This window comes from Armigeres subalbatus, chromosome 1 (genome assembly GCF_024139115.2).
Source record: "Armigeres subalbatus isolate Guangzhou_Male chromosome 1, GZ_Asu_2, whole genome shotgun sequence".
Taxonomy (NCBI): domain Eukaryota; kingdom Metazoa; phylum Arthropoda; class Insecta; order Diptera; family Culicidae; genus Armigeres; species Armigeres subalbatus.
Window position 1 is genome coordinate 257093555 of NC_085139.1, and position 72089 is coordinate 257165643.

The 72089-nt window shown below is 42.7% G+C and overlaps 2 protein-coding genes and 1 pseudogene across 2 annotated transcripts in view; all 3 read left to right on the forward strand.

Annotated features, from left to right (window-relative positions):
- Nucleotides 1-21020: 21020 nt before the first annotated feature.
- Nucleotides 21021-35361, forward strand: LOC134207231 (adenylate cyclase type 9-like; annotated as a pseudogene).
- An 8093-nt stretch (nt 35362-43454) lies between these two features.
- On the forward strand, nt 43455-45576 carry LOC134213092 (uncharacterized). Its single transcript, XM_062691698.1, has one exon. It carries the CDS (start codon nt 43838-43840, stop codon nt 44780-44782), a length of 945 nt encoding a protein of 314 aa, XP_062547682.1. The 5' UTR covers nt 43455-43837; the 3' UTR covers nt 44783-45576.
- A 14647-nt stretch (nt 45577-60223) lies between these two features.
- LOC134213101 (fatty acid hydroxylase domain-containing protein 2-like) overlaps nt 60224-72089 on the forward strand; it is an 18144-nt gene continuing 6278 nt past the window's right edge. Inside the window, exon 1 of the mRNA XM_062691709.1 lies at nt 60224-60558. Coding sequence (XP_062547693.1) covers nt 60447-60558 — 112 coding nt within the window. The 5' untranslated portion in view covers nt 60224-60446. The remainder of the gene's footprint in view (nt 60559-72089) is intronic.

Below are 72089 nucleotides of genomic sequence, written 5' to 3' on the forward strand. Positions count from 1 at the left end.
CATTCTACAAACATTTGAAAAAGCTCATCGCATACAATTTGAACATTTAAATGAAAACTGACCGAACATTGGATTACATTAGGAACGAAGACAAGATGCTTAGTAGATCAGTGAAGATTTTTTTCACTTCAATGCCATTGAGAATCACAATTTGAGGCATGTTTATGAGATACCATTAACTGTATGATGGAGTGAGTATGAGTATGGAAATAAGTGTTTTCCACGGATATACGGATTTTTTACCATCCGTATTTTTCGCTAGTGTACTTGGAAGGAAGGGGTCATATCAGCTACAATAATGTGAATAGTGCATGTCAAAAATGAAGAAAAAAAACCTCCTCTTCTTTACTTTCTCTAGAAAACCAAATTATTCTTGCATGAGTCAGTCGCATCACTTTGAAACATTTTCAGCATTTCAGAAGCACGCGTCTTATTTCTCAAGTTGAAATCAAATTAAATTTAAATGTGACAGCACAATTATATTCAAATAACCCTGCTCACAGAACATTATTACTTTTGACATATTTCGAATTATTTCTGTCAAACGTTTTGTTGTTGTTTAGCCTTATTGAAAAGCACCTGCGATATTTAAGAGCGGTAGAATATTGATTTGTTAACTAACACATTAAGGTTTAGTTATATTCCAATACGAAAAAATAATATCATCTTAATTACCGCCGGGGCTTCTTTTGACAAATCAGGGGCTAATTTGGACATTTTAAAACAAAAATTACAACGAAAATTACTATAAATTTGCCATCATCACTAATCGGTTGTCGTGTTTATACTTGGATGGCAACTTTTTTTCCGTTTATTTTTTTCAAAAAAAAAACCGTGGTCAAAAGAAGCCCCATACGACGGTACATCTGAAACTCAGCACATCATTCGGCCAGAATTCCCTTCGGGATTCGGTCGGAATCCCCTTCAGGATTCGGTCGAAGTCCGCTGGGACCTCGGAATCCGCTTCGGGATTCAGTAGGAATCCCTTTCGGAATTCGGTTATAATTTTCTTTGGAATTCTGTCAGAATCCCCTTGAGAATTCTGTCGGAGTCTCCTTCAGGTTTCGTTCGAAATCTACTTTGGAATTCAGTCGGAATCCCCTTCGGAATTCGTTCAAAATTCCTGAGGATTCGATCATAATTCCTTTCGGGATTCAATCAGAATCCCTTCGGAATTCGGTCGGAATCCCCTTTGGAATTCGTTCAGAATCTTCTTAGGGATTCTGTCGCAATCCCCTTCGAGATTCCGCCGGAATCCCCTTTCGGGATTCTGTCGAAATCCATTTCTGATTCTGTCAGGAATCCTTTCTGCATTCGGTCAGATCCCTTTCAAAATTCTGCCGATAGCCCCTTCGGGATTCGGTCGGAATTTCCTTTCGGGATTCTGTCGGAATCCTCTTTCGGGATTCGGTCGGGTCCTTCGAGGTTCGTCGGAATCCTTCGAGTTCGGTCGAATCCCTTCTTCTCGGAATCCTTCGGAAGTCGATCGGAATCCTTTGGGTTCGATCAGAATCCCTTCATTCGGTCAGAATCCCTTGAGTTGGTCGAATCCTTGATTCGGTCAGAATCTGGTCTGTCGGAATCCTTCGGGATTCTCGGAATCCCTTCGGTTCTGTCGGATCCTGGGATTCTGTCAGGATCGCTGAGATTCTGTCAGGAATCCCCTTCGGGATTCTGTCAGATCCTTCGGGATGTCGGAATCCCTTCGGACTGTTGGAATCCTTCGGGATTCTGTCGGAATCCTTGGGGATTCTTCAGTCCGTGGTCTGTCAGGATCCTTCGGATTCTGTCAGGATCCTTCAGTTCTGTCAGACCCGGGATCTGTCGGAATCCCTTCGGATTCTCGGTCTATTCTGTCAGATCCTTCGGGATCTGGAATCCTTCGGGATTCTGGAATCCCTTCGGGATTCTGTCGGAATCCCTTCGGGATTCTGTCGGAATCCTGGATCTGTATCAGATCGCTGAGTTCTGTCAGATCCCTTCGAGACTACTGTCGGAATCCTTCAGGTTCTCGGAATCCCTTCGGGTTCATCGGAATCCTTCGGGATCGTCAAGTCCCCTTCGGGATCTGTCGGAATCCCCTTCGGGATCTGTCAGGATCCCGGGATTCTCAGGTCCTTGGGATCTGTCAGGTCCCGGGATTCTGGGATCCTTGGGATTCTGTCAGGATCCCCTTCGGGATTCTGTCGGAATCCTTCGGGATGTCAGGAATCCCCTTCGGGATTCTGTCAGGATCCTTCGGGATTATGGTCCCTTCAGGATCTGTCGGAATCCTTCGGGATTCTGTCGGAATCCCTTCAGGATCTATCGGAATCCAGCAGGATCTGTCAGATCCCTTCAGGATTCTGTCGGAATCCTTGGGATCCTGTCGGAATCCCCTTCAGGATTCTGTCAGGATCCCTTCGGATTCTGTCGGAATCCCTTCGGGATCTGTCAGGATCCCTTCAGGATCTGTCGGATCCCTTCGGGATTCCATGGTCCTTCGAAGTTCTGTCGGGACCCTTCGGGATTCTGTCAGGAATCGCAGAGTTCTGTCGGATCCTTCAGTTCTGTCAGAATCCCTTCAGGGTCTTGGATCTGGGATCTGTCAGGTCCCCTTGAGTTCTGTCGGAATCCCTTCGGTGTCAATCCTTGAGTTCTGTCGGAATCCAGAATGTCAGATCCCTTCGGGATCTGGAATCCTTCGGATTCTGTCGGAATCCTTCAGGTTCTGTGGGTCCCTTCAGGGACTTCTGTCAGGTCCCTTCGAGATCTGTCGGAATCCCCTTCGATCTGTCGATCCCTTGGGATCTGTCGGAATCCTTCAGGATCTATCGGAATCCCTTGGGATCTATCGGAATCCCTTCGAAGAGACTTCTGTCGGAATCCTTCGGGATTCTGTCGGAATCCCCTTCAGGACTGTCGCAGTCGCTGAGTTCTGTCGGAATCTGTCGGGATTCTGTCGGAATCCCCTTCGGTTCTGGGAATCCCTTCGGGATTCTGTCGGAATCCTTCGATTTCTCCGTCCTTCGGGATCTGTCGACCCTTCGGAAATTCTGTCAGATCCCTTCGGATTCTCGGAATCCTTCCAGGATTCTGCAGGTCCCTTCGGAATCTCAGGAATCCCTATTCTGTGGAATCCCTTCAGGATCTGTCGGAATCCCTTCCGGGATTCGTTCCCTTGGATCTGGAATCCCTTCGGAGGATCTGTCAGAATCCCTTCAATTCTGCCAGGATCCCTTCGGGATTCTGTCGGAATCCCTTCAGGATTCTGTCAGGTCCTTAGGATGTGGAATCCCTTCGAATTCTGAATCCCTTCGGATTCTGTCGGAATCCCCCCTTCGGGATTCATCGGAATCCCCTTCGGATTCTGTCAGGATCCCTTGGGGTGTCAGGTCCTTCGGGATTTCTGTCAGGTCCTTCGGATTCGGGATCCTTCGGGATTCTGTCAGGTCCTTCAGGATCTCTCGGTCCTTCCCGGATTCTGTCAGATCCCTTCGGATTCTGTCAGGTCCTTCGGGATTCTGTCGATCCTTCAGGTTCTGTCAGATCCTTCAGGATTGTCGGATCCTTCGGGATTCTGTCGAATCCTTCGGATTCTGGAATCCCTTCGGGATTCTGTCAGGATCCCTTCAGATCTCGGAATCCCTTCGGGATTCTGTCGGTTCCTTCAGGATTCTCAGGTCCTGGAGACTCGGTCAGATCCCTTCGGATTCAGTGGTCCTTCGAATTCGTCGAATCTTCTTTGGAATTCGGTCAGAATCCCCTTGAGGATTCTGTCGGAGTCTCCTTCAGGTTTCTCAGTTGATTCGGTCGGAATCCCTTCGAATTCGTTCAGATCCTTCGGAATGCGTCAATTCCTTTCTGTCGGAACCCCTTCGGATTCTGTCGGAATCCTTCGGGATTCTGTCGGAATCCCCTTCGGATTCTATCGGAGATCTCTTCAGGACTCTGTCGGAATCCCTTCGGGATTCTGTCAGGAATCCCTTCTTCGGTCTGTCAAGATCCCCTTCAGAGTTCTGTGATCTCCTTCGGGATTCTGGTCAGGAATCTCCTTCGAATTCTGTCAGGTCCTTGAGTTCTGTCAGAATCCCCTTCGGGACTTCGGTCCTTCGGATTCTGTCGGAATCCCTTCAGGATTCTGTCGGAATCCTTCGAATTCTGTCGGAATCAGCTTCAGGATTCTGTCGGAATCCCCTTCAGGACCTGTCGGAATCCCCTTCGGGTTCTGTCGGAATCCCTTCGAGTTCAGTCGGAATCCCCTTCGGGATTCTGTCGGAATCCCTTCAGGATTGTCGTCTTGGATCGGAATCCTTCGGGATTCTGTCGGAATCCCCTTCGGGATTCGTCGGAATCCCCTTGGCAGAATATCGGAATCCCCTTCGGGTCTGTCGGAATCCTTCGGGATTCTGTCAGGTCCTTCGGACTTCCGGCAGGAATCCCTTCGGGATCTGTCGGAATCCTTCCGGGATTCGTCAGATCCTTCGGGGTCAGTCGGAATCCTTCGGGATCTGGTCAGAATCCCTTCAGGATTCAGTCGGAATCCCTTCAGGATCCGGTCAGATCCCCTTCGGGATAGTCAGATCCCTTCGGGATGTCGGAATCCCTTCGGTCGTCGGAATCCCTTCGGGATTCGGTCGGAATCCCTTCGGGATGGTCGATCCCTTCGGATTCGGTCAGATCCTTCGGGATTCGGTCAGGTCCCTTCGGGATCAGTCCTTCGGGATTCAGTCAGGATCCCTTGGATCGTCCGGAATCCTTCAGGATTCGGTCAGGTCCCTTCGGGTTCGGTCAGATCCCTTCGGGATCTCGCCGGATCGTCCAGAATCCTTCGGGATTCAGTCAGGTCCCGGGATCGGTCAGATCCTTCGGGATTCAGTCGGAATCCTTCGGGATCGTCAGATCCTTCAGGTTCGGTCAGAATCCTTCGGGATCGGAATCCTTCGGGATCGGTCGGAATCCTTCGGATCGTCAGGTCCCGGGATTGGTCAGGTCCTTCGGGATTCAGGTCGGAATCCTTCCGGGATTCAGGTCGGAATCCCTTCGGGATCGTCAGATCCTTCGAGTTCGGTCAGGTTGCTTCAGGATCGGTCAGGAATCCCTTCGGGATCGGTCAGGATCGCCTTCGGATTCAGTCGGAATCCTTGAGGATTCGGTCGGGAATCCCTTCGGGATAGTCCAGGAATCGCGCTTCGGGATTCGGTGGTCCTTCGGATTCAGTCGGAATCCTTCGGAGTTCGGTCGGAATCCCCTTCAATTCGGTCAGGATCCTTCGGGATTCGTCGGAATCCCCTTCGGGATTCGGTCAGATCCTTGAGATTCAGTCGGATCCCTTCAGTTCAGTCGGAATCCCCTTCGGGATTCGGTCGGAATCCTTCGGATCGGTCAGATTCGGGATTCGGTCAGGTCCTTCGGGAATCGGTCAGATCCCCTTCAGGTTCTCGGAATCCCCTTCAGGATTCGTCAGAATCCCCTTCGGTCAGTAATCCCTTTGGGATTCGGTCAATCCCCTTCGGATCCAGTCAGGTCCTTCGATTCGGTCAGATCCCCTTCGGGATCGTCGGAATCCCTTCGGATTCGGTCAGATTTGCTTCGGTGGTCAGATCCCTTGAGTTCGTCGAAATCCTTCAGGATCCGGTCGGAATCCCCCTCGGGATTCGGTCGGAATCCTCTTCGGGATTCGGTCGGAATTCTCCTTCGGGATTCGGTCGGAATACCCTTCGGTCGGAATACCCTTCGGTCGAAATCCTGTTCGGGATTCGGTCGGAATCCCCTTCGAGATTCTGTCGGAATTCCCTTCGGTCGAAATCCCCTTCGGGATTCGGTCAGGAAATCTCTCGAGTTGGGTGAAATCCTTCGGATTCGGTCAGAACCTTGGATTCAGTCGGAATCCTTCGGTATCGGACGATCCCTTCGGTATTCGGTCGGAATCCTTGGTTCGGTCGGATCCCTTCGAGTTGGTCGGAATCCCCTTCGGGGATTCGTCGGAATCCCTTCAGGGATTCGTCGGTTGCTTCGGGATTCGGTCGGAATCCCTTCGGGGATTGGTCAGAGTCCTTCGGGTTCGGTCGGAATCCTTCGGGATTCGGTCGGAATCCTTCGGATTCGGTCGGATCCCTTCGTCAGTCAGTCCTGGTCAGTCAGGAATCCTTCGGATCATCAGGTCCCTGGGATCGGTCAGTCCTTCGGGATTCGGTCCTTCGGATTCGGTCAGGTCCCTTCGGGATCGGTCGGAATCCTTCGGGATTCGTCAGATTCCGCGCTCAAATCTCCAGTCGGGATCCTCCTTCGAGTTCGGTCAGAATCCTTCCGGTTCGATGGGGCCTTCGGGATTCGGTCGGAATCCTTCGGGATTCGGTCGATCCTGGGATCGGTCGAATCCCTTCAGGATCGTCCACCGAATCCGCGGGATCTTCAGTCGAATCCCTTCAGGTTCGGTGGAATCCCGCGGGATTCGTTGTCGATCCTTCGATCGCGATCCTTCAGGATTCTCAGTCTAGTCTGAATCTTAGGATTCGTTCCTTCAGATTCACGGATCCTCGGATCGGTCGGAATCCTCTTCGGATTGATGAATCCTCTTCGGCAGTCGGAATGCCTTCGTAGATACCTTCGGTCAAATCCTGTTCATTCGGTCAGATCCTTCAGTTCTGTCAGATTCTTGGTCAATCCTTGGATTCGGTCAAAATCCTCCTGAGATTTGGTGAAAATCTCCTTGGGATTCTCAATGATTCATCGATTCGGACGGAATTCGATGCATCGGAATTTCGGATTGGTCTGATCCTGATTGTCGGAATCCTTCAGGATTCTGTCGGAATCCTCTCGATTCTGCTTTTACTGTGATGGTATCCTTCAGAATTTTCTTTTATGATTCTGTTTGAATTCCTTTCTTGATTCTATTTGCATCCTTCCGGATTTGTTGAATTCCCCGATAGTTCGTTAAATTTCTTTGATTCAAATTCTTTTCGAATCCTTCAAGATTCTGTTTGGATTCCGTGCGCGATTATGTTTGAGTCACCTTGATTCTAGTTCAATTTCTGAGGATTTGGTTAGAATACTCTTTGGGATCTTGTTCGAATGCCTTCAGAATTTGTTTGAATCCCTTGGGATTCTGTTCTAATTGATTGATTCGACAAGAAATCTCAAAGCCATTTTATCAGAATCGAAGGTTAGAAATGCATCCAGAATGGCTTCAAAATAATTTCATAAAATACTAACAAATTAATACAGAATCCAAAAATTTAAAAATCTGGAAAAGCTTCCTAAAGACCCAGAAAAGTTTAAACGGCTCAGAAAGATTCAAATAGAAAAACCCGGTATAGTTGAACAGCATTCGAAAGGTTAAACATAACCAGAAAAGTTCAACAGATATCTCAAAGGAATACCGAATCTCAAGAGCTTTTCAAATCTCAAAGGTAAGCGATTTGATATATATTCTCAGATTTTCTTTAAATTTTTACCTTGTTATTGTTAGGAAGTTCTTATTAGGATTTGATTAAAACTAGTGATTTCAATAGAAAATGAATTCTCAAATTCAAAGACATATTTGTGGGTTGTTCATTTTGAGATAGACGATTTTAATTCAGAGAGTTCTGATACGCCAGTTCTATTTTACGATTACGATGTTTAGTTCAGCGTTGAATCGCTGAAATGAATTCCAATGTTAAAAATATTGCCAAGAAAATAAATTGATGAAATGTGCTATTCTTTTCCTCAGGAATACTTTTTCTTAATATTTTCTTTCATGTCCTTGAAGAACCTGTATGAATCGTTGGAAACCATAGAATCACCACTGAAACTACTTCTTTCAAAGCAGCAGAGCTGGAATGATTATTTTAACGAAATGAAACCATTTAGCATTCCAGAAACAGCATTTTAACAGATTCAGTCGCATTAGTCTTTCTACAATGCGCTTTACATAAATCCTATTCATTGTTAAATTTCTGCAATTGAGCTTGAACACCCATTCACTTAGAATTTATATTGGCGTTGCAATAACTCGATATTTTACACAATAATGGCCATAATTAGGTACCCATCCTATGCACCCATTCTAGATATCGAAATCAACCCCGACAGTGAAATTTGAATCGTGACCATTGGAATAAACACTTTAAACTGCTGCTCTCCGGCCACTCCAATTAAATCGCAGCAATTTTAGAGCGATTTGCATCTGCCGCGGCGCGGCGACGACGGTCGGTGCCGCGGCTATAAACTGCAAAACAGCGTGATTCGCGTGTACGATCATTCGGCAATGCAGAAGATCGTGCGATTCACAAATTGCAAACAACAGCAACGTGTGGATAATCATCCTTTTGCAATCCGGGTCGCGGATGAAAACCAAAGTTTCTTCTCTAGGTCGGATTCGGTTGGGCTTCAATTAGGAACGATAGGGTGTATCAAACGGAAATGCAGAGAAAAAGATCAGAGCAGATAAGGTAGGTGGTTAGAAAAAGTGAAGTCAAAATCCACATTTGATTTTTTTCTTGCTGTAATCGCAGATGAAAGAATGGAAATATTTCACATTTATTTGTTTCTTTAAGCTGTCGAGGCTCTGAAATCGTGGGAAATTGAAATTTGACGCGATTTTGACGCGTTTCACTTAAGACTCGTGCCGTATGCATCGCTCTTGAATCGTCAAAAACAATCTTACTCTGTATGGCACAATCTGGGGCTGTTAATCTTCCTGCGAGGAATATCTATGGGTGCATTTTAAAATTGATTTATCATTTATTCAAAATTGAAAATATAAGTAACGTAACAATCATGATTCAGTTAGGTGATAACGCGAAACGATTTAGTTAAATATTGAAGAATGAATCAATTTAATTAATGATGGCGGAAATACGACTTTGTCAGATAGCAGTGGGGGTTTACTTCAGAACATTATTTTTACGAAGGTGTCTTGTGACCAAGTTTTAGAAAACTTCCTACTGGCAGCCTTTAAGAAAACAAAATCGGCTGAATCGGTCGAAGTTTGTATAATTAACCCGCTTTCTAATGCTATTAATAAATTCTGTCAAATTGGGGTATTGTTATGCTGATGCAATATCTCACCGAACATATCATTATCAGTTATCTTAAAGTCACGGCCGCTGACAGTCGCTAAACCTCCAGACAGATTTGTTTTGAAATTTCATCAGATTACCAATCTGTCCATTGATTCAGTTCGCGTCTGCCGTTGATTGAGCTGACGTTGGTTATTTTCAGCGTATCTGCGTGGGTGTTGATTGCCTACCGAACGTCCTTTTTCAATCGACGATTTTCCCTGTTCGAGTTCAGACGAACTTTCCACAGCGTCAAATGTTCCCTTGACGACCTGAGGCTTGAATTCCTTCTTTTCATCATTTCAAGTAATTCTTCCTCTTTTTCTTCTCAGTGGTTCAGGTACTTGTCTCCGATAAGACACAAACAACCAAAGTACCACTAATTGGTCTGCAAGTCTAATTTACTGCTCTGCTGGCTCAGCGCTGTGTCGAAATTTCCCTCACAGGAACATTTCTTCCGGGCGATGCTGGTGGTGCATCACAAAATTGATTCGCACGTTTGCTCTTCTACCTTCCTGTACAGGCATTTTTTCGCGCACGTGTTCTTACAAATTGGTTTTGTTGTTTTAATTGCGATATCAAGATCTGACTCGTTAAAAAGATTGCGTTGTTGCTTCCACGCCTAGATTCTTATTCAGAACGGCAGACGATAATGAGTTTGATTTCCTCTAGCTTTTGGATCAAGTAGCTCATATCAAATGCTTTCAATGGCTGGCTCGATTCTTGAACTAATTTTAAATAACAACATAAAGTGAGAGTTTAAAGGAATAGAATGCCGGTCATAATTTGTTTCCCTTTCCGATCCATACTTTTGCAAGCAGAGTTATTTGACAGTATACTGGCCACTGATCCAATAACTGTGTAAAATTTCAACTGCGTATCTTTTATAAAACCGACAACAAAAACTCTACAAAAAATGGTTTAATTTGCCCTCACCAGATGAAGCTTCCTCAACTTTACTATGCACTAAGAATCTATGATTTAAGAATTCGCCCATACGACCACTTGCGAATATCATCGATTATCAACAGTAAGCCGGATCGTTGGTAAAAAGAATGTAGAGTTAAAATAGTCTAATCAGTAAGTTCACTCCACGCCTAACCGGCTAGGCTAATGTTTTACTTCTGATTTACGTTATGGGACAGTAACAGTATGCATTTGTACCGCGAGAACAAATCTCGTCCTCATCTCACAACTTCGTAACAACTTGTATTGAAGAACTAGTAGTTTCCCAATTAAAATTCACTCTAATAAAGAAAAAAAAAACTTCGTAACAACCGCGGCATGTGTCGCATGATGGCGCACGGCTGGTAGAGATGTCCATTACTCGCGACGCACGATGAGTAAGCTAAAACAAAAGGCTGAACGAAATCACATTTTTCGGTTTTCTCATTTTACATTGTACACTCTTTTTACGTCACATTTTGGAGGGACGTAGGGTAAGATGGTATAATACGCCCCTAAGGCAATACCTATGATAACTTTTTACTTTTCATCGCATATTACCAAACTTTTGTTATTTGGTAGTGCAAGAAGTCCATACATTGCCCGTGGTAGTCATATAAAAATATTACAGATACCACTAATAAAGCTTTTTGAAAAGTCGTGAAAATGGATTTCAAAAGTGCCTGGGCAATACGCCCACCTTAGCCAGAGACGTTTCTAGCTTCATTATTATTTTTCTATTCCATTATAAAAAGGTTACAAATCCTTATGCTTGACTTAAAAAACCAACATAAGTCCATTCAAGCATGTGAATTACATTTTAATATTCATATAATTTGGAAGCAACTGCTGCAGGCTCGCTGCGCTTGTGTCCAGTTGATAGGGCATACCGTCCTGCCTACACTGGGGCGTTTTGACAGTGAAACTATATTATAGTCCTTTACATTTTGAAGATGGAAGCAATTTATATTACATTAATCACTGAGAAAAGTTATTTTGTTGTCCAACTGAGTATTCAGTGCAAATTTTGCGGACAATATGCTAGCATCGCTCCGAATATTGAGCAAACAACCAATAAAGTTACATCAAAACTGTCACTTTTGTGTTTTTGCTATTATTTCATTATGTAATACAAAATACTTCCACATTCACATAGTATGATGGTTTTCAAATATTTAAAGGATTACAACTGATTTTTACCCTGAATTAGTTATAGTTTTCTAGAAATCAAAGGGGGGCGTTTTGGCCAGGTGGGGCGCATTATACCGTCTTACCCTAAAAAGATTGTTTGCTTAAATTACGTAACGCAACGTAAGATCTACTGCTCCATTGAGAAATTCAATATGCTCTTAGTGATTATTCGAACCCAATTGGATATGAATTGGCATGTTCCGTACCAGACCATCCAAGAATTGCAAGAATTGAAGTACAAACCTGAAGCTCAATATGCATGGAGAAAGATTCAAAGCGTCATCTAAGAATTGCCCTGGAGCACATGACTTAAGTTCTACACAAAGCAAAATAAAATTTCCATGAAGAATAAAAATTTTCCTTAAAAAATTGGAAAATTGACAATAAAGAAATCAGAGTATGAGCAATTCATAAATATAAAATTTCCACAAATAAAATAATCCACAGAACAAAAATAAATTCAGTATCAGCAATATCAGCAAAAAACAATTACAAAATTTTCAACACAATTTTTGTTTCCATAAAAAATTAAAACTATCCACAAAATAATCAATAAAGAGACAATAAAATGAAAAAATTCTAAAAGAAATATAAAACATCAATAAACTAAGCAGTTTTCCATAGATGCCTTTTTTTTAAAAAGCGTTTGAACTTATTGCGAATTTATTATTTTGGTAAAATCCTTTTCGTATTTTGGTAAAATCTCTTCGCATTTGGTAAAATCCCATTCCAAGATTTTTCTAATCCTTCCAGAATTTGGTCAATTCACCTTCCAGGATTTGGACAAATCCTTCGGGATTTGGTCAAATCCCCATGACGGGATTTTGGTCAAATACCCTTCTAGGATTTTAGTCAAATCTTCTTCAGGAATTAATGCTGACGACTGTGGATATATAAGCTTGGAACGTGTAATTTTCCGCTGTAGAATGCAGAATAGTACTTGTTTTGTTGTGTTACAAGACTGCTACGTGACAAACTATTTTAACTCAGGATATTGGTCAAACAGGCATTAATGAATAAAGCTTTCAAGATGATTAAATTTGTTATGGTTAAATCATTCAACTCTATGATTAAAGATTATGATTATGATTTATATTTTTTGAAAGATAATAGTTATGATTAAGATTAAATTAATTTTTGACAATATTAACGATTATATTAATGAAAAACCGTTGAGTATGATTAACGATTACCGATCGTGATTAAATGCCGACTCAATATGTGTATGATTAATGATTAATGATTATGAATAATCAAATTTAATTGATCACTATCAATAATCAAGTAACCTTTCTACCAGATTGTGTTATTAAAAGGTATAAAAATTGTATAATTATGCCGTCTAAGACGAATTAAGTACGAATTAAGTAAGTCCATTTAATTCCACCAGTTAATTTTCGTTATCTTTGCAGATACGTATTTCGACCACAACTGTGTGAAGTCGTCTTCAATGTCTTAGCTTGACTGTAGTCGAGTCAGTACAGACAAAGACGACCACACAGTTAATCCTCATATCTGAAAACTCTGAAAAATAACAATAGTATAATCATTACTGTCGTCTTAATTCCACTAAACGAGCTTAATATATTTTTCTGTATAATTATGATTAAAAATTAATGGATAAAAGCGATGTAGGCAATGATTAGAATGGATGGTTAGTGAATAAACTCAAAACAATCATGAATATCATTAATCTATGATTAACGATTAGCGATTTTTTATTGAATCGTATTTTTTGTATGATTATGATTAATGCTCTGGGTCAAATCACTAATGCTCTGGGTCTAATTCCCTTCCAGGATTTTGGTCAAATACCCTTCCAGGATTATGGTCAAATACCCTTCGGATTTTGGTCAAATCCTTCAGGTATTTCGGTCAAATCCCTTGAGTTTATGCGTTCCCCTTCAGGATTTAGAAGAATCCCTTCGGGATGAAATCCTTCAGGGAAAATCCCAGGATTAAATCATCCCTTCGGGATTTAAGGAAAATCTCCTTCGGGATTTTGGAAAATCCTTCGGATTTTGGAAAATCCCCTTCGAGATTTGGGAAAATCCTTCGGATTTTGGGAAAATCCCTTCGGGATAAGGAAAATCCTTCGGGATTTTTGGAAAATCCCTTCGAGTTTTGGGTAAATCCTTCGGGATTTAGGAAAATTCCCTTCGGATTTGGAAAATCCTTCGGGATTTTGGGAAAATCCCTTCGAGTTACAGGAAAATCCCCTTCGGGATTTGGGAAAATCCTTCAGGTAAATCCTTCGGGATTTGGAAAATCCTTCAAGGACCTGGGAAAATCCTTCAGGTTTGGGAAAAATCCCCTTCAGGATGAGGAAAATCCCCTTCGGTAGGGCGTCCTTCGGATTGGAAAATCCTTCGGGATTTTGGGAAAATCCTTCAGGTTTGGGAAAATCCCTTCGGGATTTTGGGGTCCCTTCAGGACACGGAAAATCCTTCGGGATTTTAGGAAAATCCTTCAGGGATTTGGGAAAATCCTTCGGGATTACTAGGAAAATCACGCTTCGGGATTTTGGAAAATCCCCTTCGGGATTTGGGAAATCCCTTCGGGATTTGGGAAAATCCTTCAGGGATTTGAGGAGAAATCCCTTCGGGATTAGGAAAATCCTTCGGGATTTGGAAAATCTCTTCGGGATTTTGGGAAAATCCCCTTCGGGATTTAGGAAAATCCTTCAGGTTGGGAAAATCCTTAAGGACTGGGAAAATCCCTTCGGGATTTACGGAAGAAATCCCTTCAGGATTCCCCTAGGAAAATCCCTTCAGGATTTCAGGGAAAATCCCTTCCAGGGATTTGGAAAATCCTTCGGGATTACAGGGAAAATCCCTTCGGGATTTAGGAAAATCCTTCGGGATTGGGAAAATCCCTTCAGGTTGGGAAAATCCCCTTCGGGATTTAGGAAAATCCCCTTCGGGGTTTTCGGAAAATCCCTTCAGGATTGGAAAATCCCCTTCGGGATACCAGGAAAATCCCTTCAGGTTGTCCTTCGGAGTTTTGAGAAAATCCTTTGGATTACAGGCGAAATCCCTTCAGGATTTGGAAAATCCTTCGGTTTTGGAAAATCCCTTCAGGACAGGAAAATCCCTTCGGGATTACAGGAAAATCCCCTTCGGGATTTAACCCCTTCAGGATAGGAAAATCCTTCGGGATTTGGGAAAATCCCCTTCGGATTTGGGAAAATCCTTCGCTGGGATTCAGGAAAATCCCTTCAGGTTCAGGAAAATCCTTTTGGGATTCCCCCAGGAAATCCCCTTCGAGATTTGGGGAAAATCCCTTCGGGATTTTTGGAAAATCCTTCGGGATTTTCAGGAAAATCCCCTTCAGGACACAGGAAAATCCCTTCGGGATTTGGGAAAATCCCTTCGGGATACAGGAAAATCCCTTCAGGATTTGAATCCCTTCGGGATTTGGAAAATCCCTTCGGATTTAGGAAAATCCTTCAGGGATTCTCAGGAAAAATCCCCTTCGGGATGAGGAAAATCCCTTCGGATTTAGGAAAATCCTTCGAGGGAAACTCTTGGAGAAAATCCCTTCGGGATTGGAAATCCCTCGGGATTTAACCCTTCAGGTTGGAAAATCCTGGGATTTTGGAAAATCCCTTCGGATACAGGAAAATCCCTTCGGGATGATTTGGGAAAATCCCTTCAGGACGGAAAATCCTTCTTCAGGATTGAAATCCCTTCCGGGTTGGGAAAATCCTTCATGGACCCAGGAAAATCCTTGGACTGGTGAAAATCCCCTGCAGTTGGGAAAATCCCTCGGGATTTCAGAAAATCCTTCAGGATTTTGGGAAAATCCCTTCAGGATGGGAAAATCCCTTCGGATTAGGAAAATCCCCTTCGGGATTTACAAGGAAAATCCTCAGAGTTTGGAAAATCCCTGAGTTTGGGAAAATCCTCGTTTGGAACCGAATCCCCTCAGATTGGGAAAATCCTCTCCAGGTTTTGGGAAAATCCTTCAGGTTGGGAAAATCCTTCAGATTTGGGAAAATCCCCTTAAAGGTTGGAAAATCCCCTCCGGGATTTTAGGAAAATCCCTCCGGGATTAGAAAATCCCTCCGGGATTTGGAAAATCCCTCCAGGATTTGGAAAATCCCTCGAGATCCAGATCCTGGATTGAAAATCCTCGGGACTTTAATCCGGACAGATCCTCGGGATTAAGCTCCGATTGGAAAATCCCTCCGGGATTACAGAAAATCCTCCGGGATTAGGAAAATCCTCCAGGATTTGGGAAAATCCTCCGGATGGAAAATCCCTCCGGGAACGGAAAATCCTCCGGGATTTTGGGAACCCCTCCGAGACCCGAAAACCTCCGGGATTTGAATCCCCGGGATGGGAAAATCCTCCGGATTTGGAGAAATCCCCTCCGAATTGGAAAAATCTCCTCAGATGGGAAAATCCCTCGACCCCGAGGAAATCCTCGGACTGGAAAATCTCCTTCGATTGGTGGAAAATCCCCTTAGGACCAGAAAATCTCTTCGGATTTTGGAACCTTCAGGGTGGAAATTCCCCGGGATTTGTGGAAAATCCTTCAAATTTTTTCAACAACACTGCAATCATTTAAATAAACGCAATTAAATGTGAATTGATGGAAATATTTGAATCTATTTCCTCAAAGTGCAATTTTGACCTCTACACTTTTCTTGTTACTATTAAGTATGTTTTGTTTTAATAGCACGAGAAAGACATCATCACCTTTAGGTGGATTATTCGGTTTTTATTGAAAATCAGTTGGATCGGTTATGATGATCAAAATACATATTTTTTTATACAATCAGCAAAAAGTCTCCTCATTTTTACAGTTTTTGTCAATTTTTCTGATTTATTCTCAACAAGTTGTCTGTAACAGGAGTCCTATTTATTATTTATCATTGAAAATGGGTCAGAACGAACTATGAGATCGGAATATGCGAGAAACATTTTGTTTTATTCGCAAATGCTTTACAAAACTATCTCATTATAAGGGCACTATCCCTCGCTAATTTACTCTTAAAAAGTTAAAGTTGACGAAGATTTATATTTCATTGTTTTTCTGGAAGTAAGGCCTAGAGATCTTAATAGTTATAGCTCTATAATATTTTTGTAAACTCAAACTGTGTTTAAAACTCACTCTTTTTGCACGATCAAATATGCATCTGGAGTAGACAATATTCTATGAATATTCCAAAAGTATGGTTTCGCGACAAAGCAACAGATTATCAATATCGACAAATACAGATTGAAAATTGTCTCATGTCACGCTCCCTAAGCAGATGAATGTTCCAAAAAAGGTGGCATAGCAATTTGTGCAGCTCTTTTCAGTAGGAAATTGAGTGCGCAACTTTTCATTGCGTTTGTAAATCTTGCAATTTTCAAATAATATTATCCATAACTCTTTTTCAAACATATTTTTTTGGATAGTGTCAAACCTTGAAATATTCAAAGATAAGAATTGATTGATATTGAGTGTAGATCTCTTTTTTTATCATTTATTGATTGTTCTCTGCAATTATAATGATCAATAATGCAAATTTACAAAGGCCTCATTTCAGAAATTGAAAATTTATATACCTTATACCTTTATATATACCTTTTAGGACTAATTGGCATAAATTAGTGTAAACGATTCTTAGTCGACTTTTAGAAACAAATTAGAGTGGAGTAAGATGATGACGTTCTCTTTACAGTGCAGTTAAAAATATCTAGTCATAAGGTTAGTTTGGGTAATACCTACTTCTATCTACCACTAGCTTCTCATATGCAACATAAATAGAGCTATCATTTAACAAATTGTCATCAAACAGGTCCAACAAAATAAGCATCTAGTCTTAGGGAAAGTTATCAAGTGATACAATTTTCTGTTTCTCTTATTCAGTGGTAGAAGATCAAAATGAAAAGCTTGAATAGGATATAGTTTGTCCCATTTCCTTATCCATACGTTAAAACATTCTTCGTTTTCTAAAACGTGATTGAAATAATAATAAGCTTAAAGTTTGTTCAGTTACGAGCTTCATAACTTGATTTGACTATTATCACTACAACTAAGATTTAGAACTTTGACAAGAATCACTTCTTATCAGAATAAAACTTTTAATCTGAATAGACTCTCAAAATAGTATAGATGCATTATCAATATTTTATTTAGATTTTGCGTTCATGTTTTATCTTTCACTATTTTGGTTTTCTGCTGATTGATTTTATTTCACAATTTAATTTTGCATTATATAATTGATGAGCATCATTCCATAAATAAATATGTGCAAAATACCGACCCAGTTTTTAAAATGTCCAAATTTGCACTGACCTTGGAATTAATTTTGGAAGTCTATGAGTAGAAGAATATTCCAAATATTTGTCTATATTACGATACAAACTATGTCCGGCACAATGAACCTTATAACGTGTATAGGACAAGGTCGAAGGTAAAGGTCGAAGGACAAAGGTCCAGGTCAAAAGGTCGAAAGGACAAAGGTCGAAGGTCAAAAGGTCGAAGGGACAAAGGTCAAACAAAAAAACTGCGTCAAAGGTCGAAGGACAAAGGTCAAAATGAAGAAGACCTTTTTCTTTCTTCTTTATTATTGTCTTTCTTTCACCTCTATTTTCTTTCTTGTTTCTTTTCCTTCTTCCTTCTTCCTTCCAACTTATATCTTCTTTCCTTCCATTCTTTCCTTCTTTTACATCTTTTCCTTCCTCCCAACAGACATTGGAAGCTAATAGAGGCTTCCATTCAACCAGAATAGTATTTTTCAGCTAGAAAACTACCTTATTTGGTAATAGGTCTGGATGGACCTAGATTGGATTGATCTGGGTTTCACTTCTTTTTGCTTCCTTTTCTTCCTCTTATTTCTGATTTCCTTTTTGTCTGTCTTTCTTCTTCTTCACCTTTTTCCTTTCTCTTTTTTCCCTTTTTCCTCATTTATATCTTTCTTCTCTCTTTTTTTTCTTCCTCCTTTCTTTCTTTCTTCCATTTTTCCTTTTTCTTCTTCTTTCTTCTTCTTTCTTCTCTTCTTTCCCTCCTTTCTTTCTTCTCTTCTCTTTCTTCTTTCTTCTTCCTTTCTTCTTTTTCCTTCTTTCTCCTTCTTTTCCTTCTCTTTTTTTCTTCCTCTTTCTTTCTTCCTTTTTTCTCTCTCCTTCTTTTTTTCTTTCTTCCTTCTTCTTCTTTCCTTCCCTTTCTCTTCTTCTTCTTTTTCTTTTTTCTTCTTCCTTTCTTCCCTTTTTTTTTTTTTTTCTCCTTCTTTTCTTTTTTTTTTTCTCTTTCTTCTTTTTTCTTCCTCCTTTTCTTTCTTTCTTCTTTTCTTCCTTCTTTTTCCCTTTTCCTTCCCTTCTTTCTTCTTTCTTTCTTCTCTCTTTCTTCTTCTTTCTCTCTTCTTTTTTTCCTTCTTTTTCCTTTTCTTTCTTTTTTTTTTCTCCTTCTTTTTCCCTTCTTCTTTTTTTTTTTTCTTCTTTTTTCTTCTTTCTCCTTCTTTTTTCCTCCTTTTCTCTTCTCTTCCTTCTTCTCCTTCTTTTCCTTCTCTTATTTTCTTCCTTTCTTTCCCTTTCTTTTTCTTCCTTTTTTCTTCTTTTTCCTTTTTCTTTTCTTTTTCCTTTTCTTTCCTCTTTTTTCCTTTTCTTTTCTATTTTTCCATTCCTTACTTCTTTCTGACTTTTCATCCTTTTCTTCTTTCCTCCTTCTTTTCTTCCTTCGTCTTTTTTTCTTCTTCATCTTCATTCTTCCTTCTTCTTTCTTTTCTTTCTTTTTGTTCTTTTTTCTTCTTTGTTCTTTTCATTCTTCTTTTCTCTTTCTTACCGTATATGTTTCCTCCCTGCTTCTTTCTACCTTTTCACTTCTATTTTATCTCTCCTTATCACATTTCTCACTTGTCACTTTCTCTTCTTACTTCTTCTTTTTCTTTCACTTCTCACTCGCACTTCTACTTCTCACTCACCTACTCACTGTTCACTTTACTACATCTCCACTCTCTCATTCTCCTTACAATTCTCACTTCTCGTTACCTATGCTATTTATTTTTTACGCCTCTCTTTCACTACTCGTTCCTTGTCTTTTGTCCTTCGAACTTTTTTGTCCTTCGACCTTTTGTCCTTCGATGTTTTGACCTTCGGCGTTATGATACACTTCGACCTTTTGACCTTTGACGTTCATCTGGAATCATCATCACTAGGTGGCTCTGGATTTTTTTTAAATCTCTTTAGAGATTTGCGTCAGATCTTTCGATTTTTTCGAATTTGTTTAAATTCTTTTGGGATTTTTCACAGAGAACAGACATCGATGCTCGAACAAAATTTCGTAAAACGTAATATGAAATTTAAATCGCACCTCAGCGCCGCCAACGCAGGCTGCCCGCATAAAACTCAATCTCACTAAGTGATGGCGTTCTTCACGGCAAATGAGCCTTCCAAATAAACGAAAGATTAAAAAAAAAAAAGTGATAGCGTTGGCTCACTACATAAACAATGTAGCCTGCCACCTAGAGCGACAAGGCAATTCGAACTAGCTCAAAAAGTAAACACACGCAAATTTTCTTCCTATTTAACACTAGCACCTGCACAACGGGGCATAACGACTCTAAAATGACCAGTACAACTTTTACACAAGCACGCGAATGAAGATGAACTCTTCTCTGTGATTTTTTTAAATTTATCGTCAGGATTTTCTTCTAACTTCTTTCGGGATCAATTTATCATTCTCAGGTTTTTTTCAAATCTTCTTTTTTTATGGTTTGGTGTTTTTTCTTGAGATTCCGTTCAATACCATAAGAATTTGTTTGATGTCATTTGGTTTGCTGTTCAGAATCCATTTCGGTTTCGTGTCCGAATCTCTGCCTTCCAGAATTCCTATTCGATCACCTTTGGGAATACGCTGGAATCCTGCCGGTTTATGTTGGTTGCCTTCCAGGTTTCTGTTCAAATGCTCTTCGGAATCCTGTTTGAATACCCTCCTGGATACCGTTTGAACCCATGGCCGGAACTCCTGAATTTTTTCGATTCCTTTGAGGATCGCTTTTCAAATTATTTTCTATCATTTTCATTCATTTTATCTAGTTAAATGGGACTCTGTTCAAATCTTGTTTGCGAATTTGTTGTGTCCTTTCGACTAGGTGTGATATTATGGTGCAAACACAATTGATACGTTGCGTGCGTTTGACAGTTTTCCCATGAGAAAATGTCAAAACCACCCTAACGTATCAATATTCCAATTATAAACATATCTCTCTTCGTCTCAGAAATTATTGACCGCCTCAGTTAAAATTATTTATACATTATTAATAATTCTTAGATTATATTTGAGAGTGAGCTTTTGCTTTGAAAGATGATCGTCCCTGGATCGTCCTCCTTTTCTACTTTGTACCTTTATTGTTAAATATTTCCACTCGTTCTAAAAAATATTTGCTACTGAAAACCTTTCATACTTACAATTCCAAATCCTCCCGTGACATCTAAGAGGGTCGAGAGTTCTCTAGTCTTCCATGAAGTGGTGTTCAATATCCCGTTCTTGCTTCCTCAGAATTCAGGATATGTGCTAAAATACTCTACTTTGGAGTATGCCTAGAGGCCAATTAGCAAATCATTTTCTGTGGTAACAATAGAATCGATATTATCTCATACAATAGTTTAGGCCTGCACCACCACAATTTGGCCAATCAGATACCTGATCTAATGCTGATCTCGTTCTTCGTAGAATTTCATTATCATTGGCTGATCACTGCATTTGATAGGAACGATACAGAAGATTGTTTTATTAGACAGACCATTCACTTTTGAACTCTTTTATATCACCCAGTATACGAAATGCCATGAAGTCGCACTACATATGTTTCAACCATATTGACAATGCCTTTCTATTTCCTATTTTCTCATTCAGTCCATCCGTCACCGGCGGTCGACGTCAATGACGACGATGCCCTTCACCGACAACTACAAAGGTTCCGTCGAAGACATCAAATCTCACTGGCGCCCTACATCCAGAGCTATCTAACCCAAACCGGACGGCGCCACTCGTCTGCAGCGTGATGCTTCCGGTGATTAAGCGGGCTGCCCGCTCCTGGTTCGATCCCGGTTCACTCACCCGTCCTGGAGGCAGTTCCAATCCAGGTATTTCCCTCAGATTAGACTCAAATTCAGGTACGCTGCTTGTTCGAGTCCAATGAATGGTTATTATGAGAGTATTCCTTTTCAGATTCGCTATTCTCTCTTGCTTTGCTCGCTGGTTTGGTTGCTGACTTCCTGTTCGATGGAGGGCCTACTCATATCACCTACTGACAGGATCGATCAGGCCTAAAATCCTGATATTGGCCTAGTGGGCATCGCTCACCACCCGACATCTATCAGCTACACCAACTTCATCTCGATCTGTCGCCATCCTGCTCTGCATGTTCTCGCTTGTTCCTGCTGATGTTCACCGAGGACGCCCTCAGCCCGTTGGGGCATTCTCCATCTGCATCGAGAGTATCTCATCTACACCATCATTCCCCACTGTGGCTGTGCAGCATCGCTTCACCTATTCGTGTGCTTTGAAGTGCTTTCGTTTTCCCAGGCGCACCGTCCAACAACCGGATGTGGACGTGATGCTGGCGTGGAGTTCTCGGACGGGTCTAATACCAGCAGTAGTGGATTCGTTTACAAAATAGTTATAATCCGGATGTTGATACGGTTACGTCCACCTGCTGGGTGTGCACATTCTGATCATGACCATAGTCCGGATGGGGACGTTCATGAAGGTGGGACAGAATCTGCTGGTTCGGAGCGCTCGGGAGATGGAGAAGCAGCTGAAGGAAGATGATCCACTCGATGATGCCTCCGGAAGGTGGCGGATTTGCTGTTGAAGGAGAGCGGCAGCGTGGTTAGGGGATGAGTTTCGGCGATGCCCACCGCGGAGGCGACGCCCTCGGATCTAAAAAGCTTGTTCAGGCCGTTCCACATGAACAGCATGGATAACTGCGAGCATACTGTTCGCGGACATTGTCGGATTCACGAAGATGTCCTCGACGAAGACAGCCGAACAGTTGGTGGAGATATTGAACGACTTGTTCGAGCGGTTCGACGATTTGTGTCTGATGAATGGGTGCGGAGAAGATTTCGACGCTCGAGGATTGCTACTATTGTGTGGTGAATTGTCCGGAACCGAGGGCCGGATCACGCGATCTGTTCGTGGAAATGGGACTGGGAATGATTATGTCGATACGGACGTTTGACGCGGAAGGCACGAAGGAGTTGAAGATGCGGGTGGGGGTTCATACGGGTACAGTGCTGTAAGGGATCTGGAACAAGCGGTGAAATTCGACGTATGGAACGATGTTACACTGGCGAACAAGTAAGTGGAGCAAAATTGATATAAGTTTGTTTGTAAGCAGGGTTGTGAATATTCGGCACCACTGTACTGCCGTTATACGCATAGATCCCATGTATAGGGAATCCCAGCAAACATGGGACAAATATAAATATAACGGCAGTCTGACTGATTTTTTATTTCATCCCTGTTATGAAATTTACTCCATATTCTCGAAGAGGGACGGAAATCAGAAATTGGAGGGAAACACAATTTTATTCTGTCACGTAGTGAAAGTCCATAAAGTGCGTCACGCCAAAATTGGCGATTTCACCCTCCCCTTCGTCACCTTTTGTATTTAAATCACTATAAAATGTTTGCATGGATCGTCACTTCTCCAAGACTACTGACGTGACGTACTGTGGATGCCCCCTAGTAGATGAAGAGATTGATGAGTAAAATTCACCACGCATGTAAATGAGCCACTTACTCCCATGCAATGAGCAATTTGGTAGTGCGGGTTGTGTATGGCTAATTGGAAAATTTCTTGTTTGGTTTTAGCACTTAGATTTTTTTTTTATTATCAGGTTCAACTCAATGCTTTGCCACTTCGTTGAGAGAAGAGTAGTTCTACTCGTGTAATACGTGTATTTGCTGTGTACGCGACCGCGTTGCTGTAGCGTGCACCATTTTGACAGATCGACTCACTTATTGAATTAATTTTATTTTATTGTTAAAATTATGAAAAATAAATATGAGTGAAATTTGCTACGCAGTCTCATCTAATTGAAACTAGTTTAATTATTCGTCCGACGTTTCGACACGGGCTTAGTGTCTTCGTTAGGGAAAGTTTTTTTAACTTATATTTTTTTATTTAGGGAAAGTGTTATTTGTTCGTTTTTTGTCTTATAATAAACAAAACATAAGACAAAAATACGAGAAAAGCAAACAGAACAAAAGACAAGAAACAAAAAAATAACTTTTTTCCTGAAGAAGACACTACAGCCGTGTCGAAACGTCGGATGAATAATAAAACTCGTTTCAATCAGATGAACGACATAGCCTTTTACTCATATTTATGATTGAACGTTACAGTCGACCCAACTACAGTAAAATTGTGAGAAATAAAAGAGCAGATTTTTTGCCAACTGTGTAGTGCAACTATGATTGAGAGTAAATTTTTGAATCTTGAATCCAATGTGGAAAATAAAATCAAAATTCTTTTTAATCCTATACCAATCTCACTGAGAATGTTATTTAAATTTTTTGACTATATCTGAATCGTTTTTTGGTTCCAATCTCTCTGGTTTCTGATCGAATTTTTTTATAATTTTGAACAAACCTCTACGCGTTTACGGCTGTCTCTGAGATTTCGGTAAAATACCTAAACAATTCCACCCAAAACTTAGTGAGATTTCGTTCGAATTCTTATGAGATTTTTCTAGAGTTTGTTCTGGAATTTTCCTTCGAAATTCGAAATTCATTCCGCTCAATTTGTGACTCTTCTCGAAGCACAATGAGATTTAGTATAAATCATACCATAATTCCGCTGCATTTCAGGAAGATAACGAACAAATCTAAGTGGTTTTCCTTTAATTTCAATGATATTCCATTCAAACTTAAGTGGTACTTAGCTCGAATTGTGTCGAAAATCTTTTGAAAAACCCCTTCAAGATTCTGTCATGTAAAATCCCATTTTAGGGTTTTGTCTAAATCCATTTTCGGAATTCTGTCGGCATCTTTGGTCGGGAATCTGTAGGAAATCTGTTGAAAACCCGTTTCAGGAATATATTGTAATCCTTTTTCGGGATGCCTTTCTGGGATTCTGTCGAAACCCATTTTTTGTCGAAATCCCATTCCGGGATGTTGTCGGAATCCCATTTCGGAATTCTGTCTGAATCCCCCTTTTCAGGATTTTGTTGGAATCCCTTTTTGAAACCTTGTCGGAATCATTTTTTAGGATTCTGTCGGAATCCTTTTTTGGGACCCTGCTAGGATCCTGTTGGAATCCATTTTCAGGTTGAGTTAGAATCCTTCTTCTTAGTTTGAGAATACATTCTCAAAATTTTGTCGGAATCCGTATTATGGCATTCTGTCAGAATCCCTTTTTATGTTCTGATTAAAACATGTTTGGGAGATTTCTCAAGTGATTTTTTTCCGGAGTTTTGTCGGAAACCATTTCAAAGATTCTGATGTCTGGATTCTGCCGAAATCCATTTAAGTATTCTGTCAGAATCCCTTTTTGGAATTCTGTTGAAATCTCTTTGCGGTATATTGTCGAAATCATTTTTCAGGATTCTGTCGAAGACCGTTTTCAAGATACTGTTGGGATCCCATTTCAAACTTATGTCGGCATTTCTTAGGATTCTGTCAGAATCCTTTTGTGGGATTCTGTCGGAATCCCTTTTAGGATTTTGTTGGAACCCCTTTTCGGGATTTTATCGAAATCCCTTTTCGTGAACCTGTAGAAATCTTATTCGAGATTAAGGAATCCTTTTCCAGGATTCTGTCCAAATCCCTGTCGGGATTCTGTCGAAATCCTTTTACGGGACCTATCGGAATCCCTCATTCGGGATTCTGTCGAGTCCATATTCAAATCTGTTGAATCCATATCAGATTCTGTTGAAATCCCATTGAATCGGTGTCGGAATCCCCTTGAGTTCTGTCGGAATCCCCTTCGGGATTCTGTCGGAATCCTTGGGATTCTGTCGGAGATCCCCTTCGAGATCCTGTCGAATCGCTCAGGTTCTGTCAGGAATCCTTTGGGATTCTGTCAGGTTCCCCTTTGACGATTCTGTCAGTTCCCCATCAATTCTGTCGGATTCCTTCGAGTTCTGCTCAAGTCCTTCAGGATTGCGACCAGTCTGTCGGAATCCTTGGGACTATCCTCGTTCTGTCGAATCCCCTTCGAGGATCTGTCGGAATCCCCTTCAGTGAGGCATTCGATGTCAGGTCCTTCGGATTCTGTCGGAATCCTTGGCTGTGTCTGAATCCCTTGGAATTCTGTCAGAGTCCTTCAGGATCTGTCAAGGAATCCCCTTCGGATTCTGTCGGAATCCTCGGATGTCAGAGTCCCTTTGAGACTTAGTCGGAATCCCTTCAGGCATCTGGAATCCTCGGATCTGCGTCAATCCTTCTTTAAGCTATTCTGTCGGAATCCTTCAGTTCTAGATCCTCGGATTTATAAGTCCCTTCGGAACTGCATTCTGTCGGATCCTTCAGAGATGTCAGGTCCTGGCTGTAGTTGAGCATGGATCCTTGAGAGTCTGTCGGATCCTGCTTATTCGGGTGTATCATCGGAATCCCTTCAGAGATTCTGTCGGATCCTTAGGATCTTCAGGATCCCCTTCGGGATCTCTGTCGGAATCCTCGATTCCAGATAGACCTGAGTTCCTCAGAATCGGTCCTTCCAGGGATCTTCGGTCTCAGACCAGTCCTTTCATCAGGATCTGCTGTCAGGTCCTCATTCTTCGACGATCTGTCGGCTAGGATCTGTCTCATAGTTGTAGAATCCCAGCGATTGTCGGAATCCCTTGGATTCTGTCGGAGTCCCCTAGAATCTGAGATCATCGGAATCCCTTCAGGATCTGTCAGATCCCTTCAAGTTCTGTCAGGAATCCCTTCGATCCTTCGGAATCCCCTTCGGATCTAGATCCTTCGAGAATTGTCAGATCCCTTCGGGATCTGTCAGACCGTCGATTCGGATCTTCAGAATCCTTGGCTTGTCAGAATCCCTTCAGAGACTGTCGGAATCCTTGAGACTGTCAGGTCCTTAATCTTCAGATCTCCTTGTCAGGAATCCTTCATCGACTCGGATCTGTCAGGTCATTGGAATCTCTGTCAGGAATCCTAATTGAGATCTCAGTCCTTCAAATCTCTGTCGAATCCTTCAGGATCGTTCCTTGGACTCATCCTTCAGGATTCTGTGGAATCCTTGGGCTGTCAAGATCTTAATTCTGCGGAATCCCTTCCAGGATCCGTGGATCCTCCAGGGATTCTGTCAGAATCCCTTCAGATTCTGTCGGAATCCCTTCCAGAGTCTCTGTCGGAATCCCCTCAGGCATTCGTTCTTCAGAGGATCTGTCAGGCCTAATCCTTCGCGAATCCTTCAGCCTGTCAGGATCCTTCGGGATCGGAATCCCTTCGAAGATTCTGTCGGAATCTTGGCTTCGAGTTCTTCAGGATCTCAGGATCCTTCGCGGATCTGTCAGGTCCCTTGGGTCTGTCGGAATCCTTCAGTAGGTCCCTTGGTTCGGAATCCCCTTCGAGGATTCTGTCAGGTCCTTCGAAATCTGTGGAATCCCATTCGGGATTCTGTCATCATCGGTTCGTCAGTCTTCGACTGCAGTCCTCGTTCGTCAGGTCCTTCGGGATCTCGTCTTAGGATCTGTCGGTCCTTCCGGGATCTATCGGATCCCCTTCGGGATCTGTCAGGTCTGTTCAGACTGTCAGACCTGCGGATTCTGTCAGTCTTCAGGATTCTGTCGGAATCCTTCGAGATTCTGTCGTCCTGGAGTTCTGTCAGGATCTTCAGATCTCTGTCAGAGTCCTGTCGGGATCCTGTCGGAATCCATTCGGATTCTGTCAGACTCAGAATTTGTAGCCAGGTTCTGTCAGATCCTTCGGACCACATCGGAATCCCTCGGGATTCTGTGTCAGGAATCCCATTCAGATTACTCGGAATCCCTCCAGTTCAGAGTCTGTCAATCCTTCGGGATCTACCTTCGATCTATGGAATCCCTGGGATTCCGGAATCTCAGTTCTGTCAGATCCTTCGGGATTCTGTCAGGTCCTTGCAGGATTCTGTCAGATCCCTTAGATTCTGTCAGGTCCTTCAGGATATCGAATCCTTGAATTCTGTTGAATCCTTTGGGATTCTGTCGGAATCCTTGGATCTGTCAGAAACTACTTCTGTCGATCCTTATCGGAATCCCTTCGGGATTCTGTCGGATCCTTCTCAGGAATCCCCTTCAGGATTCTGGGCCCCTTCGGGATTCTGTCGGAATCCCTTCGGATGTCGGAATCCCTTCGAGATCTGTCAGGTCCTTCGAGATTCTGTCAGGTCCTTCATTCTGTCGGAATCCCTTCGGGATTCTGTCAGGTCCCTTCGATTCTGTCAGATCCCCTTCAATTCTTCAGGAATCCTTCAGATGTCGGAATCCTTCGGGATTCTGTCGGAATCCTTCGGATTCTGTCAGTCCTTCGAGTGTCGAATCCCTTCGGGATTCTGTCGGAATCCTTGAGATCTGTAGGTCCTGGGATCGTGAATCCCTTCGGGATTCTTCGGAATCCTTCGGGATATCGGAATCTTCGATTCTGTCGGAATCCTTCGGATTCTGTCGAATCCTTCGATTGGAACTCTGTCGGAATCCCCTTCGGGATTCTGTCAGGTCCCTTCGAGGATCCTGTCAGATCCCCTCGGATTCTGTCGATTCCCTTGATTCTGTCGGAATCCCCTTCGGATCGTCGGAATCCTTCGATCTGTCGAATCCTTCGGGATTCTGTCGGAATCCCCTTCGGGATTCTGTCGAACTTCCCTTTGACTTCGAATCTTCGGATCTGTCGAGATCCTCTTCGATTCTTCGGAATCCCCTTCGGATTCTGTCGGAATCCCTTCGATTCTGTCGGAATCCTTCGGGATGCTCTGTCGGAACTCTTCGGGATTCTGTCGAATCCCTTCAGGGGATTCTGTCGGAATCCTCGGCTTGCAGTCCTTGGATTCTGTCGGAATCCTCCGGATTCGGAATCTGGCTGATCCCTCTGATTCTGTCACCTTCGGGTCTGTCGGAATCCCCTTCGACTGTCAGAACTCCCCATCATCTGCATCGATTTCGGAATCCCCTTCGGGATCTCTGGAATCCCTTGGGATTCTGTCAGTCCCTTCGGGATTCTGTCGGAATCCTTCGGGATCTGTCGGAATCCCTTCAGGTTCTGTCGGAATCCCCTTCGGATTCTGATCCCAGATCCTGACTGAATTCTGTCGGAATCCCCATCTCAGGATCTCGTCAATCCCATTGCGAATTCTGTCGGAATCCCCATTCGAGATTCTGTCAGATCCCATTCGGATGTCGGAATCCCCTTCGATTCTGTCAGAATCCCCATTCGGGATTCTGTCGGAATCCCTCATTCGGGATTCTGTCGACATCGAATTCTCAACCTCGATTCTGTCGGAATCCCTATTCTCGATTCGTCGAACCCCTTCGGGATTCTGTCGGAATCCCCATTCGAGATCTGTCGAATCCCCATCTCGGAATTCTGTCGTGAACTCGCTTCGAGGATTCTGTCGGAATCCCATTCATCTATCGAATCCATGGGATTCTGTCGAATCCCCATTCGGGATTCTGTCGGATCCCATTTGGATTCTGCTCGGAATCCCATTGGATTCTGTCGGAATCCCCTATTCCGGGATTCTGTCGATCTTCTCTCGATTCGTCGGATCTGTCGGAATCCCCTTGCGGATTCTGTCGAATCCTTCGGTTCAGGAATCCTTCGGGATTCTGTCGATCCCCTTCGGGATTCTGTCGGATCCCCATCGGATCTTCGGAATCCCCATTCGGGATTCTGTCGAATCCCTTCGGGATACTGTCAGGAATTCATCTTCTGGGATCTCTGTCGATCCCTTCAGTTCTGTCGGAATCCCTTCGGGATTCGTTGTCGGAATCCTTCGGGATTCTGTCGAATCCTTCTGTCGGAATTCGATCTCTGTCGGAATCCCCTTCGAGGATTATGGTCGAATCCTCTCCTCGAAGGATTCTCAGGAACTCTCATTGATCTGTGATATCCTTCGAGGATTCTGTCAAGTTCCCCTTCAGGATTCTGTCGAATCCCTTCGGATTCTGTCGGAATCCTCTTCGGGATTCTGTCGGAATCCTTCCGGATCTGAGGTCCTTCGATTCTGTCGGAATCCCATTCGAATTCTGTCGAACTCCTTCGGATTCTGTCGAATCCCATTCGATTCTGTCGAACTCCTTCGATTCTGTCGGAATCCCCATTCGCGGAGACTTCTGTCGGAATCCCTTCGTGTCTGTCGGAATCCCCTTCGGATTCGAGACTTCCGATTCTAGTTCTGGAACTCCCCATTCATTCGTTCGGAATCCCCATTCTGTGAATGATTCTGTCGGAATCCTCCATTCGAATTCTGTCTGAATCATCTCGAGATTCTGTCGGAATCCCTATTCTCGAAATCCTGCTCGGAATCCCCCATTCGGATTCTGTCGGAATCCCCATCTCTGGGACTGTCGGAATCCCCATTCGGGATTCTGTCGAATCGCCCCCATTCGGATCTGTCGGAATCCCTATTCAGGGTTCTCTCGGAATCCCCATTCGGGATTCTGTCGGAATCCCATTCGGATTCTGTCGTCATCTCGGGAGTTCTGTCGGAATCCTTTCAAGATCACTGTCGGATCTCCCATTCGGGATTCTGTCGGAATCCCCATTCGATGGATACTGGATCCCCATTCGGGATTCTGTCGGAATCCCCATTCATTCTGTCGAATCCCCATTCGAGATCTGTCGGAATCCATTCGGGATCTGTCGAATCCCCATTCGGGTTCTGTCGGAATTCCATTCGGGATTCTGTCGGAATCCCATTCGGGATTCTTCGAATCCCCATTGTGAATTCTGTCGAATCCCCATTCGATTCTGTCGGAATCCCCATTCGAGGATTCTGTCGAATCCCATTCGATTCTCGAACTCTTCGGGTCTGTCGAATCCCCTTCGGGATTCTGTCAGAATCCCTCTTCGGATTCTGTCGAATCCCCTTCGAGATTCTGTCGGAATCCATTCGGATTCTGTCGGAATCCCCATTCGATTCTGTCGGATCCCATTCCGGATGATTCTGTCGAATCCCATTCGAAGACTTCGGAATCCCCATTGATTCTGTCGGAATCCCCATTTCTAGATTTCGGAATCCTCATTCGGGATTCTGTCGGAATCCCATTCGGGATTCTGTCGGAATCCATTCGAGATTCTGATCGAATCCGTTTCAGACGGTCGAATCCTCTTCGGATTCTGTCGGAATCCCCATCGGATTCTGTCTGGAATCTCCTTCGAGGATTTTGTCGAACATCTTCGGTCATTCTGTCGAATCCTTCGGATTCTGTCGAATCCATTGAGGATTCGGTCGGAATCTCTTCGGATTCTGTCGAATCCCTTCGGGATTCTGTCGGAATCCCCTTCGATTTCTGTCGAACTTCCCCATTCGGAGATTCTGTCAATCCATTCGGGAAAGTTCTGTCGGAATCCCATTTCAAGATTCTGTCGAATCCCCATTCAGGAATTCTGTCGGATCCCATTCGGATTCTGTCGGAACCCCATTCGATTCTGTCGGAATCCCCATTCGAGATTCTGTCAGATCCCATTGGAATTCTGCGGAATCATCGAGATTCTGTCGGAATCCCCTCATTCGAATCTATCGGAATCCCCATTCGAATTCTGGAACTCCCCTGGGATTCTGTCGGAACTCCCATTCGGATTCTGTCGGAATCCCCATTCGGATTCTGTCGAATCCCCATTCGATTCTGTGGAATCCCTATTCGGGATTCTGTCGGAATCCCATTCGGATTCTGTCGGAATCCCCATTCGATTCTGTCGGAATCCCCTTGATTCTGTCGGAATCTCTTCGGATTCTTCGAATCCTGATTCTGTTGAATCTCCTTCGGGATTTGTCGAATCCTTCGTCATTCTGTGAAATCCCTTCGGGATTCTGTCGGAATCCTTCGGATTCGGTCGAATCCTCTTCGGGATTCTGTCGAATCACTTGGGATTCTGTCGGAATCCCTTCGATTCTGTCAGGTCCCATTCGATCTTCGGAATCCCATGAATTCTGTCGGAATCCCCATTCGAGATTCTGTCGGTCCATTGATTCTGTAATCCCTTCGAGATGCTGTCGGAATCCCCATTCCGGATGCTGTTATTCGGAATCCCCATTCGGGATGCTATTAAGATTCGCTTTCGGGATTCTGTCAGAATCTTCTTCAGGTAGGGTTGGAATTCTTTTCGGACTTCGTTTGGAATCGTCTTCTGAAACTTGTTGGATTTCAAAGGAAATTTCTTCCGGAATTCAGTCGGTTATTCTGTCGGAGTTCAATCCAATGTTCGGTCGGAATTATCTTCAAAATTCTTTCGGAATCTCCCTCGAGATTTTGTCGAGATGCCTCTTGGGATACTGTCGGAATCCTCTTCGGGATACTGACGGAATTCTCTTGAGGATACTACGAATGCTTTTGGATTGCTGAATCCTCCAGAATTCGTGGATTCTTCCGCATTCGGTCGAATTTTTTCAGATTCAGTCGAGTCATCTGGAATCTATTGCGGATTCTGTTAGAACCTTTCCATTCCTTAGAAACTGCAGTTCAGATTTGTTTGCTGTCTTTTTCGTGTTTCCGTTCGATATTTTTTTTGAATCTGCTTGAGATTCAGTTACAATCACCTTAGGGGCTCCCTTGAAATTCTTTCTGAGTATCTGGTGCAATCCATTTTGAAATACTTTTAAAGTAATTGTTTGTAATTCTTTCCAAATCCTCTTAGGTTCAGTTCAGTTATCTTGAATATCGAAATCCCTTCTGCAAAACCTCTGTCAAATACTTTAATTTTTGCGTTTATTTGACTAGATTTTATTAACTTTTGTTAAAACTGTGATAAAAAATTTCAAGTATTTGTTCAAAAATTGTACAGCTCATAAGAATGAGTGTTTTCTTCGTCTTTTTTAATATTCAGCCGGTTCCAATTAATCTCTTAACCAAATCATTGTTAGCAGTAAATATCAGATGAACCATTATGTTTCATGGCTTATAACGTTTTTTGTATTGATCAAACTTTTCCAGAATGGAGTCCAGTGGCCGTCCGACCAGGTTCACGTTTCGGAGGAAACCTCAGTTTTCTTGGTGATTCCTACGTCATTGAAGAAGGAGAAGAAGTCGATGGTAATTCCATTGATTTTTCAACACGTAAATATCCCGCAATCTTTTCCACAGGTCATCGAACATACTTCGTTCTTGGGAAGAAACCGGACCCCGTCAGTTCCATTACGGATGGGTGTCGAGTTTGGGTCTACCAGCGGATGGCTGCAACAGTGCAGGCGTCCTCTACGCTGGATGGAAACCACCACCGACACTCCTTCCACAATCATAGCCTGAGCGATGGACACGAATCCGGTGCCTGTTGTCTGTCGCAAAGTGCCACAAATCTATCGTCGATACATCCTGCTGTTCCGCCGGATCGCCAGCCGGTCCGGTTTCAACATCACTGAATCCATCGCCGGTTTCAAGTCCTCGGCCACGAATAGCATCGCTTTCGAAGATGACCAGGTTTCTCAAAGGTAAGAGTCGGGACATAGAAAAGCCCAAGATCATCGTCAGCACCAAGTCGATGCCAAACGGATCGATTCGGACGATGCGGACGAAGATTTGTCCTGCGTCGTTGCATCGGTTGTTAACGAGAAGGGATCCAAGTTCAAGAGTGGAAGATGGGACGGCTACTGAAGAAGTGGACTTCGGAACGTCGTCGGCCGTTAACGGCAGCAGCAATGGTCAGGTGGCAATAGTAACTATAGCCGCGGAGATGAAGGAAAAAGACTGTGATAATGTAGGAAAAGCGAAGAAGTGCCATGTGTAGTAGAGCAGAGAGTGGGGTGTAGGCTACCAGCAGTATACCATAGTGATCGTACTGAGATCGAGCTGCCACACACTCGAAGTGTCGAGTGCCGTCCGGTCAGGGGCTACGGTCAGAGGTGGAGGGCTCGAAATCTATGAGTGTCGGTTTGCGGCGACAATAATTCCAATCTTAGTCAGAATTCGTGTTTGACGACATCATCGACGTGAGGTCGTACATTTCCAAAGCCGTAGTGATGTCTCACCGTTTGCCCGAACTGGCAGCTACCGATCCCAGTGCGAGAAGGCTTCGCTGATAACGGAAGCGCCTGTGGGGACCTCGTAGCTCAACGATCGCGTCTCATAGTGTAGAGTTGAATAGTAGACATAGTTCGGTTTGCCCTAGCGGTAGGTTACTGCGATGGCGCCAGCTGTGTCCATCGGCGACTTCCCGAAGGACTCGGCATTCGATCGAACAGCCGACGATCGAGCATACAGCAGCAGATCTGCTGATGAATCAAAGTGCGGCTCTTTCAGCACATCGAGTCAGCGGTTACTTCACCAGTTCTCAGTCTAGTCTTTCAGCGGTCGAGCAGCAGGAGTGCGTCTTCTGCTAATGCGGCCGAGATTGCAAAATCAATGGTAACTTAATGATCTTCGCTGTGTCATCAAAGAGCATCACCCTGATCCATTGGCAGCTTGTCTCAACAGCTACGAAAACAATCAGATCTGCAGTTGATTCGTTGCGTTAGGGATAATCACGAAGTCAGCGAGTTATTTGGTGAAACCGCCGCTCCTACCGATTTCCTAAATTCAAATCTGTCAATGGAGCATGAGTTCCGTTCAAGCTCACCGTTTGGGAAGTGAATCGAACTGGAGGGAGGCCCTCCGACACTCGCTACTCCAAGTACAACACCTACATTGACATATTCGTATCGTTCCTCATTTACATCGCCACATCCACCTCGTTGTTCTGCTGTCGCCGTCGGTTTATTTGGATTCGTACAAAATATGGGTCTGCATTTTCATAGCCTTCAGCACCGTGCAGCTGTTTGCTTTGTTTATCTGCACCAAACAGGTCTGTCGAAGGGTTCACAAGTTTGCCCGTCAATCGCGGCTCATTCGTCACCCGGAGTTGCTCGACAGCGTCCTCCGAGTTGTCTCCAACTGGTATCCGTAGCATATGTGAGGCGATCCTAATTCTCTTCCGGTTATATCGATTCTGTCGAACTTCGCCATGATGGATGTAGAAAGTTCAACATCTTTGAGTTCCATTATGGTTTCTGATGTTTATCTGTGTGATACATTTTGTAATTTACGCAGCTGAACTGCTGGATGTAACTGTATGGCTACTGACGTCGGTATGCTTTCGTGATTGCCATCGGCATTTGGTGTTGAGAAATGGATCCGGGTGGCAGTGCAGGAGACGGTGGTTCGCGTCAATGGGACACAGGAAGGCGATCGTGAACTTCAGCAGGCGCAGTTTGATTGGTTCAACGACTACCGGATAGAGATCTACGTGGATCTGTGCTGCTTCTCGTATTGGTGGTTCTTGAATCGTGAGTTTGAGATTAGCTATCGGTTGTTTCTATGGCGTGCAGTGGCGAATCAGGACAAGATTCGGGTGCAGAGCATGAAGAATCAAGCGGATATGCTGCTGCAACATCATTCCAAAGCATGTGGGGAGCAGCTGAAGAATGGCCAGCAGTATTCGGAGAAACATAGAGGAATTATTTCGCCAGTATCGTCAACTTCAACGAGATGTACGACGAGTCGTATCTGGAGGAAGGAGTATCTGCGAGTACTTAACGAGTTGATAGGAGACTTGACGAGCTGCTGGCGAGACCGGAGTTCCGGTGCGTGGAGAAGATCAAGACTATCGAGAATTACTTATGGCGGCGTCCGGGTTAGACCTGGAAGCCGAGGGAAGACAACGTGCATTTGTTCACGTTGTCTGGACTTTGCCATCGCGATGCAACAGGTTGTGATTCGTTCAACCGGGATCTACTGAGTTCAACCTGATCATGGGTCGGTACAACTTTGGGGACGGACGGCGGGTGATTGGTACGAGCAAGCTTTACTACGATATCTGGGGCGATGCGGTGAATGTGGTCTCGCGATGACTCGACTGGCGTCCCTGTCGGATACAGGTGGGGAGCGGCGTGCGACGCTGTCCGAACGGTACGATTTCGAGCCCGGGAAGGTTTGTGAAGGGAAGGACCATGGAAGTGTACCTGCTGGTAGCCAAGAAGCTCGATCTGCTGGGACCACCAGAGTTAGATATAGATGCAATGGAAAGAAGGAAGAAGATGTTAACCGGTTTCAGATCGGAAAGTGACGATACACCCTTAGGGCGGGTTTGAATGTTGTAGGTTGGTTTATCAAGTAATAATGGAGAATGATGTAGAAGCGTGCCGAGAACTTTACCAAAATGGTCAAAGAGTATGGTGTTATTAGAAGTGTGATAGTTTATCTGGTCAATGGTCTCAGATTCAAGTATTCCTTAGTGATATAAATAGTGTTTTGAGAAAGGGAGGGGGTTCAGCTGAAGTGTGACGATCATTACAAATTTCAAATGATTCATACAAAAAGGATTGACGAGCGGAGGGTTGAAAAGCATTTTGCGTTACACGTAATTAATTGGATCTTCGTTTTCAAATACATTAGGTGCTTCCAAAAATTGCGTGATTGTCACGCGTGAAATAATCGCGTAAAATTGAAATTGAAAACGCGAGTACTTGTGAATTTGGGTTCCGTGAAGGATTGTCGTTAACATCTGGATTTTACATGACTCTTATTTTGTCCTCTCTGCTCTCCTTCTCCTCTATAGTGACGATCGGCTGGTACAGTATCTTTACAATCGTCAGAATAGCTGTTATGTAAATCATACGTTGGCGGTATCTACGCTCTGAAAAAAAAGAATTAAGCGTAGTATGTGCTTCATGGGACGTGTTGACCCACAGTGCCAGCCATTGCCGAAACTACTGCACATTGCTTACAAGAACTACCAGCAACAGCCAGCACTTTGGAAAGACTTTGTGTAGTATCTCGTTGGCTTCTGCGCTTCCGCTCCGCTGTTTTGTCCTCTTGTAACAGTTCGCCGAAAACACATTGTTTTTTTGGGAGACTGTTGGTTCCCTTAATTGCATTGTTGATAATTGCGGCCCTGCTGTTCCAGCGTGTTTAGAACCGTCGATGAAGACGGTGTGAAACCCCGTATTCAGTAGTTGTCTTACAATTAGCTAGACTTTGCATGGCGGATCTCCGGCGCGCACGTTTTTCCACTTCCCAGACATACGGTTTCCAAGCATGCCATACGATCGCTTAGTCAGACGGCTGGGCAGCTGCAGGCGTGAATCGTCAATTCATGGAGGTGGTTCGATGCTCGTTGTGTTTTCGGTAAGATGTGATTGTTTCGATTTTTTGCTGTCCGCGCTATGGCCTGAGCAACGAATAGGTCACGTGGAAGTTTGAACCCAATCATCTGCAGATTTCACAGCCGAGATTAGCGGCTTCTTCACCGTTCAACAGGAAGCGAGCGTCAGAAACGACGACGTTTGAGCTGCAATAGAAGATGTGCGACCTCGTAGGATATTATAAGACCCCTTTTTGCCCATTTGTCGATAAACTGTTGCGCTACAGTTTCCGGTGACTCTCACTTTTCCAGACCGTGTACCTAGAATGTATAGTCAGCATACAGGGTAGCCCGACTACACTTGGTTGCTTCGGAAAAATAGGCTGCATTGCGACAAGATACAGCGTCACGGGTGGTACTCTATTTTCCAGAGGATATTCGCATGACATATATGTTGAACCGAGAAATTGAACAACCCATCGCAAATCTTACGCAACAGATAAGGGAAATGCTCACTGAACTGCAGTCCCTAAGAGGCAGACAATACTCGTTGTCGACGAACTCCGTATAGTCGCACATCCTGAGCCACAAGTTGCATGCACGCCCCATCAGAAACAGCATGGGCAGAGTGATAATATAAACGATATTCGCGTTTCGTATTATGAAGACAATCTTGAAACAGTGAAGGTGTTTCCCTACACAGTGGTACTATATAATCGGTGGGAAACATAGTGGACGGGTAGCAAAATGATATCGATGACAATATAGAAAATGAGCAAGTATATGAAGATCAAGCCTCGGCTTATAGACAACCAATCGGAAACAGTATTTATGATGAATGAAGTGGAATCAGCCTTCTACGGGTTTAGCGGCACTGAAGTATATTCCGTCGAAGTGGATTAGTAACTTCGATGAAATGGCCGACTCTATTAGACAGCCGATTTTGCGAAGATTCGTGCTGTGAAGAAAAAATTGACTGGTCTAGCGAAGCTATCCATTGGGTACTGTGAACCATATTACCGGTAGGAACCTACTGAAACAGTTTTGTTGAAGGTTCAATGAAAAGAAGAACAGAGTAATTTTTAGGCTCTCCGTGCTCGAAGAGGAAACTTGGTGAGAATGTGTTGGAATACTTTTTGGTGATACGTGAGATAGGAGCAAAGGCCAACTTGGACGTTGGCATCATCACACATACAGTGAACGGCGTTAATGATAATGGGCCTGACCTAGACATTCCTGTACGGTGTGAAATCTATGGAAGTTCGAGAGAAGCTGCGTATATATCAAGGTTTGAAATTCCAATACTGTGAGATAGCAGTCAACCATCCAAACGAAAGTCATCATAACTCTACGGCAGAAGCTAAATTTTTATAAATAATTCGAGAAGTGTGATTTGTTACCGGTGCGGGTTCGACAGTCATATTGCTAAAAGATGTTCGAAGAAACCGTCCCAAGGAGCTGAATGTGTTTAATCATTACCCGTACCAATACGCGAGACGTATATGGAAGTGACGTTGAACACAGTATCGACGAGGCATTCTTTTACAGTTGGTGTCTGATGTATCACTACTAACTAGCACGAACTGGAAAGACAAACTCGATTTGCCCATGAATAAGAAAAGATGCAAAGAAGCTGACAACGCTCAACGGCGGAACACTGTGTGGACTCAAGGAACGTGTTGTGTGGAGGTAAGTAGAAAAGAATTTAATTCTGCAGATTGTTTTCAGAATCCTTGGTGCGAGGCCGTACCTCTGCCAATTTTACCTTGAAGAAACTTGCTTTCTGGAGACAAACGTTACAGCGGAATGAGCGAAGTTCAGCCTCAAAGTGTTCGTTTGTTTTGAGGATCCTTGGTGCCGGACGATAGGAAGTACTAACACAGGTTCAAAATCGAACCTTCGCAAGGGAAGTAGAAAATGATCAACAATTGCTCTTTCCGCAGCAAGTGTCACATACCGTAAAGATTAAGATTGTCTTGAGACGAAGTTTGATCAACAACTACCAAGAAGATTAGAATCCAAGTTAAGGCCTATTAGAACCAGGGGCATTATAAAATAGCACCTCTGAATTCAGCAGCCCAAAGTACTAGTGCATAAGAAGGATGGAATTAGGCGCCTTTGTGTCGACTACCACCGATTGAACCGTACGATGATGATTCGCGATAACATTCCTATTCCTTTGATCGAGGACATTCTAGATTATCTGCACTCTGCCAAAGTATTTTAACCTTGAATCTGGAGAATGGCTTTTCCATGTTCCAGTGCTTGAAAAGTGATGTGAACTACATGATTTGTAGCTCGTGTGGGCAATTCAGGTTTCTGAAGGCTCCTTTCGGTTTCTACATCATAACCGTTTTCCACGGGTCATTAAAGATGTGTTCAGTGAGCTGATTCGGGACAAAATAGTCGTGGTTTACATCGACGACCTGCTAATACCTGCCGAGAACTAGGAGAAACTTTACACCGTTGGAAGATGGCGTTGGACGTTGCTGATAAAACAGATCACGTATCAAGTGGAAAAAGTGCCAGTTTCTTAAAAAAAGAATTGAATATCTTGGTTATGATATTTGCAGCAGAGAAATTCTACCTATTCTAGAGAAAACCGAGGCTATGGTCAGGTTCCGGAACTAAAACTTTCGAGAAGTTCAACAGTGTCTTGGGCTAACCGGATATTTCCGGAAGTTCATCGAAGGGAACTCAATCATCGCCAAACCCAGGCAACAGTGTTTTCTATCCTGTGTACTACAATAGCAAGAAAACATCTATGTACAGCAGAGGTAAACTATACCAGCTACGAACTGGAGTGCTCGCTATCGTATCTGCAGCAAAAAAAATCAGGAATGTATTTACTGAATCCCCCTTCCAAAACTGAATTTACTGACTGTGCCGCTTTCAAAATGACCATGGGGAAAGATTGCACCAAAATTGCCAGGATAGAGCGTTACTTTGAAGGGGTTTGGGCTCACTATGGTATCGACTGGGAAAAATAAAGCACGTTGATGCACTCCGCCGCAACCCTATGGTGCTACTACTGAAGTGGAACGTAATAGAAACGATCAAAGCTATGGAAATTTCTTCTCGGATCATGGAGCAATACGTAACCGTGTTGCGCAAAGCAAAAAGGGTTGAAAAAATAGTCCCAGTTCGCGTTCTGGAGATTGATTTCGTCGTGATTTCCGTAATTTTCCGCGTGTGCGATAGAAATACTATTAGAGGCGCCGGTGCCGCCTCTAACCGAAAAGGTGCGAGGCGTTTTCGTTTCGTCCATCAGTGCGCGTATGTAATCAACTTTCCGGGCGCTTCGAAGAAAATGTTGCCTGCGCCAAAGAGAGAATCACCGTTACCAACTGGAAGTGGATGCGAGCTTCTATCTACAAGAAATTATGCGACTCTTCCGACTACGGATATGCCATCAAAGCCGTCACGGTCAAGGACCAAGGACATCTTGTCGGTCGCTTAAAATATCAACATGGGAATGGCCTATCTAACAGAAATCAAATAACTGGTGAGTTGTTAATCTGGCAAATGAGTAATCGTTGACTAATCTCTGTGGTTTGTATAATTTCAGATGCATCAGTTCGTTCATGTTGATCAGTTGATATGGAGCTGCTTTTCAAACATTTGGTGGGCCAATGTTAACAGTTGCGGTGCGCAGTTGGGTTACTTCCCGCCACTCATAGCCACTTTAACGCTGCGGAGTGAAAACCGAGCTACTTAATAAGAATAATTTTTAATCAATATTTAAAAATATATGTTTGAGTTCACTAGATGTATTTAATAAATAAATGAAATGAATGTTTGGTTTCTTAAGATCGCGTTCAAAACAACAAATGTTGCGCGCTTTCAGTTTTAAATGAAAGCGCACAACATTTGTTGTTTTGAATGCATCGCAGATGATTATAATGTAAAATATACATATAGTTTTGACAGGAAATTGTTATTTTAAAAAGTTTAATAAACATTTAGTTTAAAAGGAAATTGTTATTTTGAAAGGAAAATGCACATTTAGTTCTGAGAGGAAAATGTCACTTTGAAAAGTCAGCTCTTGTAAATGTTCTCACCGAATTGACATTTTTGCAACTGTAAATTTAACAATCTAATACTTTCTACTGAAAATCACTAACTGATTTTCTTAATTTTACCAACGATTCTCTTAATTTCACCAACGATTTTTTTTTGTGTGTACGCCGTTAAGTGAATCCTCCTAATAATATTATCGTTGAAGAAAATCAAAATTATCCTATAATATCCGCAAACCACAGGAAAATGAGATCGCAGTAGTCAACGATTGCAAGTTTTTTTTGCGGCTGGTATTTTTTTTTGCCTATGGAAAAAAACGATTTTTTTCAAACGCGTTTTCGAGTGAACTTCCAAATGTTATTCCTGCGTCAAACTGTTCTCAGTCAAAACATGGAAAGTGAAGAAGGCATAATAATTCCAAAAGATTGTAAAGAAAAAGAGGAACGCTGAAAAATGTTGGACTAACAAAGATATGGCTCAGGGAAGTATGCCGAAGATGTAACGGCCATTCGGTCCGGTACAGTCGTGTAAATATTTATAACAAAGCAATTTGAATTCATGTAATTATAGAAAGTAGTTTAATTAATATGTTCCTGTAAATAGTATAAAGCTATAAAATAATTCCATTCCAGTACACCGCGTTTCAAAAGCTCTTTTATTCTCTCACGCTCGAAGAACACTTAGAACGTTCTAGATCAACGTGCAAACCATTTGGCGAGCGGTTGTGATTACGTCACGGGTCGGGTAGTGACCATCCACCTGGGGAAAATCCCAACAAAGTCTCTTTAATAATTCTCGGGAAAGATCGGCTGGCAAAATGGGCTGCAATTCGAATGGATCAATTGCTTTTTGCACTTCGATCGTTAGGAGGGGGAAATGCGATCTAGGGACTTCGTGAGGTCAAAACCGAAGGCCAAGAATTAAGACAATCTTGCATTTGATCTGAGGATTCTTGACTATGACTCGATCACTTTGATCTGGATTGTGGAAGAGGCAGGAGTTGTCCGATTTAGTTTCGCGTCGTGAGGTGATTTGGAAGCTAAGAAGTAAGTCGATCGAGCTATTGTACGATCAATTAAACGTGCTAGCAGTAGAAAGTGTGCGAGTGTGGAGCGTAAAACAGAGGTTTTAGCCAGGGACTACTCCTGACCCCACCTTGCAGCTTCGAAGTTTCCCGGCGGTTCACTTTGCCGGAAGGGGCCGCGATCGACATTTACGCGTCCAGGCAGGGCGAAGGCAAAAGCAAGTAAGTCAGCAGCAACAGCAAATGTTTTCTCGCTTTCGGTGACGACCGTAAATGAACGAGAAGAGGTAATGTAGAGGAGGTTGTTATGTCACTCGGTTTCGTTATTTTGTAGCATTTTCTTTTGGATTATTTTACTGGGGAGGTTGGCCCTGAATCCAACCAACGGACACTCTCCATTTTTCCTAGGTCTGATCGGGGTGAGCTGTTTATAGCCAACCGATGATGATAACAACTGTGAGCGGATATTCTTGCTTTCAACTAGATTGTCTTTGCTCTTTTTGATGATCGAGGGTGTTTTGAAGGGGGAGTAATTTTTATTTGGAATACCTGTAGCCTGTCGATCTTTGCGCTTCCCTTCCATTATTGGAAAACAATAACCCTTTCCCCTGAAAGGTCTTAGGCCGGGCAACCCTAAAACAGGTGGATGGTCTCCATTAGGAGTGGCGCTTAAACTATCCGCTAATCCTTTCGGAAGGCGCGGACGGATCGTACGGTTATAAAGTTTGCAGCAATCGTGACATTCATCTACCAGACACCAGGAAGAAATCCCGGACATCACATGCGTTTCATCGTCACGGCGTTGAGCTGGAGTATCTGTCGATATTTAACTTTACCGAGACCACACTGAAGCCGAGCAGTGCTGCCTCAAACCGATGCGATGGTGGGGGAAGGGAAGTTGGCAGGGAAGTAAGAGACGCAAACAGAGGAATTCAATTGGTGAGCATGTTCCAGTTATTATCTATTTCCTGTCAATTATGCAAAATTAAAAACTAAATATGCACAGGGCATCGTTTGCTGCTATTGCCGCGGATATTGAAGGAGTCCCAGGTATCCGGTTCACGCTTTAGTAGGCAGCGGTGCTTCTTCTCGGCCTTCTACTCCTAAGCTATTGTGAATAAGGACGTCCTTGCAATGTTTTGCTGTACCTGTTGTGAACATCTGGTACATCCCCATTCCCTGCACATTCTGAAGACACCTCCTTGCTTCAGAAGTGTTTCCTTTTCCAAATCATCATAAAATCTCAAGGTTTGGCTCTGGTGAAAAACCGAGAACGTAAAGAAATCTTCTGGCTCATCAACGTTTAAATCTAAAGCGAGATAACAAAATACTGTCACAGTGCAACCCCTCGTATGAACTGGCTGCGTACGGACAGAGTCCATCGAAACCTGCTCACAATCACACATTCACAGATGCATTTTATTTCTAAGTATGTTTGCTTTACCATAAGGTAAGAATTGCTGTTCTTGTCATGGCTTATAATAGAATAGTTTCCGTACATTGGGGTTCTCTTATAGGACTCAATCTGCGCTGAGCAATTCACTTACCGCCGCTACACGCATAACTGTCCCATGTTCTTAGGAATCTTAGCAAACATTGCATAAACATTAATTCAGCTGCAGTATGGGACCTGCGAAAATAAATTGCCGTCGTGCTTTAAGTTAATGGGAGCACACCGGTTCGATTTCACGGAAGCTTTTTTGTTTCTTTATTAGAGAGGCTTGCAGCCCTGGGCTGGCTCGATAAGATTAAAACAACCATCGGTACCTTATTCCATACAAACACGACATACCAATCCAAAACAATAATAAAACACGCCTCGTTCATTCTTTATCCATTCCACTTACCTGCTGCATTTGACCATGCTTGATGCAGGGGCATCAGCATTCAAACATCCATTCACGAGTGAGTGTGCACTGTGTTGATCAACGAAATCAAACAAGCGACAGGCGTGTTCCCATACAGCTACAATCAGCCGAAGTAATAACAAAAGCACACAACCATTACAAACAAACCAACCATTAGCAGACACTCCCGGTCAGGAGTATGAGGTAATTTATAAAAACAAGTTGCAAACTTAAATGCTTCTTCTCGTCTGATATCTGATCAAATAGATCAGACTTTAGAGTTTTGACTTGCATTTTAATGAGACGTTCATGTGATAATCAGTTCAACAACCCGTAACAAGATGATTGAATGAGAAAAAAGTTTCATGATTCTTGCCTGATATCCCCACACTTATAACCGAGAATGTACAACGAATGTGTACTTTTGTAATCGCCTTCTGTCAAAATCATTGCAAAATTTTCAGTGCTGTGAATCGGATGTGAGACATTTTTCTTTGAAAAGTTGAAATTTTACAACTCCAAAATATGCAATATTGACCCCCGCGGTCGAAGATACAACAACCCTTGTGGTGCATTACTTTACAAGCACAAAAATGAAAAACAGAAAGACTATTTGTTGGCTACTGGTCGTGATTGGTTGGACGGTTCTGGTGAATTCAGGGGAAGTGTCGACGAATGGGGTTTCCCAAAACAATGCACTGAATGCGACGGTTTCGCAAATGATTCAAGCACTGGGAGACACCCATGGTGATAGCAGCCAGGAGCATTCGAAACGGGGTCGAATCTTCGCACGGAAAGGAGTTGATATAAATGGCATAACGTCGACCTCGGCACCAAATGTTGAAACAGCGCTGAAAGCTAGCGATGCGAAACAATCAAGCAACGTTACGACGGCAGCTTCGACGCCGCTATCGCCGATGCCTCAGGTAAACAACACAGATAATCCAGTTGTAGCAAACCATAATGCTACAGCCAACTTGACGACGCTTGCGGAAACAAATGCAACTGCAGTGCCACCACCTGCTGCGATCAATGCAACTACAAGCAATAATGCATCTGCGGTGGTAACAAATTCTTCCTCCACTGCGACTACGAATTCAACAACGTCCACGACGCCGCCGTCAACGACAACAACGTCAACGTCGACTACCACCACCAGCACGACAACAACAACAACAACATCAACCACAACAAAACCTCCAAAAAAGCCAAAAATCACCTACTCGGTCGACGACGAACCGAAACTTCTCCAAGCGGCCAAACCCGGCTACAACACGGGATCCACCGTCAGCGATGCCAACGGACGCCTCCACGTGGAGGAACCCCTGGCCGAGCTCTCCCAGGAGTACATCCCGCCGGCGTTGATGGGACCGCCCCGTGGCCACCGGGAATACGTCGTCCCGGTGGTGACCCTGATCTTCGCCATCCCGCTCCTGATGGGACTGTTTCTGCTGTCGTACCGGCGGGCGAAGGAGTTCTGGCTGACGCGGCACTACCGCCGGATGGACTTCCTCGTGGACGGGATGTACAACTACTAGTTGGGAACTGGCATTTTGGAAGCAGGTTCGTGCAGTGGTCAATGGTCACCTCATCGCAGAATAGTTTTTTTGTCTGACAATAAATTTCGGATTTCTTTTTTTCTTGAAATGTGCAATACACCAATATCCGGTGTTCGTTGACTGTTGCACGCGATCTGCTTTAAATTCGCATTTCTATCCAAGCAACCGTGCGGAAGGTGGCGAAGATTTTCCTGCCAATAAGCAAGTTCTGATTTTTTTATTAAAAATTTTAACATTTTTATTTCAAATCTCTTTAAAAACTATACTAGCCTTAGCTAAACATACCCTTGCTCGTAGTAACTACGTAATTGGACAATGCTCACTCACACAGGTATTCAATTAAATAAGCAAAAATAATCGGAAAAATGTAAATCAAGTAGAAATCGGAATAATCTTATTACTTTAGGAGCGAAGTGCCTTTTCGATAAAGAATAATACGTACGTTAGGTGGAATGTAATCCGTAAACAAAGACAAACTAGCCAAATGTTTAAAAATGATGTCTTCTTTGATAACAACAAAAAATAATGTGTAAAAAAACGTTAGACTCCATTATTTTGAATCGATTTTCCTCCTATCTCCAAAGTTCGAGTAGAAGAGTAAGGCACTCAATTGGCAGATTTTTGGTGGAATTTGTATTAAGAAATTCAAAATCAAGACACAGGGATGCAATGGAAACTATCTGAAAAAGTTGTGATTTGTTATTGTTTTTTTATATATCTATTGTATGAAATAATTTGTAGAGAGTGGTACTAATAAACGATAATTTGAATAATTGTTTTGAGTTTGATTGTTGGTCAGTTATGCAGTTATGATATATTTATTCTGGATCCAGACGACGTCAATCTCGCTGCACAAACTTTCTCGCACGTCTTATGCTTTAGATAGGCATGTCCCGAAGAAGATCACTCTCGATAGCTCCCGTGTTCCTTGGATGACAAATTAACTACGTACGTTGAGCAGAACCAAGAAGGCCGCCCACGAAATATTAACCAAATATTGTACACTCCCACTCAAACAACACTATGTCAGGCTCAACTACGAATAAAAAACGCTTAAGTAAGAGCTATTATCACCGATACGACAGGGAAATCAATCTAGACTCCGATCACATCCAAAATCCTTTTGTATTGGATGAATTATCGGCCACGACACGACAAGACATTTGCAGTCTATTCTCTACAAAGTTCACCAACGTTTTCTCAAACGAAGAGCTCCCTGCCGATCACATATCATTGGCCGCAGAGAATGTTCCGGTCACAAATCAAACGCTAAGCAGCGTGGATGTTTCTGACACGACGATTTCCAATGCCGCATCAAGACTGAAACCCTCATTCCATCCAGGCCCCGATGGGATTCCGTCCTCAATACTCAAGAAACACATCGTATCCCTACTTTTAGCGCTTCGAAGCCTTCTTCAGCTTTCTCTATCAACCGGTTTGTTTCCATCCTACTGGAAAAAGGCGCAAATGTTCCCAGTCTACAAAAAAGGCAGCAAGCATGACGTCAATAGTGCTGTCCAATGAGAGCTTGAAGTAGATCGAAGTTTCTCCCTGTCCTGCTCATGCAGATTTGTTGACAAAAAAGAACGAGCAGGACGGGAACAATTTCGAGCTACTTCGAGCTGCTCATTGGACAGCACTAATAGCTACCTAGGCGTTACTTCATTTGATGCTTTTTCAAAACTATTTTAACGGGTTGTCATGGATCCGATGCAGTTCCATTGTAAGCGGTACTTGAGCGATGATCAACATGGGTTCATTGTCGGTCGATCCACAACGACAAATCCTTCTGTGCCTAACTTCGTATGTTACCGACAGCTTATTTATCATCAGACTAAGGCCGGAGTGGCCTGTGCTGCACATAAAAGACTTCTTCATTCAGCTCGGTTCATGGCTGCACTTCGCCAACCACGCAGTCTGCGGAGGGTCCGCAAGTCGTCCTCCACCTGATCGATCCACCTTGCCCGCTGTGCACCTCGCCTTCTTGTTCCCGTCGGATCGTTGTCGAGAACCATTTTCACCGGATTACTGTCCGACATTCTGGCTACGTGCCCGGTCCACCGCAGCCTTCCGATTTTCGCGGTGTGAACGATGGATGGTTCTCCCAACAGCTGATGCAACTCGTGGTTCATTCGCCTTCTCCACGTACCGTCCGCCATCTGCAACCCACCATAGATGGTACGCAGCACTTTCCTTTCGAAAACTCCCAGTGCGCGTTGGTCCTCCACGAGCATCGTCCAGGTCTCGTGTTCATAGAGAACTACCGGTCTTATAAGCGTTTTGTAGATAGTCAGTTTGGTACGGCGGCGAACTCTATTCGATCGGAGCGTCTTACGGAGTCCAAAGTACGTACGATTTCCAGCCACTATGCGCCTCCGAATTTCTCTGCTGGTATCGTTATCGGCGGCCACCAGTGAGCCCAAGTACACGAATTCTTCAACCACCTCGATTTCGTCACCACCGATAGAAACTCGTGGTGGGTGGCTTACATTGACCTCTCTTGAGCCTCATCCTATCATGTACTTCGTCTTCGACGAGTTGATGACTAGTCCAATCCGTTTAGCTTCGCTTTTCAGTCTAATGTAGGCTTCCTCCATCCTCTCAAAGTTACGTGCCATGATATCAATGTCGTCGGCGAAACCAAATAACTGGACGGACGTGAAAATCGTACCACTCGTGTCAATCCCTGCCCTTCGTATTACTCCCTCCAAAGCGATGTTGAATAGCAGACACGAAAGATCATCACCTTGCCGTAACCCTCTACGCGTTTCGAGGGGACTCGAGAATGCCCCTGAAACTCGAACTACGCACATCACCCGATCCATCGTCGCCTTGATCAACCGTATCAGTGATGCTGGGTCATTAGGCCGAAGGCCATTAGGCCGAATGGTCATTAGGCCGAATGGTCATTAGGCCGAACGGTCATTAGGCCGAATGGCCATTAGGCCGAATGAGAACTGGGGAGTGAGAAGTGAGTAGTGCGCAGTGAGGAAGAAGTAGAAAGGAAGAAGGGAAAAGGAGGAAGAAGTAAGAAGGAAGAAGGGAGAAGGAAGAAGGAAGTAGAAAGAAGGAAGAAGGAAGAAGGAAGAAGGAAGAAGGAAAAAGGAATAAGGAAGAAGGAAAACGGAAGAAGGAAAACGGAAGAAGGAAGAAGGAAGAAGGGTGAAGGAAGAAGGAAGAAGAAAGAAGGAAGAAGAAAGTAGAAAGAAAAAAGAAGAAAGAAGGAAGAAGAAAGAAGAAATAAGGAAAAAGGAAGAAGCAAGAAAGAAGAAGGAATAAAGAAGAAGGAAGAAGGAAGAAGGAAGAAGGAAGAAGGAAAAAGGAAAAAGGAAGAAGGAAGAAGGAAAACGGAAGAAGGAAGAAGAAAAAATGAAGAGGAAAGAAGGAAGAAGAAGAAAGAAAAAAGAAGGAAGAAGGAAGACGGGAGAAGAAAGAAGGAAGAAAGAAGAAGGAAGAAGGAAGAAGGAAGAAGGAAGAAGGAAGAAGGAAGAAGGGAGAAGGAAGAATGAAGAAAGAAGAAGGAAGAAGGAAGAAGGAAAAAGGAAGAAGGAAGAAGGAAGAAGAAAGAAGTAAGAAGAAAAAAGGAAGAAGAAAAAAGGAAGAAGAAAGAAGGAAGAAGAAAGAAGGAAGATGAAAGAAGAAAGAAGAAATAAGGAAGAAGAAGAAAGGAAGAAGGAAGAAGAAAGAATGAAGAAGGAAGAAGGAGGAAGGAAGAACAAAGAAGGAAGAAGGAAGAAGAAAGAAGGAAGAAGAAAGAAGAAAGAAGAAAGAAGGAAGACGTAAGAAGAAAAAAAAGAAGAAGGAAGAAAAAAGAATGAAGAAGGAAGAAGGAAGAAGGAAAACGGAAGAGGGAAGAAGGAAGAAGGAAGAAGAAAGAAGGAAGAAGGGAGAAGGAACAAGAAAGAGGGAAGAAGGAAGGAGAAAGAAGGAAGAAGGAAGAAGGAAGAAAGAAGGATGATGGAAGGAGGAAGAAGGAAGAAGAAACGAGGAAAAAGGAAGTAGGCAGAAGTAAGAAGAAAGAAGAAGGAATGAAGAAGGAAGAAAGGAGGAAGAAAGAAGGAAGAAAGAAGGAAGAAGGAAGAAAACGGAAGGAAGAAGAAATAATAAAAAGAAGGAGGAAGAAAGAAGGTAGAAGGAAGAGAGAAGCAGAAAGAAGGAAGAAGAAAAAGGAAAATAGAAGATGGAAGAATGAAAAAGGAAGAAGGAAGAAGGAAAAAGGAAGAAGGAAGAAGAAATAAGGAAGAAGGAAGAAAGAAGAAGGAAGAAAGAAAAAGGAAGATGCAAGGAGGGAGAAGGAAGAAGGGGTGAGGGGAAGAAAGAACTTCTCATTTCTCACTTCTTGCTTCTTTTTGCTAATTCGGCCTAATGGCCATTCGGCCTAATGACCATTCGGCCTAATGACCTTCGGCCTTATGGCCTGACACCGTATCAGTTTATCCGGAAATCCGTTTTCGTGCATTAGCTGCCATAGCTAGTCCCGATCGATTGTATCATATGCGGCTTTGAAGATGATGTGTGGGCACGTTGTATTCGCGGCATTTCTGGAATACCTGACGTATGGCGAACACCTGGTCTGTGGTAGAGCGTTCACCCATAAATCCCGGCTGGTACTGCCCCACGAACTCTCTTGCAATTGGTGTTAGTCGGCGGCATAAAATTTGGGAGAGTACCTTGTAGGCGGCGTTCAGCAATGCACTATGGTCCAGGATACAGATTTACGCGGAAAGATGAATTTTACGCCAAAACTATATTTTTTAGAAAAAAACTGTTGTTCTACAAAATTGTTCGAAATAGTAAGGCCATCATTATGGTGCAACCAAAAAATAGGGTGGCCCATCATATGAAAAAAAATTAGAAAATATTTTTTGGAATACTGACATGTTATGTTCTACAAAGTTATAGCGCAGCTTATTCCAATCAATTTTGTTGTAGAAACTTTTTCTGTAGCTCTTAAGTTGGCTGATTTAGAGCAATTTTACCTAATTGGATTAGGGTGTACCTCAAAAAAACAGTATTTTTAATCTACTTTTTTTGTTCTGAATCTCTCAAAAAAGTCGTCTTCAGGTAACTTTTAGAGCTCAAAAAAATGCAACTTTTGATGGGTGAATATGCCCAATATATTTTACCGATCAAAAGTTATAATCGTTTTTCTGTCAAAATTACATTTTTTTCATAAGCTGATATCTCCGGTTAGGGTAGACCAAATAAATATATTCATACGGAATTTGAAAGAGAAATTCATATTCTTTATTGTGTCAAAAAATTGGAGATATGTTATTTTTTTATCTCAAGTTTTACTAACTTTACTAAAATCATGTTTTTTTTTTCAAATAAATTGATATAACTCGACAATGGAAGAAGATACAGACGATATTCTTATAGCAAAACACGCGTTTTGGAAAGCCCCAAAAGTCTTCAGAAGGTGACATCCGTGAAAAATGAAAAATGAAATCAGCAGATCATAAATATTGTTTTTTGAGGGACACCCTAATTCTGGTAAGTAAAATTACTCTAAACAAGTGAGCTTAAGAGCTACATAAAAAGTTTATATAGCAAAGTTGATTGGAAAAAGCTGCGCTACAACTTTGAAGAACATTTTATGTCAATATACCGCAAAATAAAAAAATAAAATTTCACATTTTTAAAAAATGGCCCATTATTTTTCGGTAACTCTATAATAAGGGCCCGAGTATCCAGAACAACAAGTACAATTTTTTTTTTCATAAAATTATGCTTCAGGCCCAAAATGCATCTTTTCTCGTAAATCTTGCAATACGATGATAATGATAAAACTTGTAAAAGGTGTTAAAGCTGTAGATTTTTTATTTTACATTTCTCGCAAATGTCACCTTCTGAATACTTTTGGGGCTTTCCAAAACGCGTATTTTTCTATATACTATATGTATCTTCTTCCATTGTCGAGTTACAGTCAAACCTCCATGAGTCGATATTGAAGGGACCATCGACTCATGGAAATATCGAGATGTGGAATAGCTAATCCTTGGGAAGCTGTTTGAAGGGACCATCAGAGTAACCCAGAAAATATTTTTTAATATGGCATAATTTGCTTCCATTAGTCGATATCGAGTCATGGAACATCGACTCATGGAGGTTTGACTGTATATCAATTTATTTGAAAAAAACATGATTTTAGTAAAATTGGTAAAACTTGAGATAAAAAAATAACATATCTTCAATTTCTCGACATAATAAGGAATATGAATTTCTCTTTCAAATGCCGTGTAAACATATTTTTTTGGTCTGCCCTAACCGGATATATCAACTTATGAAAAAATGTATTTTTGACAGAAAAACGATTATAACTTTTGATCGGTAAAAGATATTGAGCATATTTATCCATCAAAAGTTGCATTTTTTTTTGAGCTCTAAAAGTACCCTGAAGACGACTTTTTCGAGAAATCTAAAACAAAAAAAGTAGATCAAAAATACTGTTTTTGTGAGGTACACCCTAATCCAATTAAGTAAAATTGCTCTAAATCAGCCAACTTAAGAGCCACAGAAAAAGTTTTTTTAGCAAAATTGATTGGAATAAGCTGCGCTACAACTTTGTAGAACATATCATGTCAATATTCCGAGAAATAAAAAAAATATTTTCTATTTTTTTTATATGATGGGCCACCCTATTTTTTGGTTGCACAATAATGATGGGCTTACTATTTCGAACAATTTTGTAGAACAACAGTTTTTTCTAAAAACTCAAAGGAGCAGCCCAATCGGGTTGTACGCAAAGGTGACGTAGAACTAAGTAGCTGTAGGGTAACTGTACCGGTTTTGGCCTTGTTCCTAATTTGGCCAATTTTGTGAATAACTCCAAAAATAAAGCAATTCGCAAAAGTTTTATTAGTTCCAACAAGAGATATATCCCTCACGCTTCAACTCTGCTTTCAACTGATCGATTATTTTGGAAAATATGTATTTTTTAGGGTTGGCCAAATTAGGCACTAAGATAGCCAAAACCGGTGCACTTCCCCTATATAATATACATGTTTTTGTTTTATACTTTTCTTTTCGATGAGACCAAAGCAAGCGTTTTTCAAACCCAGAGTGAATCGGTTTTCGTTGTTTATCCTGTGCTCCTGAGATTGAGTTAGCATTACGAACCTTAGTGATGTATATTATTTGAAAATGATGATGAAAATAAATTTTTCAAATAATCGAGGATGAACAACACTCTCAAGCGATAACATATCCAAATTATCAATTGTTAAAGACTCGCTAGAGAGTAAGAATCGTTCGATAACTTTATCTCGATTCGAAGCATTGGTTAATGCTACTTTTGAACTTATTTTCCTACATAACACCAAAACACAATACCAAACATCCGATTGAACTTCTTTGTTGACATTAAATTGGTATTAGTTAGGTTTACATTAAAATTATTATTTTGTGTTATTATCAATAGACTGCAAGATTTGAAAAGTTATCGCCGATGAAAACTTGCCTACTTTTCACACCTGAAAAATTATCAAATGATAATTCCAATAATTATTGTATGAGAATGATTCAGCACAACCCTGGCTGATAGTGTACCGCTGCAGCCATCACCGACGCAAACTGAAACAGAGACTAACCACCCTCACTAGGTTATTCCAAACCCCTGGTGGTACATTACTAAAGAACCCATCCAGAAAGCTGGGCTGTCAACGGTGTTTGATGGTCATCCTATGGAGGAAGCCAGAGTAGACGCGACAAAAAAGTCTGAAAGTTTATTGATAAAAATCATTATTCCTTCGCGTTAGTTGCGTCGGACTTTGCATTTACTCCGGCAGACATCTAGGAATCAGCAAAACCGAGCCGAATAAAGTTTACAAGAATGCATCCACTGCAGCAGCGAAGAAGATTCCGAGTCCCTCTTCTTCTCTACTACTTTTTCTTCTTCTCTATTGGCATCCCGAATAAAAAATTCAGTAGTAAAATAATACAATTTATTGTAACACTACTATTAATAACATTAAATTGGCAATAGATTATATTGTAAATGAACCCATAGAAATACATTAGAATGCATTGTTATGAACCATTCACTCAAATGTAAATGAAGTTTTCGCAATAGAATGTACGGGTTGTTAAGTATCGTAACAATACAAAATCTGATATTTTTCTATACATTTTTTTCGTCACACAATAGAGTGTATGGTTAATATATTGTTGAAATATCCGATCAAAACTGTTCAAAATACATTGCATTGTATTGTATTTGTATAGTAAAAGAATACGATTTTTGATTTCTCAGTTGTGACAGCTTTACTGTTCAACAATGCAATTTAAAGGGAAAAATACATATTTGGCGCTTTGCGGCAAGTATTGTTATATAGTTTATATGCAATGTAAAAAATCGTTTCAAAAGTTATCAATGTATGAATCTTATGTACGAAAATGTTTCAAAAACAATTGCAAGTATTGTTACATTAGACAAATATGTTGATGTATTGTATCCTCAGTGTGGATACAATCTGTGTAACCATCAAGAAACAATATATCCTATTGTATACCGTACATTGTATGGTAATTCAATTGTTTTCACTATTGAACCAATAGTACATTTTTATCCGGGATTACATCTCCACACTGGGACATAGCCGCCTCACCGCTTAGTGTTCATTAAACACTTCCACAGTTGCTTTGTAGCTGCGGGCCTTACCGCACGGCTAAGGAGGGCCCTTCCGAGTTCCTCTACGGGCATCGACGCAATAAACGTAAGCGAAAAGCTGCCGTCAAATGCCCCCAAGCTTTCATTAGTTGGCAGAAACGAACTACACCTTAGCTAAAAGCCCTGTAAGTTGCATTAATTTGACTTCTATGCTGGCTTGAGGCCTCGAGTTAGCCTTGTGAACAAAGGCTCAGAAACCGGAAATGACTAGATCGATTCTTGATCTGGTCTAGGATGTTTTTGGGTGGGTGGGTTTTTAAAGTGTATTCATTTCATTTGCCTCACAAAATACATACTAATGCAATGGCGGGCATAGAAAGCTTTCAATTAATAATTAAATAATTGCTAATAGATTGCTAAGTTAAAAAGCAGGCAAAGTTCCAGTTGGAATGTAGTGCTATGGAATAAGAAGCTTGCGATGCACTTATGAGATTGACTGATTCACCGAAAACCGATTGCAAAACTGTTAGCAAGTTTTCAATAGTAAATAATTATCATACATAAATATTGTATCACACTGGAGTCAGTTTTCACGCGGAGGATATGGGCCGCGTAAATTAAAACAACGTAAAAAGCGCGTAAATCCCGAAATATGTCGGAATAAACCGCGAAAATTTCGAAATTCGAGTAAAAAAAATCGCATAAAAAGCGAATCGTGTAAAAAGAACCGCGTAAAATGCGACTTCAGTGTACATCGGGAATAAAGCGTTGACTCATCCTTGATCGAATGGTACAAGAAAATTGAAAATCCATCGAAAAACGGCTGAGATATTAACGATCAAAGTCTATCATATTTTCGTGACGTTTTTCGATTTTTTTGCAATCGTAAAGTGTACCCCAATATAGAAAAGACAGACGTTCTACGTCAAAAATATGGTTTTGGCGTAAAATGCATCTTTCCCCGTAAATCAATATCCTGGACCATTTCTACAATCCAGCTTATCGCCCTTTTTGTAGATGGGACACACGACCACTTCCATCCTCTCCTGCGGCAGAACCTCATCCTCACAAACCTTGTAAATTACCCACTGCAGCGCTCTAGCCAGTGCCACACCACCGTGTTTAAACAGCCCTCCTGGTAGTTGGTCAACTCCAGGGGCTTTATTGTTATTCAGCCGGCCGATCCCCTACTGGATTTCCTGGAGATTCGGAGCTGGAAGTCGTATGTCCTGCGCGCGTGCTCCTAGGTTCATTACCATACCGCCACCGTTGTCTGCCATATCGCCATTCAGGTGCTCTTCGTAGTGCTGCCGCCACCTTTGGATCACCCCAACAAACAACGACAAGCTACAAATAAGCATCTAGGTTGAATTATTGTTTATTTGTGATCTTCGTAGCTGAATAAAATGGATGCTGAATAATTTGCTAGACAGATTTCATTTCAGCATTTAATCTAACTAATATTCGACATGGCCTATTTATTTGTTTACTACCTTTATTTGAAGTCGAACTAACGTTTTCGTTTTATCACATTTCAGCACATTAGGGAAGTTTAACAATGTGCTAAACTAATGATTTTTAAAGTTCTGTGTTCGACTATGATGTGATGCTCTGAAAAGGTGGTCGAATTGAGTTTGAATAGTAAGTTAATAAGCAAGCAGTAGACATCCTTCTTAACCGTTGTCCTTCTTAACCATTGGATTTCACATTTATCTGATCTATCGCACAGTGGAAAAAAACATTATGCTTTTTAGTTTGAAAGAAAATTTGAATTCTAGAACAGGAAAATTTGATTTATAGGAAAATAATGATTTTTTTTCAAGACATGCTTTTTATATTCGTGATTTATTAATCTGTCGGAGATTATAACGAACAAAACTGCTGGAGCAATGAAAAAATCATGCATTCATGCGCAACTAAATTTACTAAAAGCCGGACATAACGCCGTTGAATAACGTCGGAAAATTATTGAACCTTTGATGTGTGGAATCCCAATATTATCGCATGGATGTTGATCTTTATTACGGCGAAATTGGAATAATCTTAGCATTTGACAATCATATCGCAACCGTTTATCAAGAGATTCTGAGGAAGGCCGAATATACATTGATTTTATTTTCTTCATAAATTCATAAATAGCATTGGGGACGGATTTTATTTTATCGTTTATCGACATTATTTTTACGTATTTTTCCTAGTGTGCGATGGTTATGACTGGCTGAACAATGGTTGAAATATAAATCTTGTACAGTTATTAACAAACTGTGGTTTGACAGATCGACTTATTGAATAAGAGTCCAGTTATGATTCATATTCAGCAATAAGTTTATTTATGTTATGCATTGAGTGAGCCATATCTAACAAATCAAGGATGGCGCAGATGTCAACGTTACCGGCAGATGATCAAATGACAGCAGTTCGAGACCCGATTTAGGAAAATTTAAAATGATTATATGAAAATACCAATTGCTTCAAAATACGTTCATTGAAGATCTTACCCAACAAACATTCACTAATTGAACTAACATCAGTGGGATGATTTAATTCAGCGATGTGTTGAATTATGTCTATACTATTTCTTATCACAATTTCTGTTCAAGCTTTGTTCACACAATTTTGGCGAAGTTATACAACTACAATATCTCATTTTGAGAAACAACTTTATTAACTGATTCGTTAAACCTTTAATAAGCATTTTACTAAGCCTCAATTCAGCTACATGTGAATTCTTCGAAAATAATAACGCATAGAAGGTAACATCATCAAGATCTCCAAATGAACGTATTTTGAAGCAATTGCTATTTTCATATAATCATTTTAAAATTTTCCTATATCGGGTCTCGAACTGCTGTCATTTGATCATCCGCCGGTAACGTTGCCATCCGCGCCATCCTTGATTTGTTAGATATGGCTCACTCAATGCATAACATAAATAATCTTATTGCTGAATATGAATCATAATTGGACTCTTATTCAATAAGTCAATCTGTCAAACTACAGTTTGTTAATAACTGTACAAGATTTTTATTTCAACCATTGTTCAGGCAGTCATAACCATCGCACACTAGGAAAATACGTAAAAATAATGTCGATAAACGATAAAATAAAATAAAAGATATTTTAGTTACTAGATAAAGATTGTCGCTGTCGTCGCTGTCCGGAACATCTTTTGCTGGCGAGGATAGGGGAGCTAAATGTCAAAGAAGGAAAATCCATACGATTTGACAGGTATGTACCACACATGTTTCGGACAGCAGAACAAAGGGAACAGTAGCGACAATCTTTATCTAGTAACTAAAATATCTTTTAATAAAATCCGTCCCCAATGCTATTTATAAATTTATGAAAATAAAATCCATGTATATTCGACCTTCCTCAGAATTTCTTGATAAACGGTTGCCATATGATTGTCAAATGGTAAGATTATTCCAATTTCGCCGCAATAAAGATCAACATCCATGCGATAATATTGGGATTCCACACTCAAAGATTCAATAATTTTTCAACGTTATTCAACGGCGCACAGAGGGACGAATCCTTAGAAAGAGGGTCAAAAGGTCATTTTTCAAAATGATGTATTCTATTTTTAAATATTTTTCTCGCATTATACAGGTTATAAAACATTGTAAATTACTTTAGTTGAGTCAATTTGACGATATTGTGCCCATTGGGGTACCTTTGAAGTTGGCATGAAAACGTGTTTTAACACCATTGATAATATATAAATATGAAGTATGATATCTTTGCAATATTTTTCAAATTTGTTATTCAATCATTTCAAACTCAATACATCTTCAAAGATAACATAATCAACTATCAATTGCATACATTGTATCACAAATTCATGAAATATTCACCCTTGGCTTATGGAGTTGAATTTGGGCTTATTTCGAAATTTACTCATTTCGTGGTGTTTTCATGTGGTCAGAAAACAATTTACCCATCATTACCCAGCGCTGAAAATCGCATGGCTACTACTTTACATTATATATTTTCAAACTAAACCAAATTTAGGGCCCGCCAGGGCCCGCAGGTTTTTTCCGAGGCATTTGAAAATGACGTAAAATACATGAAAATGTATGTATATGTACTGAATGCTACAATCACAACAATCGTTATGAATGTAGTTGAAAATGATAAAATTTCATCACAGTAAGTATAATAAACCCATTTGTTCTCATTTTAAGCCATATTTGTACTTTTGACCGTCTTTTTTTCAATCCGTCCCACTGTGCGGCGTTATGTCCGGCTTTAAGTAAATTTAGTTCCGCATGAATGCATGTTTTTTATTCATTGCTCCAGCAGTTTTGTTCGTTATAATCTACGACAGCTTAATAAATCACGAATATAAGAAGCATGTCTTGAAAACAAATCTTTATTTTCCTATAAATCAAATTTTCCAGATCTAGAATCCAGATTTTTTCTCAAACTGAAAAAGCATAATGTTTTTTTCCACTGTGCGGTAGATCAGATAAATGTGAAATTCAATGGTTAAGAAGGACAAAGGTTAAGAAGGATGTCTAATGCTTGCTTATTAACTTACTATTCAAACTCAATTCGACCACCCTTTCAGAGCATCACATCACAGTCGAACAGGGAACCTTAAAAATCATTAGTTCAGCACATTGTTAAACTTCCCCAATGTGCTGAAATGTGATAAAACGAAAACGTTAGTTCGACTTCAAATAAAGGTAGTAAACAAATTAATAGGCCATGTCAAATATTAGTTAGATTAAATGCTGAAATGAAATCTGTCTAGCGAATTATTCAGCATCCATTTTATTCAGCTACGAAGATCACAAATAAACAATAATTCAACCTAGATGCTTATTTGTAGCTTGTCGTTGTTTGTTGGGTATGATGTTACCTTCTATGTGTTATTATTTTCGAAGAATTCACATGTAGCTCAATTGAGGCTTAGTAAAATGCTTATTAAAGGTTTAATGAATCAGTTAATAAATTTGTTTTTCAAAATAAGATGTTGTAGTTGTATAACTTCGCCAAAATTGTGTGAACAAAGCTTGAACAGAAGTTGTGATAAGAAATAGTACAGACACAATTCAACACAGCGCTGAATTAAATCATCACACTGATGTTAGTTCAACTAGTGAATGTTTGTTGGGACCTCACGCTCGTTTGTAAGAAGGTTCCCGTTTATGTCCTTACACATATCGGGCTGTGGCACGTGACCCTTACGTGAACGGTTCTACTTCTCATAGAACTTTCATGCGTTATTAGCGCGGTACAGTTCCTCCGTCTCTTCACGGTCTCGATCTTCCTGCTGGCGCTTTTTCCTCCGGAAAATCGAGTTTTGTCTGTTCCTCGCCCGTTTGTATCGTGCCTCGTTCGCCCTCGTGCGGTGTTGCAGCAATCTCGCCCATGCTGTATTCTTCTCCTCAACTAACTGCTCACATTCGCCGTTATAACAGTCGTTTCTCTGATCCGAAGCCACCGTGCCTAGTGCAGCGGTTGCGGTGCTTCCAATGGCGGATCGAATTTCTCTCCAGCCATCTTCAAGAGATGCTGCGCCTAACTGCTCTTCTTGGGAGTGCCACTTCCAGCTGCTGCGCGTATTCTTGGGCTAGTCTACCGTCTTGTAGCCGCCCAATGTTTAGCCGCGGCGGACGACTCCGACGCGTGTTGATCACCGTCGAGAGTTTTGAGCGCAGACATACTGCAACGAGGTAGTGGTTGGATTCAATATTCGCACTGCGGTAAGTGCGTACGTTCGTGATGTCGGAGAAGAATTTACCGTCGATTAGAACGGGGTCAATTTGGTTTTCCGTTACTTGATTAGGTGATTTCCATGTGGCCTTGTGGATATTCTTGCGGGGGAAGAAAGTGCTTCGGACTACTTCACTTAGAGTCCCTCGCTGGCACTCGGACGATGATCAGCCGCCCCTAACATGGAGAACAGACGCTGTTGTGAGCCGATCCTGACATGGAGAACAGACGCTAAATAGGATTTGCACCTCCGGAGAGGAGCAAACTCCCCCTTCCCTGTCAGCATACGACCATAGTTCCCATCGGGGTTGGTTACCCGATCATCCCTAAGGTTGCTCGTATCCCGGCCAGCACCACGAGGAGGTAGGAATAGGAGTTGCTGGGTAAGAGGCTAAGGACCGCGAGATGGGGTTTATTTTATGCCTTCAGGTATGCGAAGTACCAATGGTACGCTTTACCCAGCATTTGCCGTGTCAATGCGCTGGTCACTTAGTGCTAATCTCAGAGGAAATAATAGCGAAAACAATATTCAACAGAGAACCAGATAGGGGTCGGCGACTTCGTGGAAGGCCACGAACACGCTGGCTGCACAGAATTTAAACTTATATTTTCATGGTGATTTTACTTCAAGTAAAGGTTTTTACTAGTGCTCATGAGATTAAATTATAGAAAACAAATTTCGTGAAAACATTAAATTGTAATATTGTATGGAGTTGTTATATCTGGTGCCCGGTTGAAAAACTAATGCAAAAATGCGGATGATTTGCCGATCGAACTGTTATCAGAATTAACGCTTGAGGCAACCCATATGCTGATGTTGCCAATCATTTTAATAAAAAAGAAAATATTCCTCAGGGCCAGTGTAAACGTCATGAATTTTCGATCACATTGCGCATTTAAGTCCGTGCTCCGATGGCAATGAAACCACTGTGCACTAACTCATCCGCGAGCGCGTAAACCGTTCACTATCGCGCAACTCTCAGCTTCGCTCTTCCCGGTAGCTACCCGCTCAAGTGTTTGTAGGTGAAAATTAAAAATACAAATCTCTCGAACAACGAGAGTTGATGGCTCAGCTGGGTACTTGCGTACTCGGTCTCCGCTTAGTCGCAGTACAGTTCCAGTCGCTTGCCCAGCAACGAACTATTCGGTCACCGTTCGGAGAGATTGAATGAATATAGTCACATATTTGTTTTTACCTTCCACTCGCAATCGAACGGGAAACCGGACCAGTTTAATTGGTGGTGAAGCTTTTGGGCAGAGCAGTGCTGAAGAAAGTGAAGAAAGTGTCCCAGCAAGGGAAGGCTTGAGATGTCGCTGGCTGTGGAGATCTTTGACCTACCGGCGAGGCAGTTCCGCCTGTTCTGGGGAGCTTCCGGTGATCTGTGGCAATCCCTGTGGGATCGTATATTGGATATCACAGGTACGATATCTTTGATTTGCGCATCAAGTCAAATAGGCTAATTAGATGCAGTTGATTCATAGATCAAAGAAGAAAACGAAATGCGCTCACAGTGCGCAATGGTTGGATACTCTCGTTACAGAGTACCAGCAGCCTTGAAAAAGGGTCGTGTTCATGAAAACATATCAATTGTGGTCAATTTGTCGAGTCTGGCTTATCACAGAGTGTGCAACGCGTAGATCACCGATCAGTGTGGGAGGTGCTTGTAAACACAGCTCTCTTTGTGATGCAGCGACGATCGTGAAGCTTGTCGATGTCACGGTGCTGTTTCTGCTGTGGATGGTATTCGATAGTGAACAATGAAGGGTTGAAGCTATCTGAAACGAAGAACTCCGAAATCAGAAATCAATGATAATTTGAAGGTCAAATTGCTTTTACTGGCCAGTTTTAACCGGTTTCAAAATTCTGTAAAATAGTTTTTAGTGTTTTTTTATTTATTTTTTATTCTGGAACGACCAAAAAAGGGCATTTGAATAAATAATTGATTTAGTGTTCCGGGAACAGCCTTCTACTATAAATTCTTTTCAGCGATTCGTTAAAGAAAAGTATTTGCTCACTTTGAATAACAAATTTTAGCGTCTATGATATTTTTAGCAAAACAGCGTCAAAACAATGACAGAATGACAGTAGTAGACATGTTATTAGGATATGGGTATACAGGTTTAAACGCTATCGATATAAAAAAAAGTTGCAAGTCACTTTAATAACTCAAGGGAATGTCTACAACAAAATCGGCTAATAATCATGTACATACCTTATATAAATTTGAATCAAGACTGATTCATGTTGTTTGCTCAACACAGTTAGTATAAAGCTGTTTTTGCAGATCAATTTACAGTTTGAAGATTTTAAAATGCATATATGCAATTGGTCGGGGCTGTTCGTTCGTAAAAGGAACACGAAAATCTTAGTTGAGGAATATCTGACACGATAAATAATTGATAGGAACTGCTGCAAAAAAAAACTTGTTTGAAAATTTTGTGTAATTCGTCTTTCACGCTTGGCTCGGCTCAGCAGCACCTTGACCAGTTGCGGAAGGAGAGGTTTTGATGAGTAGAGTAACTACGGGTTTGCAGATTGAAGCATGGAAGCATGATTTGGGCTTTGTCATTCAGTCAATCACACTATACTGCCGTGAATCGCATATCTGTCCCATCTTTGCTGGGTTTCCTATTCATATGGGACAAATATGCGATTCACTGCAGTATAGTCAGGATCGAAAATTTTGTGAGAATATCAGCAATATGTGTCTGATAGAATTCTTATTACGATTTTGATAAATCGTAATCAAAATCTACGAACTGGGGTATTTACGCATAAACAATTACACGAGCTTCCAGATTTAAGATTTTAAATATATGATTTTTAGAATTTACTAACTTTACGAAGAAGCGAATTGTTGTACCGTTTTGACTCGAAGTCCGGACACCTAAGCACTGCTGAATTTTTAGTTCAATATTTCAAACGGAACTAAGTACTTGACACAGAGTGATAACACACCCTGTCAAGATTAACTTATCAAATTTGCTGTAGTGTACTGAAAATGACATTTTGTATGCACGAAATAACTAATATAATCGAAAACATTGAACATCGCTTGCTTCGAAATCCGGACACAGTATAAGGGATGCTTCAAATACCGGACAATTTTGCTTCGAATTTCCGGACGCTTCGAGTTTGGCTATATTGATTCTCAAATAGCCAATTTAATCCGTTCAAAGACAACTAGGATATAGCATTCATATTTCTCGATTAATATAAATCCGTAAGGTAAGGTTTCAATACACATTTGTATGGAAATCTGGCATCCCCCGGTTGTGTGTACAATCCGAAGTTTCTGCTCCGAGATTGACCAGGACTACCAAAAAACAGCATTAGAAACCAAGCAGGAGCATTTATCTGCAATATACAACATTCGGAATCTTATAATTTCATACAATCTCCCCCCTCTCCCCTTTCAAGGTAGAACGCTTTTTTGACATTTGACGTGTCTGTGGGTAATGAAATATTTTCTTCAATACTACCTCTCAAATTCAACGTGGGTAAGCTGCAATTAGTGGTATTTATGTGTCTTTTGAAAACCGTTTCAGTTTGTTTTTAGAAATCAAGGATTGGAAGGAGCGATTGAAATAATGAATTCATGCGGATTGATAAATCCGGGCGTGTCCGAGAAATGTTGAGTTTTTTTATTTGACGGGAGTCGTTCACAACGTCTCTTTTTATACAATTCTGTTAAAACGCTAGTTTTACGAACTTGTTTTATTTTACGAAAATGTGAATGACTAAAAAAATACATTTGAAGACAACCTTTCACTAGAAACTGAAGGCAAGTTTTGCTACTTGTGTACAATTAATAAAGTGATATCATTTACAATATGTGTATAAGTATATATCGATAAGCTGAGAGCAAGCAATGTTCCTTTTGGAGTGTAGCAACTGAAATCTAATGAAATTGTTACTATGATTGATCATTACGAATCATTTGATTTCAATTAACTTAACTGATAAACAGTTATTTAACATCTTCTCAGCATGTCCGGAAATCGAAGCAATTGTAAAAACTTGCCTCGAAGTCCGGACATACAGAAAATGTAATAAAAATTATAAAGCTATGAATTCCCAAGCAATTCCTCTAATTCATGGCAAAGAGTGCTATCATACTATGTTAATGAATTACTAATACCCCTTGCAAATGATAGAATATAGAAAATATGAGCTTAGTTTTTCTAATGTTGAGTCTTAAGCTGCATTCTAAGAAAAACGAAATTCATCGTTGATTATGACATGCTTTCAACTTTTACCTCTAATTTTCAAGTTTTCACCACAGATCACGGATTACTTACATTTGTTAAAATGGTTTCAAGTCCAAGAATCGTTCCCTGCATTAATAACCCAAGAAATACTTGTTGAGATGGTGAATAAAGTCAAATAACAATTGAAGTGTCCGGCTTTCGAAGCGTCCGGCAATTCGAAGCAAAACGGTATTTCCAATTTTAGGATTTGCAAATTTCCGAACACACAAACATGCCCAAATCAATTTCCTGAAATTTCGAATCGTTCCGTTTTACGTTAGGGAACATCCACAAATTACGTAACGCTTAGAGGGGGGGGGGGTTCAGTGAAGTGTGACGATCCATACAAAATTTTCAGAAGCTTCATACAAAAAGTGTGACATAGGAGGGAGGGGGGTTGAAAAAGTCCAATTTTTGCGTTACGTAATTAATGGATCTTCCCTAGTCCGTCTACTGGAGAGTGAGTGAATTGACGCAGCCTGTGAGGAAGAGTATGGAACTTTAGAAGACATCCTTCTACCGCGTAACCCTGCCAAGATTCACTTGATATTGAAGGGACCATCAAGTTAAGGAGGAGTTGATGTAGTGTACACGTTTATATTTTTCTTCCAAAAGATGAAACACTTTTCAAAACATGTGAGAATATGGTCTAGGGTCATTTGGCATAATGCCGTTTGGCCGAATAATTGAAATTGATTTCCTTATTAAGGGAGCATTCATCAAATACGTAACGCTTAGAGTGTGAGAATCCATACAAAAGTATTAGATGCTTCACACAAAAAGTGTGACATAGGGGGAAGGGGGTTGAAAATAGCCAATTTTTGCGTTACGTAAATAATGGATCTTACCTAAGTGAAGTGAGAAGTGAGATGTTCGAAGTGAGGACTTTGTAACAAGTGTCAGTGTGTTGTCCAAGATTGGTGAGATTTTACGCGTTTTGTATTCGTTTAAATTGTAAAAAAAGTAAAATAATCGTGGTTGTTTAGTGTTAAATCTAGACCAACATTTGAAAAGTGCGTAACAGCTAAAATTTATTCCTTCTGATTCTTCGTCCACATATATAGCTGTATATGTAGACGAAGAATCAAAAATAATAAATTTTGGCTGTTACGCCCTTTTCAAATGTTGGTCTAGAAATGTTCCAGCTCACACAAACCCTTCGAACGCAGCCAACACTACACTGCCCCATGACAGGACGACAGTGATACGGCTACTCACCAACAGGGACGCCGAGAAAAAACATGGAATGGGTGGCCATGGGGGTGGCGAATTGAGTGGCGAACTGGGTGGTCAGCATGTGGCGGAATTCATGGGCGACAACGGGTCAACGGCCAGAGGCTTGGGTCAACGGTCACAAGAACGACAAATCATTAGCCTGGTGATTGTCGAAAAGAAAGGTTGATTTGAGAGACAGAAAAGTATTGAGTAAGCAGAGAAAAGTTATAGAACTTGAAGAAAATTGAAGAAGGTTGTAGAAGATAAGTGAAAAGGAGTTAGTGTGAAAGACTGGACATCCAGGACCTCGCGGTTTTATTATAAAACGCCATCGCGGTTTCCCGTCGTTCTGAAACCCGATACCTGCCCTAGGAGAGTGTGTCCACCAAGTGCACCATAAAACCAGGTTTTTCCCAGTACGTCCACGGACTGCTGAAGCCTCGAGTTCGTCACTACACTCGAGGGGTGCACGACACAGGCAGAGGGTCCACGAGAGGCTGCAGTCCGCCAAGAAGAAGCTGACATCCACCCCTGACCCAGTTGCAGAAACCGAAGAGTCTACAGGTAGCGGAGTAGCAGTGCGCGGGGCCCCGAAGAATAAAGAAGAAAGAGAAGTGAGGAAGTAAGGAAGAGAAAGGTAGGAGGTAGAAGTAAGAAAGTGGGAAGCGTCGTCCGGTGTTTGAGGACGGACGCGAGAAGGAAGAAAGAAGTAGGACGTCAAGGAGAAAAATAAAGTGCACTTAAATTAAAGTGGGAGTTTTTCATGAGACAACTCGAGTGTTTTACTATCGCGGAGTGTCACGAGCGTAGAGCCGACCCTGAGGCTTGTTGAAGGGGGTCTCACCAGTGCTGGGAGTAACACGGCCCTGGCCCCCAGTAAGTTACAGCTTAACATTTCACAGTTTTTTCACTTCTATTATTATTGATTCAGACTAAGGCCGAAGTGGCCTATGCGGTATATAAGAGTCTTCTCCATTCGGCTCGGTCCATGGCTACACGTCGCCAGCCACGCAGTCTACGGAGGGTCCGCAAGTCATCTTCCACCTGATCGATCTTGCCCGCTGCGCACCTCGCCTTCTTGTGCCCGTCGGATCGTTGTCGAGAACCATTTTCACCGGGACAGCCGAGAACCATTTTTCGGACAGTAACGACATTCTGGCTACGTGTCCGGCCTACCACAGTCGTCCGATTTTCGCAGTGTGAACGATGGATGGTTTTCCCAGCAGCACATGCAGCTCGTGGTTCATTCGCCTCCTCCACGTACCGTCCGCCATCTGCACCTCACCATAGATGGTACGCAGCACTTTCCCTTCGAAAACTCCCAGTGCGCATTGGTCCTCCACGAGCATCGTCCAGGTCTCGTGTCCGTAGAGGACTACCGGTCTAATGAGCATTTTGTAGATTGCCAGTTTGGTACGGTGGCGAACTCTATTCGATCGGAGCGTCTTGCGGAGTCCAAAGTATGTACGATTTCCAGCCACTATGCGTCTCCGAATTTCCCTGCTGGTATCATTTTCGGCAGTCACCAATGAGCCCAAGTACACAAATTCTTCTACCACCTCGATTTCGTCACCACCGATGCCAACTCGCGGTGGGTGGCTCACATTGTCTTCTCTTGAACCTCTTCCTATCATGTACTTCGTCTTCGACGTGTTGATGACTAGTCCGATCCGCTTGGCTTCCCTCTTCAGTCTGATGTAGGCTTCCTCCATCTACTCAAAGTTACGTGCCATAATATCTATGTCGTCGGCGAAGCCAAATAGCTGGACGGACTTATTGAAAATTGTACCACTCGTGTTAATCCCTGCTCTTCGTATTACCCCTTCCAAAGCAATGTTGAATAACAGACACGAAAGACCATCACCTTGCCGTAACCCTCTGCGGGTTTCGAAGGGACTCGAGAATGCCCCTGAAACTCGAACTACGCACATCGCCCGATCCATCGTCGCTTTGCTCAACCGTGTCAGTTTATCCGGAAAACCGTGTTCGTGCGGATTGCGTTCGATTGCGATTTTAAGGAGATGTTCCCCCAGCTGAAGATACGCGCAGAGGTTAAACAGAAACAGCGGTTCATCTTCCTGAAAACGCCGGAGGATCCACCAAGAATGGACGTGACGACATTCGGATCAACAAGCTCTCCCTGTTCGGCCCAATTTGTGAAGAATCGGAATGCCGAAGAGTTCGCCGCACAATACCCCAAAGTATCGGCGGCCATCAGTCACAAACACTAGATGACTAATGATATGGAAATGCTAATATCATCTTCCAAACCTAGACGTACATGTTCATGATAGAATTAGAGGCAAAAGTATAGAATTGATAGTTCCGTTAGGATACGGCAGGCATGAAGAATTTTTTTATAGAAGTCGATTTGAAAGCGAGCGGAGGGCAATATTTGTGATGGCACATATCACACGACCTTCCTTCTGCCAAGCTCCCGTATGAAGGGGGAGGGAAGAATATCAGTGTGGAAGCTGATATATCTCCACTGGCAAAAGGAAGGTGGTTTGATTTGCTCATATGCCATCGCGTGCGGAAGGATTTTCTATCGACGAGTACTGTCTCCAAATTTCTAATATGACATCAGCATCTAGTCGAATAGGATGACATCTATCATAAGGCTTCCAATAGGGTAGCGGTTCTCAACCTGGGGTACATGTACCCCTGGAGGTACCTTCGCTGGCCCCAGGTGATACTTCGAACAAAAATGCGTAATGGCGGATGTATTACAATTCCAATAAAAACTTATGAAAAAAAAAATCTTATTCCAAAACTTTGTATTATACATAATATGCATGGCGGTCAGTAGTTCAAAGATTTTTAAATCCTATCAACCCCAAGCACAGCAGTGTATGAGTAGCTGTGGGACAAAAGATCATAAGGACAAAACGTCGAATGAACAAATTTAAAAAATCTTCAATGCAATCCTGATCGAGACAAAATATTGATAAATATGCTTGCGAACTAAAAAAAAAATTAAAGGTTCTGAAGCTTCCAGTTGAAAGACATAAAGCCTTTTTGCCTTTCTCGTATACAAAGTATACGTAAAGGCTATATGTTCGCTCCAAAAACGAACTTTTCATAGGAGACCCGGAGACCCATAGTGTTATATACCGATCGACTCAGCTCGACGAATTGGAGTGATGTCTGTGTGTGTGTATGTGTGTGTGTATGTGTGTTTTTTTTTCTTCCTAAACAATGGAGGAGGAATCTGCTCAACAGACATCCTGGGTTGACCAGGAAGTGCGGGGTTAGGGATCACCGAGGGAGGCAGGACTACATTCCCGACCCGCTAAACCGTTTCCATTGCCGCCAAGCCCATAGTCCCTTCGGTACAACCAGAAAGTAATGCTTCAAAGGGGGGCCAGTGCACAACGCCCCCTCGAGGTTAGCTGCGTGTCCTTGCAGCACCGAATATCGTAACTCGCTTTTCTAGAAGAACACCATGGTATCGTGCCAGCGCGTTGCCGGCTTTCCAGGTGGCCTTACCACGCCCTATGTCCTCGGAAAGTGGGAAGGGTCGACTTCGCGCCTGCTTCCCTCTGCACGATTGGTATCAAGAATGATGATGCCGCGTGCACCCCAAATTGACCTTTCTGCGATAGGGCCTATTCGCCAGCACACAGAGGGACTTGCCGACGCGAGGCCTACGCCTGCCCCAGCCTTGACGAGGACCCCTTTCCGTCCTCGGGCTCGGAACCCGCCCGGTTGACCGACGCCACGAAAGCGACGATACCATGTTGTTCTTCGCGCGGCCACTTGTTCGATAAAAGGATCGAGTTCGACCACAGAGCATGACCACCGGTATGACCCATGAAGCCAACTCCGATCCCTTGGACCACCTCTTATTTGCGCCTGAACTAGCCATCCTTGAGTCCACGCGCCACCTTCTGTGTAGCTCCGAGACGATTTGGGCGATAGCCGATAAAACGGCGTTCCAGCCAACTTCATCTTTACACATCCTCCGGACTAGGTTGTCCGGGTAGTGTCCAGACCACATGTGGCAAGCATGTGGTCACGCATTGCGCGAAAACGTGGGCACACGAACAACACGTGTTCCGCCGTTTCCTCTAAACCTGCGCACACCAAACACTCGGGCGAGGCCGAGCAAGCCAGCTGCGTTACCTGTACTTTGATATTGCAGCACGCTTAAACGCCGGGCACATCGAACCCCCATGGGGTGCTTGCTGTTCACAGCTTTGCTGGAACAAATCAAACAATTGGGAGGGTTCGTGCAGCATTGTGCCTTATGTCCCTCCAATCCGCAGCGTCGGCAGAGATTGCTTCTGTCAGGGCCTTTGCAGTCCCATTGCTTGTGCCCCGGTTCCAGGCACTTGAAGCAAACTTCGGGTTGCTCGTATATGCGCACAGGGCATACCGACCATCCCACCTTGACGCTCCCTAACTTGACTACCTTGGAGGCGTCCGCTGCAGATAGCCAAATCAATGCTACCTGCGTCCCTGCCGGACGTAGCCGAACGGCTGCGGTGGTCGTCTCCACTTCACACTGTCGCCGCAGTGCAGTGACGAGCTCTTCGACTTCAGTGATCTCGTCCAGGTCTTTAACCCTTAGATTCACCTCCGTCGTGAGTGCCCTCACCTTGACCGTCTCGCCTAGGACCTCCTCCGCCAACTTCTTGTAGGCGGCGCCCTTTTGCGAGACGCCCCGCTTCAGCTCGAGGATCATCTCGCCCATCCGGGTACGTCTTATACGACGTACGTCGGCGCCGAGTTCACCGAGCTTGACGTCACTCCTCATCGCCTTCAAAACATCCGAGTACTTAGCCTCGTCCGCCGTGATGACTACGGCATCGCCCCTGGAGCGATTGGCGCCTACCCTAGACTTCTTGCTACCCTCATTCGCCTGGGCCTTCTTTTCGGCCCTTGACGTCTTCGGTTTCCTCTTGTTCTTGACTAGGGTCCAGGAGGCGTCACCCCTCTATTTCCCTGGTCTGGTGCGGCTGAGAACTTTCAGCCTGCCGTAACCCCTTACCACCGTCTTTCCTGAGTGGACGGACCTTTCCAGGTCCTTCCTCCTCCGGTTTTGGAGGTGCCTGACCGGGGTTCAGCTTCCCAGCCCCACTACCCTTGTTCGGGGTAGTAACCTCCGCGTTTTGGAGCGGCCCCAGGAGCTCATCCCCTGGAGACTGTCTCCCCCGTTTTTGTGTCTGCTCCGTTGGAGCAGTCACCCCCGACGTACCCGCAAATACTTGAGCCTCAGTCTGGGTAGACTTTGGCACCACCGTTTTCGCTGGCACGCCTTCGGTCGATTCGACCTTGCCCGAGTCCGCGAATCCTTGGGCCTCAGTCTGGGTAGACCTCGACTCCACCGATTTCACGGGTTTACACTTGGCAGGCCCGACCGCCCTCTCCAGCTTGGCGTTCAGAATCGACTTTCGAAGTTTCTGCAAGCTCCTCTTGAGGTCCTTGCTGATATTATTCTTCGATGACGCAAAGTCGATGATGGCGTCCAGCTGTTCCGTCGCCACCTCGAAGGCCGAAAGTCCATCGCGTTTGCGGTTCATCGCCTCCACAAGCCATGGGCCGTCAATAACCCCTAACGGCGTTTTTATAGCCGAGAGGAAGGTTGAGTGACCCACGCTGGCGCTGCGCACTGAGCTGCCGACTATTGCCTCTGGCCTCCTAGGCGGAGACCTGAACAACCCACCTCTTGCGAAGGGGTTGTCGCCTACACTACTACCACTAAGTTAAGAATTGACTTGGTTTTCCATTTTGGTCCCACGAGTTGGTCGGGAAGAGACGTCCACCACGCCAGAGCCCATCATGACTCTGTAAGGGACAATTACTGTGGAGGGTGCCCAGGTACCCCACAGGCTCCGTTAAAGGCCTAGCTTATTATTTCACCTCCTGGCCATGCATCCTCGGCACGGGTCGCTTGACGCTTTGGGATTAGGTTAGGGACGATGGTCCCGGCCATCGCAGTGGCCATGGGGAGGGGTCGTCAAGCCCTTGGACAAAGTCCCTGCTGTGTGTATGTGTGTGTATATGTGTGTGTGCGCGCAAAAAGTTTAGCTCATTTTTTAGGCACTTATCTTTAACCGATTTGCTCGCAACAAGTTGCATTCGACGCAGAGTCCTGTCCCATTATTTGTTGAAAATTGACCCGATCGGACTATGGGCTTAGAAGTTATGACCAAAATTCTTTTTGCCTTTACTTAAAGGCTATATGTTCGCTCCAAAAACGAACTTTTTATAGGACTCCCGTAGAACCATAGTTTTTTTTTTGTCTTTATTAAGGAGACTCGTCTCCGGGAGACCCATAGTGTTATATACCGATCGACTCAGCTCGACGAATTGTAGTGATGTCTGTGTGTGTATGTGTGTGCGCAAAATAATCTCTCTCACTCACTGACTGACACTCACTTATCCTTAACCTCTATCTAAATCTTGTCCCATTGTTTCGTATAAAAAACCGGCCCAATCGGACTATGGGCTTCGGATTTATGGCCAGTTTTTACAAAAAATCTTACTCTCTATTTAGGTACTTCAAGACAAAATTTTCGAAACGACTTATCTGCTTTTGTAAACAGAGATTCAAACGTTGATTGCACGAATCTCATAGCACTTCGACACAAACCAACGCCATCATCAGGTAGCCGAGACCTTCACCTGCCTATTGGTAGTGTTTGAATGCGTGGGAGTGTTATCAGATTCTTCGAATCGACGTTCGAATCTTTGTTTACAAAAGCAGATAAGGCGTTGTGAAAATTTTGTATTGACTTACTCTTGGTCGATTTGCTCGCAACATTCGACGCAGAATCATGTCCCATTGTTTCCTATTAAAAATTGGCCAGTTCGACTATTGGCTCAGAAGTTATGGTCAAAATACTTTTTTTCATACCAAAAGTGCGAAGAAATTACTCCCTCGCAAGAAACGAGAAAGGCACTATCACCGCTAGGTGGATTAATCTGGGTTTTTATCAAAAGCTAGGCTTCGAAGCTTGGAAGCCTCCTTTCAAATGCTCTTTCCTAAGCAACTCGTAAGCCTCCTTTCAAGGCTCGGAAGGCTCCTGCCAATAAGCTCAGAAACCTCCTCTCGGAAGCCTCGTTTCAAGAATACATCTTTCCAGGGGCTTGGAAGCCTGTTTTTACGATACTCGGAAGGCTAGTTTGAAAAAGCTCGGAAACCTCTTTCAAGAGGCTCGGAGGCCTCCTTTCAAGAGGCTCGGAAGCCTCCTTTCAAGAGGCTCGGAAGCCTCCTTTCAAGAGGCTCGGAAGCCTCCTTTCAAGAGGCTCGAAGCCTCCTTTCAAGAGGCTCGAAGCCTCCTTTCAAGAGGCTCGAAGCCTCCTTTCAAGAGGCTCGAAGCCTCCTTTCAAGAGGCTCGAAGCCTCCTTTCGAGAGGCTCGAAGCCTCCTTTTAAGAGGCTCGGAAGCCTCCTGTCAAGATTGTTAAACTAAAATTGTTAAACTTTTTACTGAGCGGACTACCGAGAGCTCAGCTGTTGAGAAATCGGTAATTCGTTT

What these genes read in the sequence shown, in the direction of transcription:
- LOC134213092 (XM_062691698.1), top strand. Translation starts at nt 43,838, where the DNA reads ATGAAAAACAGAAAGACTATTTGTTGGCTACTGGTCGTGATTGGTTGG.